Source organism: Tenrec ecaudatus, chromosome 8 (assembly GCF_050624435.1).
Source record: "Tenrec ecaudatus isolate mTenEca1 chromosome 8, mTenEca1.hap1, whole genome shotgun sequence".
Classification (NCBI taxonomy): domain Eukaryota; kingdom Metazoa; phylum Chordata; class Mammalia; order Afrosoricida; family Tenrecidae; genus Tenrec; species Tenrec ecaudatus.
The window spans coordinates 54,640,966-54,713,054 of NC_134537.1; the positions used below are offsets into that span (position 1 = coordinate 54,640,966).

Sequence of the window (72,089 nt, forward strand, 5' to 3'; positions counted from 1 at the left end):
CATGAGTCCACTCTGGTAGGAACAAGCAGCATAATTGGCCAAGCTCAAGCTCGCTGGGCATCCAGACTTTTGGTGGGGGATCAGACAGCCTGGTTAAGGGGCAGACCAGTGTCAATGTGCCACAACCATTTGCTCCAAATAAGTATAATACAGGTCACTTGGCTGGAGGGCCCCTCATTACAGGTGGGATCAAATGGATGGGAGAAAGGCTGGGGAATGCTGCCTACTGAGTGATAGCCCTATGGATCTGGGGCGAGGTCTCCTGAAGAGGAAGGAAGCCCTTTCAGAGGGATGAGGCTTATTGATGAGAGGGGCTTCACACAATCTTGTTCTTGAGATGTTCTCAAAGTAGAGATAGGATATGCACAAGGTTGTATTTTGGATTTCTTAGGCTTGTTTTAATTCTCTTTAACTTCAACCTTAATTCATATGAGAAATTGATGGTTTTTTCCACAGTTAGCCCCTGGCCTTTTATAAATTGTTGTTATTGAGTTTCTCCAAATGTAGTAAATTATTTTCATGCATTCCTTCCTTCTTATGAAATACACATGTACTGTCAGTGTTTTTGAAAAAGGTATGTAGTATGAAGAAGTTGTTGATCTTGAAAAATTCTATCATTCTATCCCCAGCTTTGTTTCTTTAATCAAGACCGTATTTCTTCCTTTTTCCCCCCAACTTTTGCATTCCACTCACTAATGGTCATCACTGCATCTTGTTTGCTTATTTGATCAACTTAAGACAAAATACTTATTAAATTATTTAATGTATGATCATGAGCTCTAAGGGTTAGTGCATGAATTTGAATAATAGTTATATTAATTGGATTGTCCTTAAAGAGAATAGATATAAGCCTATCACTGACAACATTGTGCTTTAAAATAGATTTTGACATGTCCTTTTTAAAGGTGAATACAATGTCATTCCTTTTGAATCAGTCCTTCTCACCATGGTAAACCACATGATTTTCTGATTCAAAATTACTATTATCAGTTCATTTCAGATCCCCAATACTTAGAAGATCTATCTTCATGCATTCTCATTCATTTTGATAACTTTAATTTTCCTAAACTTATACTTTGTACAGTCCAACTTCTATGTCATTATGGTCGACTCTACTTTGTCAAGGCAACTCTTCGTATTTTGAGTGCCTTCCAACCTGAATCTTCATCTTCTGGCACCATCTCTGACAATGTTCTGCTTCTACTCAAGGGGGTTTCAGTATCTAATAATGTTTTAATGTTATCTATAATGTTTGCAGTGACTAATTCCTCTGAATTTAACAGTCTTTTTTCTTGATAGTCTTTTCTGGAAGTTCCATTGAAACCTGATCACGACCCACAAAGCAAGTAAAGGTGGGTAATTTTGTTCAGGAGGTAGAATTTCAGAGTGAGATGCCTCAAGGCACTTAATTGAGGAAACTGATTTGCTGACCCATAGAAGTCGGACTGAGGGTCTTTGGGCGGAGGCATACAGGAGTATGGTTCTTATGAGCATTTAATTCTGGGAGCAGGGTTTGCTGACTCATTGAACTTGAGCTGAATGCCCTTGGGTTGAGGCTTACAGTGGAGTGGTATGCTCTTTGGGCATTTCTTTGCATACTTGACAGAACTATTGACATGCCCCCATAAACAATCAACACTAAGCATTTCTCACTGGCATTTCAGTTCGTTAACTTCCTTAATAAAACCTTTTAAACATGAATTTTATCTGTGAGTTATGTGTAGCCATTTCAATACATATTAGAAATTAGAGTAATAAAGTAGACCGTATTAATTAAGACAGTACCATATGTATAATTTTTTTTGCTTCTTTTCTTGTAAAGTTGAGATATGTCTGTGTTAGTCAGGGTAGACTAAAGAAACAAATCCATAGACATTCTCATATGTGTATAAGAAAGAGCTCCGTATACAAAACCAATTGAATATTGAGAAAACATCAAGTCAATAAGTCCGATATGAGCCCATACATCTAATACCTAACCTACAAAGTCCTCTTTAGACTCACGAAGCACATGCAATGACACCAAATTCAGGATGATCACAGGCCAGGGAGGAATTACAGGAATTCCCAGAATGCTCAGGAGAAAGCCATGCCCCCACAGAGGCGTTATTGTCTATATCCTGATTGACAGTCTCGACTCCACCCCTAAATTTTTAATCCTCAAATTGACACCAGATTATGTAACTACCACAATGTCTTTTTAAAATCATTTATATTCAGTTATCTTCATTCTTTAAAATCTTGTTCCTTTTTTCCTATACTTTATATGACTGAAATAAGGTCTTTCACCATTTCTGATTATATATCTGCATATATGTAGTATATGTAGCATATTCATACACCTACATATGCATTGGCAGTGAGTGTATTTTTTTAAGTATAGAAACCCAGTATTTTAGTTCCTAGGGCTCTATCTCCTAATGTGCAAATTGGGATGTTGAATGTCAAACTACTAACAATTTCTTTCAAAGAAGTTTAAAGATATTTCTTTAAAAGATACATTCCCAATCCTATTTATAGTTCAGAAGCTCTGAAGGTGTAGTCTAGAAATTTCCATCTTTATCAGATCTTATTTGTGTGTTTGAGGCACTGTACACACGGCAGAATGTCTGTGAGGTGGGTGGTGAGTGAATAGTTCTGCTTAGCAAAATAACCTCTTTATGTGATTTTGATAAACTGTCACCAATTTTTGCCATCAGGAATCAAGGAAAGAAGGGCCTTTACATGCTATATTGTTGTTAAGAGACATCAAGTTATATATTATTGCTTGAAGCACTGAGATAGCTAGTTATTGTGCCAATCTGGCTGAAATACACATGTGGGGTTAATTGAAGGGCAGAGTGATAAATGGTGGGCCTTAACTTTTGAGCTGGAGCACCTGTATGGAGAACCTTGCCAGTGCTGAGATGTTTACAGATTCACTGACTTGGCTTTCCTCCTGGAGTCGGCATCATTGCGCCTGTTTTGTGAGATGGAGGAGGACTTTGTGGATTGGTGTCTGGTATTTGTGTTAATATTAGATTTGTGGGCTTGGGTAGCACTGGGTTGGGATGTTTCTTGATGTGCACTTACCCCTTATATAAAACTCTCTCTTATACTTGAGTTTCTGTGGATTTGTTTCTCTAAAGTACTCAGACTAACACAAGCACTGATTATGATCTTCTTAAATTTGGGTTCAACATAATAGTCACGGTGCAGGTGAATCCAATGGCAGTCTTGGAAACCCTATTGGCCAGTTTGCTCTTCCCTAGCATGCTATGAGTTGGAGTTATCTTAATGATTATGGGTTTGGTTTGGGAGTAGATTACTACAGCAAGGCCTGAACTGACTTCCACCAATGCTTCCAGAGTTATGCATTCATATATTTATGTCACATTGTGTCTAAAGTACTTGTAGTCCACAGTGTTCAGATTTTCAGATTACAATCTCTTCATAATTAGATTTTTACCTCATTAAGTTTTATCTCCTGGCACTTCCTTCTATTTCCACATTCCATAGCAGTTTTACACCATTTTTTTCATATTCAGTGTTTTATAAATTCTATTCACATATCCTAAAATTCTCCACTCTCCCAAAGAGAGGACGGCCCTCAATGAGATGGATGACCACAGTAGCTGCATCAATAGGCCCAGGCAGAGAAGCCATTATTGAGTAGAGTGCAGCGTTTCCTGCTGTTGTGCACAGGGTTGCTATTGTTCAGAGCCATCTGGATGGCACTTAGCAACAACAACAACCAAACGTCTGTGTTCAAGGCCAGGCTACAAATGAATTTTAAAGATCCTTGTCAAGTATTACTTCTTCCAAGAATATGTCTTTATTCTCTCTCTCTCTCTCTCTCTCTCTCTCTCTCTCTCTCTCTCTCTCTCTCTCTCTCTCTCTCTCTCTCTCTCTCTCTTAGCTAACTATTTACAGCGTTGTGTTCTCTTCAGTAGATTTCAGGATCTTTAAAACTGCACTGAAATCATTGGTTGGCCCACACAATTTGCCAAATGGTAACTTAAACTTGGCAAATTTTCTCCAATCCTCAGTGTTGTTAAGAAAGAACAAGTGATACTCTCTGTAAAGATTACAACTGAGAAGAATTCTATAGATCTGCTAGTGATATTACTCAGTAACATATGGAATGGTACAGAATTAATTTGACAGTGGTTTGTTTGTGTGTTGTAAATGTTTGAGGTTGACTGGATTTCCAATTATCTTAGAATCATTGGAGAGAGAAGATTTCTGATGAATGCTATTTCTGAATGAATATTAATTCACATGTAAATAAAATATAAATAAGTAAATAAGTTCAATATTTATCAAAGGGAAATATCCTATGGGTTTCACAAACATACTGGTTTCCTTGAACATTAAGTTCTAATTTATACAGTGCTATTACATTTTTCATCCAATGTAACATCATATCATGGGAAAATTATTCTTCCACTTTGGGACATAAGAGAGTAGCCTCTATCTGACTTATCCTACCAAGGTAAAATAAAATAAAGTAAATGGTGTATTTGAACTTTCTAGAGTTATTGTCGATTTGTATCTTTCTATTTCTGCCATCAATTCTGTTTGCCCTTACAAATTTTGGAGCTCTGGCATTGAGAGTATAAATATTCATACTTGTTGTATCCTCTTGGTGTGTTGACATATACCTTCTTGGTTTATTGACTTTTTAATTATTATATATTTTTATATAAAGTTTCTTATATTGGACTTTACTTTAAAGTCTATTTGTCAGATATTAATATTTCCACTCCTGCTTTTTTATGGTTACTGTTTACTTGGTATATATTTTTCATACTTTTATTTTTTAATTATGTATATCTTGTGTGTAAGCAGAGTCACTTCTTAAAAGTGATAGATCTTGCATTTTCATTAATTTTTCCATTTGCAAAATTGCTTCTTTATTTTTCTTTACTTCTGTGCTCTTTGTTTTCTTCCTCTTTATGAATAGATTTACTATTTTACTTTGAGTTTTACCTTTAAAGCAGTCTGTTATGTCTTGAAGTCACTTTCATTTCTTCTTCATATACGTGTTCTATAAATACATATTACTCCTTTTGTTTTCATACATCTTTGGATCTCAAAATTCCTGAAATAATTTTTTACTTTGTAATATTCTTGCGATGTCTTGATCTGGGTTGATAATTAATGGTGTTACCATTACCATTTATCTTTACCTTTGGATTTTGTCTGGTGTTGGTTTTCTATCCAAAAGATTCCCTTCATAATTTTTTGTGACTGGTTTAGTGTTTAGAACTTTCCTTAGTTTCAGCTTATCTAAGAATGTCTTGATCTCACACTTTTTTAAATGACAATTTTGCTGGATATACAATTATTGGTTGACTATCGTTTTCTTTGTATATGTCATGATATTGCCTTTCTCATGGCATAGTTTCTCATCAAATGCCAGCATTTATTGCTACTGAGGCATATTTTAATGTTATATTTCACTTTCGTTTGCTGCTTTCAAAATTATTTCTTGATATTTGGATTTACAACATTTAATTATGATGGGTCTCAGTGGATTTCTCTTTTGGTCAGTGGGGGTGGGGTGGTCAATCCTATATGGTGTTTTTTGGTGGTTGTTTTTTTTAACTTTTTGGATTAAAATAGTTTTGTCCTTAATGATCTTTGGGGTTTACACTTGCCTTCATTATTTTCAGAATGTCATATATTTTTCTCCCTTCCTTTTTTGATTCTTTATATATGTATATTGCTCTTCTTGGCAGTGTAGCACATAACCTTCAGACATTCTTTTCTTTACTTCATTTTTTGTACATGTACACATAAGAATAATATCCTCACAGAGGGCTTTGTCCTATATTTCATTGATACTTTCTTCCCATGTTTTAATTCTACTATTAGAGTTGTTTAGTTCTGCTATTTTATTGCTGTTTCTGAATTTCTAGTTATTGTATAAGAATGTTCACTTCTTTTTGAGTGTACTATTTTCTTCTACTACTATTATTTACCTAAATTGACCCAGAATCTCCCCCCCTTTTTTTTTACTCTTGGCAGAGGTGTAATATGAGTATTTTTTTAAGTCTTAAGTACATAGTTCCATTATCCATTCTTCCGCAGACAGCTTTCATTCATTTATTCTCTGTCTGTGATTTATTTTGTTTTTGTATTATCGTCATTTTACCTTGCTTCTTCCCATGATTTTAGTTACTGTAACTTTGTCTTGTGGCATTTACGCTTTACTTATTTATATATTTTATTAGTTATATATTTGCTCCACGTTATCTTGGTATTTACTTTGATATATTCAGAATTTAGCTTCTTTTCCTTCACTTAAGATTGTTTACCTATTTATACTGTTTCAATTTTTAAAAAATATATTAGTCTGTGTATGATTCTGGTACTGCTAGTTAGATGAGTATAATTTTCTTTCTCATATGGTAATGGTGGGGTATACTCTTCTGGGAACTTCTCACATTTAACAGATGTGTCTTTCCTTATAGGATTTCCTTAAAGTATAATCAAGCCTTTCCCTTGATGGAGGGTGTCTGTCAGTTGTTTCATGATTAGGATACCTTGAGTGTCGTTGTTTGCTCAAATGGCTAGCTCACATTAGTATAAACTTGTAGTGTGTTCTCCTTGTCCCACAATAGTGGTGTACTTTTTTATCATATTAATCTAGCATCATGATCCTGTGATGATTCAATCTATTGCATATATCTCCAGTTCACTAGCTTCAAAATAATAGCAGTCTCACATCATCATCTTCTCAGGCTGATTCAGACTCGGCATACAACTTGTCCACCTGTGTTTTTTAAATACTATGTCAGCCTCTGGTTGTGCTAGGCTCCTCATTGGTGTATATTGTTTGCTTCAATGTCAACAGGGCCACTCTGTGCTGAGCCAGCAGACCAAGCATAAATGATTTGAAGAGCTTCTCATTACCATTTTTAAAAATCTTTCCAGTCATTGCTCACTTCAAGTATGTAGCCTTATGTTTGGTGTTCAGGTATCTGAGGCCATTGTCAGTATCTATTTCATCAATTTCTTCAGTTTGGGGTGTAGGGCCGCCCTAGTGGTGGAGTTGGTAATTAATTGGACTGTTCACCACAAGGTCTACAGTTTGGAACCACCAGGGACAAAAATAAGCTTTCTATGCCCATAACACTTTACAGTCTCTGATAACCCAAGGGAAGTTCTACTCGGTCTTACAGGGTACTGTGGTTTTTTTATATAATCATTTGTCAATTTGATGATTAAGCGTGAAGGGGTAGAGTCTAGCCTGTAAATAAAGATATAACCAATAAGGCCTCTGTGTAGACATGGCTTTCTCCTGAGAATTCTGGAAAATCTGGTTTTTCCTTCTCTCTCTTCCTCTCTCTCTCTCTGTGCTGACTCCCTGGGAGACATTGCAGTTGACAAGACACTTGGAACTATGCTAGTGTCTTGAGCTGGAGAAGCCATATGGACCTACCCTGATGCAACCAGACGTCTGAAGCCAGAGAGGCCACATAGACTCCTGCCAGTGTTAACATGCTTAAAACACCACTGGATTTAAAGACTTTCTGCCAACACTGACCTGTGAACATCCTGCATTGAACTGCACTGGGATGGGATGTTTCTTCAATATTCAACTGCTCTTGTATATAAATTCTTTTTATACACATAAGAGTTTCTATGGATTTGTTGCTCTAGTCTACCCAGACTAACACAGGTAGCTATGAGTCAGAAACTACTTAATGGCAGATAATTTGGTTTTGGTTTTGATGTGTGTGTTAGCCCGTGTTGACTAAAGAAACAAATCCAGAGACACTCATATGTGTGTAAGAGAGAATTTTATATCAAGAAGTAGTTATGCATCAGTAAAACATCCCAGCCAAGCCCAGATCAAATCCATAAGTTTAATATTAGCCGATATGTCTGATATTAGCACATGAATTCCTCTTCAGACACCCAGCACATACAATGAGGCCAAATACAGAAAAATCACAGGTCAGTGGGTGGAAAGTCCTGTGGGATGAATGACAGTGGATGCATTTCTAGGGCTCTGGCAGCCATCAGCTTGGCTCCATGTGGTTTCTCAACAGGAATGTGAAGCAGAGAGTGTGTCCTACCTCCATGCAGGAAGAGAGGAAGTCCCAATCTCAGAAGGCCATACCCACAAGAAGGGCTCACTAGGCTGTGACTTGATTGATAGGTTAGACTCTACCGCTTTATTCTGTAGGAGGACATTTTGATGCACCTTTCTAAGCTGCAATCTAACTGGAAGTTGATCTTGAAGCACTTGATATGCCAAGCTAGCCATGTGTGTTATGCCAGGTTGACTGGAGAAAAAAAAATCCAGAGATATATATGCATAAAAGAGAACTTTATATCAAGAAGAAATTAGGTACCAAAAACACATCCCAACCCAGTCCAACACAAGTCCTTAAGTTGATAATAGTCCATAAATCAAATACTAATCCATAAATCCCTCTTCAGGCTCACAATGCTGCCTTCAAAGATGCAGAATGCTGGAAGATCACAGGTCAGTACATGCTCAGTCAAGTAGGTCCTAGGCTGGTGGAAAATATGGCAAGGCTCTCACCACTCTCAGAGTGGCCAGAGAGAAAGAGAGTAGGGGGTTCCTTGGAACCTCCTTATGAGAAAGTCATACTCACCAGGAGGCACCATCAGGCTGTGACCTGACTGTCAGGTTAGTTACCACCCCTCAGTTTTATAAATCTTCAAGTTGACAAGAAATTATGTCAATACCACGCCATATAAACACAGACCTCTCTGTGATAATTAGAGGTTATGTCATCTAGACACTCCTGAGTAAGGGTAGGGACTACTCCCAATCTATCAATTGAGATGCAGCCTAATGACACCTCCTGGTGTCATATGTCTGTCAATATAAAAATGAGAGACACTAGGAACTCTTTCTAGCTTTACCTCTTTGCCTTCCTGCTTTCTGGGACTCTGCCTGACTTTACTGGTGGCCCCATGTGGGCCAACCAACCCTGAGAACTCAGATATGTTTCAAATGACATTGGATCCACATCCCTCTTTACCCACAAGCCTGTGATATCCTGCTTCTTGTTTCATCTTTCTGCATCATCACTCCGAAGCTCTGTGAGCCTGAAGAGGGCTCTGGCTTGCATCAGTGTGGTAGTCACCTAATCTGGTGTCAATTAAAGGATTAAGAAGGTAGGGGTGGAGTCTAGGCTGTCAATCTGGAGATAGCCAATGCGACTTCTGTGGGCAAGGCCTTCTCCTGAGAATTCTGGGAAATCTGGTACTTCCTCCTTGGAGGTGGAAGACATCTCTCTCTCTCTCTCTCTCTCTCTCTCTCTCTCTGATACTCCCTGGGAGACATTGCAGAAGACAAGCCACATGAACGCAACCAAACCTCGGAAGCTGGAGAAGCCACAGAGAGACCCCTGCCAGAACTGAGATGTTTCCAATGACACAGGATCCAAAGACTTTCTACCCACTGGCCTGTGATTTTCTACATTTGGCATCATTGCATGAGTTTCATGAGTCTGAAGAGGACTTTATAGATTGATATCAGAAATTCAGGCTAATATCAGACTTATGGACTTGATCTGGACTGAACGGGGATGTTTTCTCAATGTTCAATTGCTCTTGTATCTATATATCTTTCTTATACACATATGTGTTTCCATGGATTTGTTTCTGTAGTCTACCCAGACTAACACAATCAGACTGATGAACTTGAGTTGGACTGGGGTGGGATGCCTTCTTGATATAAAGTCCTTTCTTATATATAGATGAATGTTATTGGATTTGTTTCATTGTACAATTCATCCAAACCACTCTCTTAGTAGATACTACTAATAATGATTTGAATAACAATAACAATGATGATTTCAGTAGCATTTGAGTGCCTAAAGAGGTGAACAAGAATTTTTATAGTTCCTGAGAGCTGGGAGAAAATGTATAATTCAGAGAGTGACCAAATAGAATGTCTAAGGTACATATTTGATGCATTTAGTTAGATGCTGAAAGGTCTATATTCTAAAAGTGAGATTTGTAGTACAGAAACAATGACACAAAAAACCTCAACTTAAATAAAACTTAAATCTTTATCTTAAATAGTTATAGGGGATAGTGAGTCATGTCTGCTGAGGAGAGAAAGTTCTTTGTAGAAGAAATGATATCATTTATTGTCTCCATTGCATACTACATTATACATATATAATTAAACATAATATCATAAATTCAGGAAATTAACTAATATACAAAAAACAAAGTTATAGAATACAAAACAAAGAGATCAAAATTGACCAAAGAATATAATAAGAAAAGCAATATATCCAAGAGTAATTCAGTTAGAGATCAATTTAATTTTATTAAAATATTGTTAAAAGAAAAAAAATTAAATATAACTTATGAAATAGTGTCTATGAAAAGAGTCAAATGGACACTCTAAGGCTGAAACTTGCATGACTACAATATTGTATGAAGAAAAATTTAGATGTCAGGATAAAGGATTAGCGAACCTACTTTGACCGGATTGGAGCATAGAAAGAAGAATTTTAAAAGACGTGGAATAAAATTTCTAGTTTACAAGTATTAATGAAGATGTAGACTAACTGAACCATTTGCACACTTATGATGGTAGAATATATTTGTACAGTTATTTTGGAAACTTTTGTTAGTTTGCATAAACTGAACACATACTATGGTAATGACTTCTCTTGTAGGAATTAATACCAAACTAGTCCCAAGGAGTTGGAGATTGAGGAAGTCCAAAATATCTTTGGTCTAATATAATAGATTTTTTATGCATCCTTAAATTCCAGTAATAATTTCCACAGGTCCATGCCCCATACAGGTGTTCCTTTAGAAGTTTACTCTCCCATTTCCCATTGCCTGACTGACAGCAAGCTCACAAATTGAACCCGGATCAAGAGGGAACACAGAGCGATTGAGAAAGATAGAATAAAGATAAAAGACAAGAGACACATTTATGGCAGAGAGGACACAAGGAGGAATCTCCAAGGCCCAGATCTTTATTCAAAGCAGGCTTTTGTATGGTTATTTGTCATGTATCCTGCCTCCTGTGACAAGTTCTCACACAAAAGTTTTGTTAATAATTATCTGAAGGCAAACAAATAAGCAATACTAATAAATCCAGGAACAGGGAGTAACTGATATTTTATAGAATGCTATCTTTAAGCCCCCCCCCCCCACCCCAGGGAACAGGAGGTAAAATGTCCACTTTATTTAAGACAAAGGTCAGCATCTTCCCAACAGACCTTTGCCTAAACTGTGGCAGGTGATTATCCTGTCCTACTTGAAGAAGGAAATGAGCTTCAGACTGCCCCATAAACGCTCTCTGTTACTTGCAATCCCAGGAGAGCGTTCTGCTCCAGATTCTCTGTGTTCAGGGCATTTAGCAGCATTCAGAGTCTTTGGCACATATTCCTTTTTTAGAGTTCATCTTAAATCAATCTACTCTCACGCCTGACCATAACACCAGGATATTGACCACAGCCTATGAATCCGTACAAATTCAAACACATGCTCTCTAACCACTACCCAATTCTTCCATCACAGCTAGGAAAACAGCATGCAGTTAACTCCATTGAGTTGACCTGTTCTTGTGTTCTTAAATGAAAGTCTTTCCATCTGATCTTAATGCAGCAGCTTTCCACAGTAGATGCAGTCTGGTGCTGTAATCTGTAAGGCAAGCTACCCACCACTGCTCAGGAGAGAGTTGGTCAAAGGGCACTCTCTATGTGGCATTACGCTCTGGCATCTTCTAATCTGGCTCCAAGGAAGGCCCTATGGGGACAGATGCTACCTGGTGATGAATATGGTGGAAGGCACCCCGAGTTTCCCCTGTAGATTGTTCTCTATGGATCATTTCTATTTTATTATGGAAATACTTTGGTCAGAACCTTCATTAGTTGGATGTTTCTCCAACATCATCCAAGAAATTGTAGATAGCTCAGGCATTGTGATGATTTAATCGTTTTTAATCGAGACAGTCTCAATCAATTGCCAGTAGCAGGAAAGTAATTGGTTTCCAAATGGTGTGTGGCAAAAACCTGAGAATCTTTCACCGTCTGGAAACTTCCTAGTCCAAAATTCCAATGGTCACTATAGGGCAGTGTTCTCTGCTTTTTGCCATAAGCTTCAGTCTTCAAAACGTGTGGCTGACACTTTCAAAACAAGGTGTGAAGATGGGTCATAAGGGTTTAAAGCAAAGAGCGTCAGAGTGCTTTCTGTCACACACACATAGCCTGCTGATGCTCAGCCCTCCATTCCAATGTCATGTTCTCCTGTGTCGTTTAATAAGTGGGGGCTTGTAATATTCCTAGGTGTGAAAGATTAATCCTCAAAAATTCAAATACACCAATGAAATGCTGAACCTCATGCTTAGTCTTGCGAGTAGGTAGTGATAGTAATTTATTCTTGGTTGTCTGTGAACTGTCACAAGTGACTCCTTCCCATGTTATTCCCAAGAATAGAAGCATTTGGTCAGAACCCTAGGTTTTTGCTAGGTTTATTAATCAGCCTCTATTGGTCATGTGAGCTAACACTATTTTCAAATCTGCCCCGATAATCTGTTTGTTATTAACATATCATCAATGTAATGTATCATTGTACATGATATCTACACCAAATCTGTGTTAGGCCAGGTTTACTAGAGAAATAAATCCAGTTACACTCATATAAGTATAAGAAAGAGTTTCATATCAAGAAGTAATTACACGTCAATAAGTCATCCTAGCTCAGAACAACTCAAGTCCATATACCCAATACTAGTCCGCAAGTGCCTCTTCAGACTCAAACAGCCACATACAATTATGAAGAATACAGGGATATCCGAGACTGGTTGGTGCAAATATGGCAGGACTCCAGCAGCTTCAGGGTCGGTGACATAGTGGGAATCCAGGGTCCCTCTTATGACAAGGCCACCTCCACAGAGACAGCAGCATCAGGCTGTGACTGCTCGACAGGTTTGACCCCACCCCTAGCCAGGAGTGTCTAATTGACAACATTCTTTGACTACTACAAAGTATGACTTCTTTTCTAACCAAACTATGGCAGAACAGTGAGGAATTCAGGTAACTAATGTGAAGAAAGCTTGGAGGTGTACTAGTTAAGTATTGAGCTGGGGTCCTCTTGGTCAGCAGTTTGGATGCACTAGCAGCTCTGATGGGAAAAAAACAAACGGAATTCTATTCCCATAAGCACTTGAGGTCTCAGAAACCTACAGTCAGCATTGAGTCAATGACAGGGAGCGGCTGATGTGGTGAAAAGGATATTGTGATCCTTCCCATGTGAAAGCCACCAGGGGCTCACTCCTTTCTGAGAATAGGATGGAGAAAAGCATTTGCCGAATCAATTACCGAGCATCAGTCTCCTTGAGCCGGATTTTCTGAACTGTCGAGACCATACCAATGCCAGCCTGTACACCTTCAATTTTACAGACAGACATGTACACCTTCAATGTTACAACACCAGGTAGAGGGAGCGTTCCCCAATTAGACATAATATCCATGGTAATAATACATGGTAATTATTAGACATAGTATCCATGGCAAGGGAGAGACACAGCTACTTCATAGATCTGTTTAAATCTTCCAGCTCTCATCCACCTTTCTCTTCAGTACCTTCAATTGTTGCACTCCATATCCCCTGTGTTTAATTGTAGGCCCTTTTAATATTTTATTGGAAGGGTTGTGATTACAGTGTATTGAGCTCCGGTGTCTAGGAACTCCAAGATTGTCTCCTCACCACCCACAAGCCATTTTACCCATAAATCAGCATATGAGTTGGGTCATCCTGTTGAAGTCCTCAACCCCTCCCTCAATCATTATTTCATCAACTAGGTATGTCTGTGCTTCTTATGCTGCCAATGGGAATTCCCTTCACTAAGTACCTCCAGCTGGAGTCCATAGAAACAGTAGAAGCTTCCATTGGTCCACCCTACCTCCTCTAGTGTTGTATTATAATACTTGTGTTGACTCCATCAATATTAGGAGCTATATAAAAATTTCCTTTCTACTTGTATAAGTTCTTTGACAATTGCCCCTTCCCATTTCCCTATTAACTGCCCTTACATTTCTTGCATCTGCAAAACCCATCCAGGGAAATTATGCCAACATATATGATACTGCTGCTCAGATTGTTACTTTGTTTGCAGTAGGAAAATGATATGGTGCCCATGTAGAAGGGGCTCCCTTGATCACCTTATGTGTCATGAGCTGTGTAAGGAGTATGTTTATTGGATGAATATCCCAATCACCAAAAGCCATTCTAGCATTGCCTCCATAAGTACCACAGTCTCTTTTGCCTCTGGATGGTCGAGTGACTTTTTAAGGAGGGGGAGGAGCACAGTGGTTTTCCTTATCAGGGTAGAAAACTCTAAACACAATTCCTCCCACTCGCCCCCGAATACATCAGGTTGGCTGTGCCCTCTGACTTTACATGCCTAACAGTTGAATCTGGGAGCGCCATTTGTGAATGTTCTACAGGGAGCTGTGGATCTCGAATCAAACCAAACACATCTTTCCATGCAGTAGCTTTCAAAGCTGAAGCCACTGCCCCTAGACTAACCACTTTCACAATTATCGTCGCTCACGGCTCCTCTGGAAGCTGATGACACCAGTGTACACACTGAAGCAGCCCCTTGTCACTGCACCCTGGTCTCAGTCGTTTTTGGTGGTCTCTGTTCCTCACCCAGACTACCTTCTTGGTGAGCAGTGGACATATGGGTACTTCCTGTTGTTCTAGTTCCGTTTCTCCTAAGCTAGCCCCTGACCCTAACCTGGCCAAAGCTCTAACCAAACTGGGTCTGGATTCAATACAGTGTTACAGTTCACTCCTCATTTTTTTTCTCTGCTGTGACAGCTACTATCAATAACAGAAACCAAAAAATGTTACGCCTTTACTTTTCTATAGCACTCTGTATTTCCATAGGCATTCAAAGAGTTAACTCCTCAGGTGTTAGATCTCCAACCACCAAATCTGTATCTCACGAATAGCTTTTGCTTTAGGTAATAGATTGCAACATACAATCTACTTTAATCCATGGGTTTGCTTAATCCCACCTGGAAACCAAATGTGTCTCTTTTCCCCCTTTATTCCACTTTTCCCCAAACTGCATTTTCCAATGAATCAGGGAGGTCATAATGAGCCCTATCATTCTGACACCAATTCTGCTGTTTTAATTAATGTTCTTTATTTTACCTCTCAACGTCCTAATATTCATTGCAATTGCCACACAGGATTTTCAAACAATACTTGTGCTTCAAGTGTTTACTCAGGATGTTAAAAAGGTGCTCTGGTGGTGTAGTGGTTATGCATTAGGCCATGATTTTCAAGGTCAAAAATTCAAAACTACCAGTGGCTCCATGAGAGAAAGGTGAGGCTTTCTACTTCTGTCAAGAGTTATAGGCTCAAACTGACCAGGGCATTTCTACCCTGCCTTATAGGATCCCTATGAGTGTTAACTCAATGGTAATAAGTTTGAGTTTGAGTAAGGGTGTTAACAGGTTGTAATTCCAGGGAGAAATGCTCAAGTTTGACTTGTTTATGAGAGACACATCACAAAGTTGTTTCAGGTATGCTAATAAATGCCTAAGGAGAATACTTTAGGCATTTTAGCCTCAACCTGAAACCACTCAGCTTAAGCAGCGTGGGTCAACAAGCCTAGCTCCCTGAACTCAGTGCCCAGTGGCACGGCATTTCAGTGTCAGCCTAAGACACTCATCCCTACATCTGCGGGTCAGCACGCCCAGCTTCTCCTCTCAATGGTCAGGGGCCCAGCACTCACAATACCAGCTTCTTGCACAAAAGCACTCAACTCCCAAGCTCTCGGATGGGAAGTCCACCACTCTGTTCCATGCCCCGGCCCCTGGTTCTGCTTCCGCTCCTCTGATGTTTCACCTGTCTTCTGAGTGTAGAAGGTTTACTGCGTAGGACTTGCTCCATCCATTCTTGGCTGTTGCTTGTGCTGAGATGCCTTCTCCTGCTTCTCAGAGGGTGCATTGTGTATGCAGCAGGATGGCATTGCAAGGTTTCTTGGTCACAGCTACTCCCAGGTATCATAAAGGAGATGAATTGACACGGTGGCTTCGGCAATGGGTTCAAAGATAACAGCAATTGTGAGAATAATGAAAGAAGAAACAATGTTTCCTTCTGGTGTTCATAGGGTCTTGAAAACACCTAGCATCAATATTTAATTACAAAACTATAAGTTAATTACTTACTAGAAAATATTTAGTGTTTTCCAATTATACTGTATAATTAATATATTTCAGATATTGTATTAAGAGATGTTTATTATAAAATGTTTGGTGATTGTAGCTTTCACCCCAGAATTTTTTCTTTGCCTTTTCCTTGTTATCTAGTTTTTTTATTTTTGGTTATTATAGAGAATAAAGGATAGAGCAAACTGCTATGATCTTTCTATCCTTTTTGTAGGAGGAGAAAAATCAATTACCGTAAGTAACCTCAGATTGTGCCAGGGATGGTTCTTGACAATAGCTGGAAAAGTTTTTACAATAATTATGAAGAAGGTAGAGACTATTACTTTAGGGCTGAATAAAATAATTATAGGCAATAAATCCTTGAACCTTCGCAAGCTGTCCACAAGGTCATGGAAAATTGCCAAATTGTTTTGTTAGATCCAGATAATAATATCTGCAAAGTATATGTATGTTGTCGTTGTTAGGTGCCATCCAGGGGGTTGCAGCAAATGACCACCCTGTGGACAACAGAACAAAACACAGCCCAAGTACTCACTCCTCACCAATGTGGAGAGGTTGAAGCACACTGTTGCAGCCACTATGCCAGTTAATCTCATTCAGGATCTTCCTGTTGTTTCTTCTGACGCTCTACTTTAACAAAGATGCTGTCTTTTTTCAAATGCTGTTCTCTCCTGATAATACGTTCAAAGTACATGAGATCACCTCTTGTCATTACAGCTTTGAAGGAGCATTCTGGCTATACTTCTTCCGAGTCAGATTTATCTGTTCTTACAATATTCCTCATCAAAACTCTACTTACAATCATCAATTCTTCTATGGTTTTCCATATTCATTGTCCACTTGTCACATACAGTTGAGGCAATTAAAAATGCCCTGGCTGGGATGATGGCCATGAAGTAGAGCTAACTGCAATGGGAACTCTGCGGGTGGTTGATGGTTTGGGGGATTAAGAGGATGAATAGGGTGTCTCAGATGTGCAATGGAGCCTTCAGGCACCCCCAGGAATTTTCACCATCACATGTGCAGACATCCCCTATGACACTGACCAATCCTGGCCCTTCTGTGTGCTCAGCCAAGTAGCAGTAGTGTGTGGCTTGGTTCCCAGGCCACATGCACCTGCATCACCCTCCCAAACCCATGCATGGCCCATGGCCCTGACCCCTACTCTTATCACTGTTTCACAGCCCTGGATCTGCCCCAATCCCCTGCTTCTACTACACCCTCCTGCTCCCTGCCCACCACAGCTGCATCATAGCTCAAACCTGCCCTTGGCCACCACTTCACAGCCTGTGGCTCCACTCCAACCCCTGCAACAGCTTCATGTCCCCGCCTACTGCCTGCTGCAGCCACTTCAGGAACCATGTTCCCACCCTCCACATGTCACTGCCACTTTGCATTTCACGGTTCTGCCCCCTCCCCTGCCCTTGCTGTCAGTGATTGTCACCTCAAAGCCCCACTTGGGTTCCTCATGCTGGCTCCATGTGCCATGCACATTCTGTGGCACTTACCTCGTGCTTTCTGTGAAAAGAGCCAACCAAGGACCATCTCCGCTACTACCAAGCCCACACTGCCTGAAAGGGCCACCCAAACTGCCCACTGGAGACTCCACACTGGCCAGGGAGAGAGAATAAAACCAGCAAGATAAAGATATAGCATGACCCTGTAGTGCAATAGGCTCCAGGAAGGTCTTAGAATCATTCTTACTGAAGAGTCAATCCCAGTGAGATACAGCTGCAGCTCAAACCCTCAGAGAAGCTGGCTCCAGGTATTCCTTAGAATCATCCCTACTAGCCTGTGAGAAAGAATTTACAGGGCTCCTGGCTTTACAGGGAAATGGAGCCGAGTTCCACCAAAACACCACACAGACAAAAACCCACTGCAACAGTCACTACAAGCAAACAACAACAACAAAATGTAATGCCTGAGGAGGACCTGAACCTAGCAGTGTGCACAGAAGGGGCAGCCTTTGAACCACAACAGAAAGAAACTGATTATGCTACTTATAGTTATCCAGGATATGAGGGAATCAATACAGACAAAAGGATGAAAAAGTAGAGAAGACAGAGTCTACTTACCAAAGCGAAATACAAGAGTTAAGGGAAAACACAGCAGAAGCAGAATAAATGGTAAAAAGCCTTCCTGATAAACTGGAAGAGGTGGCGAATTGTATCAACAACCTCAAAGATAGCCAAGTAGAATTCAACAAACATGAAAGACAATTAAACAAGAGCCAGAGAGCATAATAAAAATATATGTGCCCCAAAAGAGATGTGCAAAATTTGTTGATAAAATCTCTGAAAAGATAAAAAATGAAATCACAAAATCAACAATCATAGTAGGAGACAATACACCACTCTATGAAAAGGATGGATGAGCAGTAAAGGAGCTTAATGAGGAAGCTACGGAACGAAACTCTATAATCAGTCAAGTCAACCTAACAGACATATTCAGAGCTCTCCAACCAACTGCAAAACAATCCAAATTCTCTTAAAGCTCACATGGCACATATTTGAAAATAGACCACATGCTGGCACACATGTCAAGTTTGAGCAAATTCAAACATATAGTGTTCACTCAGACTTCCTTCTCTGACCACTAAGTCATAAAGCAACAAAATAAATATTTTAAAAAGGGTTTGGGTAATAATTGGAGGATGAATAACTTACTTCTTCAAATGGAATGGGTATTGACCAAAATTAGAGATGAAATTAGGAAGTTTCTATAAACAGTAGTTCTCAACTTCTCTAATGCCGTGACCCTTTAATACAGTTCCTTATCTTGTAGTGAACACCAACCATAAAATTATTTTGTTGCTACTTCATAACTGTTATGAATAGGGCGACCCCGTGAAAGGGTCGTTAGACCACCAAAGAGGTTGCGACCCAGAGGTTGAGAACCGCTGCTATAAACCAATGACAATGAAAATACAACATACCAAAATCTATGGGATATAGCAAATGCAGTTATCAGAGAATGCTCAATACTGATAAATGTACATATGAGGCAGGAAGAGAGACTTATGGTAGATACCCTCTCACAAAAGCTTCAGTAGTTGGAACAGAGTCAAAAGAACAATCCTTTTAGTAGCAAAAGTAAATAAATTATACAAATTGAGGTAGAGATAAATGAGTGGTAAAACAAAAGAACGATGGAGAAAATTAACCTTTTCTTCAAAAATATTAACAGAATCAACAAACTGTTGGCAAATCTAACAAGATAGGAAGGAGCAGATGTCAATATGCAGGTTGAGGGATGAAATAGGGGAAAAACAAAATTAAAGGATTAATTACACAGAACTAGGAAGGTCTGTGCTCTAAGGAATACAGCTTAGAAGACATGGACAAATACCGGGAAAACTAAGCCCTACCCAGATTTTCTTATATAGATGTCAAGAACTCGAACAGTCCCATTTCTTCTTCTAAATAGATAAGGAATTGCCATCTAAAAAGGTGATGTAACAGGATAATTCTACCAAGCATTCAGGGAAGAGCTGACACCAATGCTACACAAGCTCTTCCAGACATTGAAAAGGGCAGTAAACCCCACACATATTATATGAAGATAGTATAACACTGATACCAAAACCAGGCAAGGATATGACAAGAAGAGAGAACTGTAGGCCGATATCTCTAATGAACAAAGATGCCCAAATCCTTAACAAAGTGAGATAAATAATAATCCATCATGATCATGTAGAATTCATATCAGGAATTCAGTGTTGGTTCAACATGTGAAAATCCATCATTATCACCCACCACATTGAGAAAGAAAAGGACAATAACTACATGATAATATCTACAGATGCAGAAAGAACATTCGGCAGCATTCAACAACCATTCTTAATTAAGACACTCAAGAAGATTAGACTGGAAGGAAATTACCTCAATATAATTAAAGTTATATATGAAAATCCAACAGCTAGTGTTACAATCAATGGAGAAAAGACCAAAACATTCCTATTGAAAAAGGGAACCAGACAAAGATGCCCTTTGTCCCCAATTTTATTCAAAATAGTCATGGAGGTCCTAGCTAATAATATAAGGCAAGTGGACAGATAGCAAAAGTATAAGTCTATGGAAAGAATAAGTGAAGTTATCATTATTTGCAAATGAAATATATATATTGAGAACCCCAAAGTCTCCACAATAGGATTGCCGGAAGTGATAGAGGATTATGGTTGAGTTGCAGGATACAAGATCAACAAGTAGAGGTCAATTGGATTGCTATAAACAACAAATGGGGTTATAGAAAAAGAGATCAAGAAGGTAGTAACCTTCATAATAGCCAAGCATAAGTTGAAATATCTAGGGATATACCTGACTAAACAAAAGAAAAAAAGACCTGTATGAAGAAAGCTAAAGCATATTATTACAAGAAACCAAAAGTGACCATCACAAATGGAAAAATAGCCCATGTTCATGGGTCAGTCGACTGAATTTTGTAAAGATGTCAATCCTATAAGGCACTATATAATTTCAATGCAATAGCAAAACAAATTCTAGCATCTTTTTTTAAAGAAATGGAAAAACTGATTAACAACTTCATATAGAAAGGGAAGAAACCCAGAATTGGCAAAGAATTTCTCAATAGGAAGAATAAAGTGGGTGGAATTTCATTACTTGACTTTAAAACTTATACAGCTACAGATGTCAAAACAACATGGCATTGATATAATGATAAATACTCAGACCAATAGATAAGAACAGAAAATCCAGAAATATAAGCATCAAAATACAAACAACTGGTTTTTGATAACTGCACCCCCTTCCCCCCAAAAAAAAATCAAAGTGGAAGTAGATGCCCTTTTAAACAAATGGTGCTGGAAAAACTGCGTGTCAACCTGCAGAAGAATGAACCAAGACATTTACCTCACCCAATACACAAGGAAAATTCAAAGTGGATCATGACCCTCAAGGTAAAACCCCAACCTATCGGGCTACTCATCAATGAAAAGAAGGTACAAAATTAAGAATGTTAATACAGGGAATACATGGGCTATTAGCAATAATGAAGGATGCTCACCCAGAGGAAGAGAGAGTAGACATTTGGGACATACTAAAGATGAGAAAAAAAAACTTGTGTGCATCGAAAGACTTCATCAAGAGAATATAAGAGAGCACACAGACTGAGAAAAGATATTTGGTGATGACATGTCAGTCAAAGGTCTTATTTCTAAAATCTGCATAACCATGCAAGTTTACATTAAGAAAAAAAATGAATAACCCACTAAGGAGGTTTACAAAAGACATGAACAGAAAATTCACAAAGGAGGAAACCTAAATGCCCATTAAACACATGAGAAAATGTTCCTGATCATTAGCGATCTAGAAAATGCAAATTAAAATTACCATGAGACACCGCCTAATACTCACAAGGGTAGTCCCAATTCAAGAAAACAGTAAATGTTGGAAGGGGTGTGATGAAATAGGAACTTTCACTGCTAGTGGTCTTATAGATATGTACAACCACTGTGCAAAGAGACCTGGCAATACATAAAACAGATGAAAATCAATTTAACTACGGCCCAGCAATAACACTCCTGGGCATCTATCCAGAAGAAATCAGAAACAGGCCATGACTAGACATTTGTGCTCCAATGTTCATCGCTGTGCAGTTAACAATCTCCTAGAATTAGAAACAGCCTAAATTTCCATCAATCGATGAACAAATTAAAAACTCTGGTATATATACACAATGGAGCACTATGCGTACCTAAAAAACAGTGAAGAAACAATGAGGCACCTCATCTCCTGGAAGGAGTTGGTGGATATTGTGCTAAGTGCAGTTCATCAAGCACAAAAGGACAAGTACAACATGAGTCCACTGAAGTAAGTTCAATCAATAGGTCAAAACGTACACATTGTGGTAATCCTGGGCAGAGGACCAAACATCCTGGCAAGAGCCAAACTAAGCACAAAGATGCATATGTCATCAAAAAATAAAATGAGGAAAAAAATGGAAAAGATGCAGAGGGCAACTGTGTAAAGACATCTTCCTCTCTCCCCTCCTACTCCTTTCAGGCCCACAGAAAGGCGGGGGAAGAAAAAAGATGGCAAGGGGGAACAGGCCACTAATCCACCCAAGGGGAGGGTATTTTTTATGTCTCCACAGGAAAGGGAGATTGAGAGTAGGCTTAATTCCGGGCTGACAAGCCTCTAGTCCAAGTTCCTGCTTGGAGCACATTTCCCATAGAGAGGACTGAAGGGCTGGCCCCAGTTCAAGACATTACATCCCCTCCCTAGGTGACAGTGCTACAGAGGACAGCACTAAATATACAGGTCTGGGAGTTCAGCTGTTCTCATTATCCCACATGGGGACAGACCAAGAGGGGAGTGCAACAGATCAGCAATGGGAACAAAAATACAAAGTCCCTAAGGAATCTCAATAGCAGACATTTGACTCAGGGGGCAACGCTTGCCACCTCATCTGAATGGTTGGAAAATAGCCATAATGGGGCCACATTGTAAGTTAAAGGTATTTAAGAATGGCTTGTTTGAATAATATGGCAATATATGACACTTACCTTCCCAACACGGAATGCTAAAGACAAAATGGGCGCATAAGTACATGTGGTGAAGAAAGCTGATGGTGTTTGGCTATTAAAATATATAGCACCTGGGGTCTTAAAGGATGGAAGTTAAACAAGCAGCCATCTAGCAGGGAAGCAACAAAATACATATGGAAGAAGCACACTAGCCTGTGTAATCATGAGGTGTCGATGGGAATAGGTAACAAAAGTTCAAACAGAAGCAACCAAATTGACATGAAGCAGCATAAGCAAAGTGGAAACCCCCAAAACCACCCACAAGACAATTGGACAGTCCCTCACAGAAGGGACTACCCAGGGTGTAGTATAGCATGGTTGAAACACACAACTATCTACTAGTTCTTTAATATTTCCTCCCCCTACTATTCTGGTCTTAGTTTAACCTCATTAATCCTGTTAGACCTGTGTATGTTCATTTTTATAATTAAGATTGTTCAATGCATGAAATCCAAGATAGATAAACCTGTCTTAACTAGTAATGGGAGTAATGATTCCCTGAGGGGCGGGGCGTAAAGGGAACTGATAGTAACAATGACTAGATGACTATATAGCCCCACTCAAGGGGATCAAATAACAGAATGGTAGGTGAATAGACACATTGGATAGTATAAGATTGGACCAAAAAAGCAATAGCAACAACAATAATAATATTTAATATAATAATAAGGGTTCCTGGAGGGCAGGGTGGGGTAGGGCAAAGATAAAGTGGAGCTGATATCAAAGAGTTCAAGAAGAAAGAAAATGTCTTGAAATTTACGGTGGCTGCAATTGTACAATCATGCTTGCACTAACTGGACCTTGGATTGTTGTATTTGTAAGAGTTTCCAATGAAATGGAAACAATCACAATACCATGGCTTGGTTGAGGAGTGTAATAAACACTAAGGTCTGTTGGAGTGGGGAATGAGGGATTTGTAGATGTAATTCTCCAGGTGGATTTAGGTGCTATACAGCTTATGTTTTCTACCAACTGTCTGTCACTGTGTCAGAGTCTGGTGGCTTGTGTGCTGCTGTTATTCTGGAAACATTGTCTCTGGTGGTTCAAATACCAGCAGGTCACTCATAATGAACAGATATAAAGGAAGCTTCCAGATTAAAAAACAGACTATGAAAAAGGAATCAGCTGCCCACTTCAGAAGAAGTTGCTGCTGAAAAACATATGCATAACCTGAAACATTGTCAGATCCTGAAGGCCTAGTATATGGAACCAGAATCTTGTAAGAAATGGTGTCAGAGGAAGGGCCCCTCAGGTAGGCAGACACTTGCCATGTGACTCCTGAGTCGCTCCTTTCTCAGAGTGCATCCAGCCATAGTGCGCTGAAAGGAACAACGTCCGGGGGAGCGAAGGCTTCTGGATCTTCATTTGCTGATTTGGCAAAACTCGAGGAGAGAAGAAATAACTGAAATGTTTATGGATTTAGGCAAATTGGACATCATCAAAAATTACATGGAACACATAAAGATTGATACCCTAGGCATTAGTGATCTGAAATGGACCCGAATTGGCCATTTTGAATCAGAAAATCCTAGGGTTTACTAGGCCAAGAGTGACACAATCAAGAGGTCAGGTGTTGCATTCATTGTCAAAAAGGACATTTCAAAATCTGCCTTGAAATACAATGCTGTTTCTGCTAGGATTATATTCACCCTCCTTGAAGTAAATCTAATCAGTACAAATATGATTTATATTTATATATGAGACACTCAAGCTAGTACTGAATGAATTGAAGAATCCGACCAATGTCTTCACTCTGCTATTCCTCACACATGCGATTAAGATGCATATTAATTGTTGGCAATTGAAACGCTGAACTGGAACAAAGTGAAATGAACAGCAGTTGGAATATATGATCTTGGTAATAGAACCAAAGCTGGGGATTGCTGGATGGAATTTTGCAAGACCAACAACTGCTTCATTGCATTTAGCTTTTTACAGCAACACAAACACAGCTCTACAGGTGGACTTATTTGGAGTATATAAACAGAAATCAAATTGATCATGCCTGTGGTAAGCCACCATAGAGTTGCTCTGTATCAGCAGATTAAACCAGACCAGGGACTGACTGCAGAACAGACCATTAATTGCTCATCCGTAAGTTCATACTGAAGCTGAAGAAAGTCCGCAAGAGTCAAAATGCAACTTTGAGTTTATGCCACCTAAATTTTGAGAACATTTTATGAGCTGGTTCGACACACTAAGCACTAATGACAGTAAATCTGATGAATTGTGGGAGGACATCAACACCATCATTCTGGAGGAAAGCAAAAGTCATTACAAAAAAATTAGAAAGGAAAGGTCAATGTGTATGTTAGAAGAGACTCTGAAATTTGATTTAATCATAGAGTAGCTAAAGGAAATGGAAGAAATTATGATGTCAAAAGGATGTATAGAAAATTTCAAAAGTCAGCTCAGGATACAAAGTAAAATTATATAAAGAAATATATAAAAGCTTAGAATTAAAAACCAAGGAAGAACATGTTCAGCATATCTCAAATGGAAAGAACTTACCCAAGAAAAATTTCCATTCTTGAGTTGTGATATTCTATGGGCAAAGTATTGAATGATGTAGGAAGTGTCAAAAGAACATGGAAAGAATACAGGGTCACTGTACCAAAAAGGAATTAGTTGCTTTTCAACCATTTCAGGAGGTAGCAAATGAGCAAGAACTAGTGATGGGGAAGGAAGACTTTCAAGCTGTACTGAAAGAATTAGACAAAAACAAAGCTTCAGGAATTGGAATATCAATTAAAAAGTTTCAACAAGCTGGTGAAGCACTGGAAACACTCATCTATGCCAGAAAATTTGGAAGCTTGCTACTTGACCAACTAACTGGAAGTGATCCATATTCATTGGCATCAAAAAGTAAAGTGATCCAACAGAATTTTCACATTATAGAGCAATATTACTGATATCACATGCAAGTAAAATATTGCTTAAGTTCATCCAACAATGGTTGCAGCAGTACATTGACAGGGAGCTGAAAAAAATTCAATTTAAATTCAGAAAAGAATGTGCTAAGACAATATAGATTTAGAAAAAAACACCAAAATTTGAAAATATGCTTACTCAGCAATGACTTTTCACATTTTAAAGAGTATTAAAACATTTGAGCAAAAAGGGACCGTAACATGTTAAACACATGATATGTAATCTTCACACTCTATCAGGTAGGCACCAGTTGAATTCTATGAATTCCTCATTTCTAAAAGTGAAACAGTAGTCAAATCTTGTCAATTTCCTGTGTTTGCAATTAAAAAACTTTTTTTTTAACTTCTGTTTTTATGAATGAATTTCTTTCTTCTTCTTTCATTTCTGTTTAAAGTAGTTTTCAGTAGCTGGAAAGCCTGGCCTCCCAAGACCAGAGTCAGTTGGGACTGGTTGTTAGAAAGGGATGCTTGGGGGCAGGGGTTGGGGTAGAGAGAGCCCTCTCTGCTTGTGGCCACAGGTGGAGAAGAACTGCACTTCACAGAGCTTGGAGTGTCCCAGGAAGGGGATTTGGGCAGGAGTAGCAAGCCTGGGGGGATGGAACCCACTGCAACTCCAGCTTCCAACTCTTCCAAGTTGCCCTCTGGTGGCATTGTCTCCCATCTTGGAGGCTTCCTGATCTTTCTCTCTTCCTTCCTTCCTTCCTTCCTTCCTTCCTTCCTTCCTTCCTTCCTTCCTTCCTTCCTTCCTTCCTTCCTTCCTTCCTTCCTTCCTTCCTTTCTGTTGTTGAGATTTTGGGCTTGCAGAACTCTGGAGGAGGGATTTCAGCTGTGCTTTCGCTACCTCCATCTCAGAACTCAGGCTCAGGAGGGATGACTTTTTATGCGAATGAGTCAATGGACTTGAGCAGACCTGTAAATTTAAATTGGTCAACGAATTTTCCATTCTTCTCATAGAGAATATTGAATGGTTGTAAGAGTTCATGTTTGGTGCACGCTAGCAGCGTTGGGCTGTGATTCCCATGGTTGACAGTTTGAAACTATCAGCAGCGTCGCTGGAGAAAGACGAAACTCTACTAAAGTCAGCAGTAACATCGCGAAAACCACAAGGGGTCGCTATGAGTCAGCATAGACTCTATGGCAGTGAGTACCACACCCATCCAGGTTGTCTTCTCATCTTCAAATCCTCTTATTGTGCTGCATCGCATCAGAACATCTTTCCAGCTCACTGTAGAAGGTACGTGGCGTCTTCATTTCCAGGTCATATTGCTTATAGGGGCCCCACCTATAAATGGTGTTTCTCTGCCCTGCATCTCTTGGCTTTACTCTTTCCTGAGCTCACAAGTGCACCAACTGCATATACTTCATGTACTTTGAACTCCTTTTTTTCATGGTCTTTCTTCTGCTGGTCTGTGGAATTCTAGATAATGGCTTCCTCTCCATCGACAACATGCTACTTCATTTGGCATGACCATACACCTTCCATTGGTGTGCCAGTCAATGAATGGGCAACTGTCCCAGGCTTCTGTTATTTGCGTGTTCTTATTTCCAAGTTTGACTAGGTGTCCTCACACAGAGGTGAGCTGCCTTAATAACATCTGCTTTCTGCCCTCTCCCGCAGCTCCCAGACCCTGCTACACCAACCAATGAGGTAAATTTTTTATCCCCACCTTTGGTGGCATGGTTTAGCTAATGGTTATGCTGCTTAACCAAATGTCAGTGTTCCAAACTCAGCAACTGCCCCCCAGAAGAAAGATGAGGCTGTCTGAGACATATGGCTTCAGATACCTTTCAATGGAATACCAGTAGGAAAAAATTAAAATCCCATTTTATATAATAATCACAAATAAATTAAAGCTATTCTAGATTCCATCTGTTTAGCGTTGAGGCCTAAACTTTTTTTGACTACTGTCTAGATTCTACACAGATTGTAGACATCAGGAAATGTGCCAAATGATGAATTGCAATGGGCAAGGCTATTGTTAAAAGTTTCAAGCATTTTTGAAAGCAAGGATGACACTTTGATGCCTAAAGTGTGTCTGATCCAGGCCATGAGCTTTTATATCATCTCTCAGGATCTTTTTAATCATGTTCTAGACTCTAGAAAATTTAATGAGAAAGGGGGTCTGACATTATTTACTAGAGTGCTTATTATATATCCCATAACTGCTTTTAACCCTATCAAAGTTTTACAAATGAGGAAACGTAGGTTTACAAAGTTTAAGGAAATCTCTTATATGATTAAAAGAGAAAATATTTGTTGTGGATATTTTTGCTGATATTATTGTGTTTATATTTCTGTGTTTGGATAAGTGAAGAAGATATTTTACTTCATATAATTCTATTCTTTTACTTCATAAACTTTTCAGTTTACATTTAAAAGTTAATTGAATTTGTGTTAAATCTACATAATATTACGTGTAAGGAATTGTAAATATTCCATCCTACTAGGATCAACACTCGCTTTTTAATCATCTCACATGCCTATAAAAGTTGAATAATGAAAAAGGAAAGAAAAAGAAAAATTACTGCATTTGAATTGGGGTATTGGTGAAAATATTGGCCAACATGCCTAACAACAAGACAAGAATATTGGATTTAGAAGAAATGTACCCGGAATGTTGCTTAAAAAGGAGGTTAGTGAAATTTTAATTCACTTACTTTGGAGATGTTATCATGAAGACTAGACAGTAGGGAAGAGCATCACATTTGGTAAAATAGAGGGCTAATGAAAACAAGGATAACCTCAATGTCATAGTTTGACAATTTACATGATTGCTACAAGGCAGACACACATATGAATATGACACAAGATAATAATGGCATGCTTTATTATATAAAGGGACATCAAAACATTCATGGAAAAATAGCATCTTTTAATTCAATTTGTCCTTCAGATTTTTTAAAGCCCCTCAAAAATAACATCACCACAAGTTGGAGCTGACTAACAAAAATCAGTTTAAAAAATAAACCTGCTTAAAATATATATTTTAGCAGGATATATATAGCAGGTTTTATATTTATAGCAGGATATATATATAAATATATATATATGGTTATATAGAGAGAGCAGGATATATATATATATATATATATATATATATATATATAGAGAGAGAGAGAGAGAGAGAGAGAGAGAGAGAGAGAGAGCAGGTTTCATATATATACTAAAGAACAAGGAGCTCTGGGACCACAGTGGTGACGCTCAGCTGCTGCTACAGAAAGAGATGACCGTGTTTCAAGCCAATCATCTGATCTTGGAAAAGAAGTTGTTCCAATCTACTTCCTTAAAGTTTACAGCCATTGAATCTTCATATGCTAATACCACTCTGATCTATGTAGCTGCTATCGAATCAAAATTGGCATATTATCAACAGGTTTGGGTTTTGATTTGGGTTAAAGAAAATGAAAAGGAACCAGGGACACAAAGAATCTTGATGGTGGTTGTATTATATAATTATCTATCTAGCTATCAATGTATCGCCTATTGATGTATCTAGATCTCTACATACCAACCCATCTATATCTTTATCTATATATTCATCCTTTCAGGTTGATAGAAAAATCAGTAGAGGAACTAAATCAGAGAACACGCACTTGGAGGATGATAGAGTAAAAGCACGTGAGATGCATAAGTAAAACTCAAATGCATTGTCATCACATGGATTCCAGCTCATCACAAGCCTATGGGACATGGTAGAACTGGATTTACCCTGTGAGTTCCTAAGACTGTAACTCTATCTAGTAGTAGAAAGGCCCATCATTCTCACATGGATTTTACGGTGGCTTTGAACTGCTGACCTCATGGTTAACAGTCAAACACATGACCCATTATGCCACTAGTTTCTTGTGAATAAGCAAGATCTTCAGATATCTGGGGGAAACCTGTATGTAGGGAACATCTTCCCATGTAGAAAGGCAGCAACTATAAAAGCCCTGATGAGAAAATGTTCCAGGAATGGTAGAGCAGGCGCAGTGGCAGAGTTGAGGGGCAGTTGTTACGTGCTATTGAGTCAGCTCTGATTCATAGCAACCCTATGTACAGTAGAACAAAACTATTTTCAATCCTGTGTCATACGCACAATTGTTATGTCTGAGCCCATTGTTAGAGCCATGGTGCCAATCCACCTCATCAGGAGTCTTCATCTTCTACAATGACCTTCTAGGACACCGTGCATGTTGTTCTTTTCCAGGGACTGGCCGATCTGATAACAACGCTATGGGGTGATGTCTCATCAGTATTCCCTCCAAGCATCCATGGTACTTCCCATATTCTTCACCTGTCATAATTCAAGGGCAGCAAGACAGGCAGCCCATAAAACTAATTTTATTTGTGAAACACGTGAATCAGAAATTATTACCACCTCTTCACTTTAAGTTCAAACAAAGCCATTGCTTCAGAGAAGATGAGTTAATTTTTTCCCTCGAATTTGATCACGTATTTTGTTTCAGCATATTCAGAAGATTTCACTCTTTCCCTGTTACACCTGGTGTTTAAATTCCCTGCCAAATGTCAGAGCAGCAGCAGTTCCCTACAATTCCTTTAATCAATAAATCTTCTCCTGAGATTCTTTCAAAATGGTAACATTTGCATTATTGATTTAAATTGAATGCATTTAAAAAGAAAGAAAAACATGAGGATGACTTCAGTGTGAGTCTAGCTGAAAAATACAAGAAGGCATCAATAAAAAAGGTCAGAGGTCACTATGTTTGCTTGAAAGACTGATGATGCAATAAGGCCACTGTGGCTGTATCCAGAGTGGAGAGTCCAATATTTATTAACAATGAAGTAAAGATGGAGCTGATTACTACTCAGACAATTGGCCTCTGGAACCTCATACCAATAAAATGCAATCAATGCCATCCATCAGTAAAGTTTTCTACTTATTACATTTTTCTCATGAGGTTGTTAATTTGTCTCACTCCTTTCTCCTAGCAATTGCCAAAACAGTGATTAGTAGCTGAAGTCTAACTATTGATATTGGTAAATAGAAGCTTTCTTTTTTCCTTTAAAAATAATCATAATAACATTTTAACATAAATATTCACCCTCTCTGCTAAAAACTAACAAAAGTTTAAAGTAATAAATCATGAAAACTCAAAAATAAAGTGTATTTTTAAATCACTCATGTCTCTACATAATAACCTCTATTATCAGTTTGATATTTAATTAACTTTTGTAGATTGCAAAAATACATAATTGAACTCATACTGCTTTTAACTTAACATTATAATATAAGCATTATCACTAGTACAAGCGCATATAACTATTTCTAAATGATTGTATCTGATTTCACTATGAGTGCTGTGATTTTAATCAGCCTTCTCTTAAAGGATGATTTTTTATTATTCCTTATTATTTCTCTTATAAATTTGCTATGTTTAAATGTTTTTCCTCCTTGGTATTTACATATGATCTCATAAAATTGTTTTCCAGTATATATATACTGAAAAATCCAAATTGAATAGTTTTAACCCAGGCCTTTTTCTTAAATTCCAAATCCTCATACAGCTTACTTACTATATTCACTTGGAATCTACTACTCTTAGGTACCATCCAGTCTGCTCTGACCCACGAGACTCTATGCACAACAGAAAGAAACACATAAATACTCTATGCACAACAGAAGGAAACACCTGGAAACAGCCCAAATTTCCATCAGCAGAAGACTATATAAAGACACTTTGGTACATCAATAAACCGTAGTACTATGCATCCATAAAAATAATAATGAAATCATAAATTCCCTTGTGACATAAATGAACCCAGAAGCCATATGGTAAGTATAGTTATTCAATTACAAAATACAAAAATATTGTATGAGTCCACTACTGTACAGATAAACACCAAGACGAAGGCGGACTTTCAGGTCATGTACTCTTTTAATCTGGTCTCCAAAGCAATGAGGTAGAGAAGCTGTGTCATGCCTATGAACCATATATCATCCTCTTTTTAGGTACACCTTACACACAACTTCCACAAAAGTAATTTTAGCTCAACTCAGCTGGGGTCGGGTTTTCGAGATGTGGGGAGAGGGAGAAAAAACATTGTTAGTGCATTACAACATTGTGTTAAGATGACCCCAAATTGGTCTTGGAGGCTCTAAGACAAACAAGTGGCCATCTAGTTCAGAAGCAACAAAACCCACATGGAAGAAACACATCAGCCTGTGTGACCACGAACTGTCCAAGGGACCAGGTATCAAGCATCAAGGAACAAAAAATCATATCATTGTAAATGTGTGAATGCAGAGTGGAGACTCAAAGCCCATTAGTAATGGGTGAATGCAGAGTGGAGACTCAAAGCCCATCGACAGCCAACCGGACACCCCTTACTGAAGGATTGTGGGGAGGAGATGAGCAAGTCAGGGTGAAGGGTAGCAATGAAGAAACATATAACTTTCTTCTAGTTCTTAAATACTCCCCCCCCCCACTATCATGATCCCAATTCTACCTTACAAATCTGGCTAGACCAGAGGATGTACCTTGGTACAGATAGGAACTGGAAACACAGCGAATCCAGGAGAGATGACTCCTCCAGGACCAGTGGTGAGAGTGACGATGCATGGAGGGTGGAGGGAACATGGGGTAGAAAAGGGGAACTGATTACAAGAATCTACATATAGCCTCCTCCCTGAGTGGTGGACAGCAGAGAAGAGGGCAAGGGGAGACATCAGACAGTGTAACATATGATAAAATTTATGAATTATGAATAATAATTTATGAATTATGAAGGGTTCATGAGGTATGGGGCAGTGGGGAGGGAGGGGGAAAATGAGCAAATACTATTAAGGGCTCAAGTGGATGGCAAATATTTTGAGGCTGATGATGGCAAAAATGTACATATGCGCTTGACACAATGGATGTATGTATGGGTAGTGATAAGAATTTTATGAGCCCCCAATAAAATGATTTTTTAAATGACCCCAAATTAACAGACACTCCTACGAAAGCAATAATAATCTTACTGGAAATTCCTGTCAATTTGAGGGAAGAGGGCAAATATATCTCAGAGAAGTTGATTACATTTCTTTTGGTTGGTAAAGCAGGTGAAGCAACTTCCCACTGGGAAAATATGCTTAACAATACTTACATAGAAACTGAAGGGGGAACACATCTGGGACTATATTCCTGACTGGACACTTGTACTCTAGTTTCTATACAACTTTTTATTATACAGGCCAGGTGTTATAGACTCCTGGGATTTTAGATCAGCCTTTAAATGTGCACAACATTCTTTAAAGCCCACACCAGAAGGATTTGATGTGGAAACCCCATTAAGGAAAATAAGCTTTACCTCAAACTCTCCATATTGGTCCATTTGTGAGGAATTTGGTCTTTACATTGAGTTCTAATCCTTAAATTTTCAATCTTTGATGTTCTGCAGCAAGTGCTTCAAGTTCTCCTCACTTTAAGCAAGCAAAGTTGAATCTTTGCACATCACAGGTTGTTAACAAGCCTTCCTTAAATCAGATGTCACATTCATCTTCATACAATCCAGCTTCTCTGATTATTTACTCAGCATAGAGATTAAATAATTATGATGATTATATTCAACCATGGCACATACATTTCTTGACTCATTCCTGACACTTTCCTGACTCCTTCCATATACAAGTTCCACATGAAGACCTTTAGGTGTTTGGGAATTTCCATTCTTCTCAAAGCTATCCATAGTTTGTTATGATCCATACAGCTGAATGCCTTGGCATAATCAATAAATGACAAATAAACATCTTTCTAGTATTCTCTGCTGTGCGCCACAATCCATCTGAAATAGGCAATGACATCCCTTGCTCCATGTCCTCTTCTAAAACCATCCTGAATCAATGTGCTGCAGCAAGTGTGTGTGGAGGAGCTTCAGTAGCATTTTAAATGCATTTGATATCAATGATGTTGTTTTGTAATTTGAGCTTCCTGTTGGGTCACTTTTCTTTGGAATGGGTTGAAATATGGATTTCTTTGAGTCAAGTAGCTCTCTTTCAAAAATTTTGGCATAGAGACGTAAGAGCTTCTAGTGCTTAACTAGCCTGTGGGAAAATTTCCATTGGTTTTCCATCAATTCCTAGGCTTGTCTTTTGCTAATGCTTTCAGTCTAGTTTGATCTTCTTCCTTCAGCACCATTGGCTATGACTCATATGCCCTCTTCTGAAATAACTGAAGATGGACCCGTTCCTTTGAGTGACTGTGCCTTCTTTGCATCTTCTCTTGACGAGTCCTGCATGCTTCAATGTTTTGTCCATAGAATCTTTACAGATTGCAACTTGAGGTGTGATTGCTTTTGTTAGTTCTTTCACTTTAAGATATGCTGAGCTCATTCTTTCGTTTTACTAACTCCAGATGTTTGCACATTTCATAATATTTTACTTTGCCTTCTTGGGAATTCCTTTGTCATTTTCTATTCAGCTCTGTTACTTGATTTCTGCCATTTGCTTTAGCTACTCTAAGATTAAGAGCAAACTTCAGAGTTTCTTTAGACATTCTTCCTGATCTTATTTTCTTTCCTGTCTTTCTAATGACCTTTCTCTTTCTTCAGAATGATGTTTTAATTGCCCACCCACCCCCATGCTCATTTGCTTTTTTGTCATTAGTGTTTAATGTTTTAAATTTGCTCATGAGATGTTCTTGAAATTCAGGTGGGATAGACTCAAGGTCATATTTACACTCTAAGGGATGTGTTTTAATTTTCTTCAGCATCAACCTGACATTATATATGAGCAATTAGTCTGTTCTAGAGTGAGCCCCTAGGCTGGTTTTAGCGGCCCATATTGAGGTTTTCCATCATGTCTTCCCGCAGATGCATTCAATTTGATTTCTGTGTATTCCAACTGGATAAGTCCACTTGTAGAACTGTTTATGTTGTTGCAAAAAGATTGTCACCATAAACAAGCCATTGATTTTGCAAAATTCTATCATGTGATCTCAAATGTCATTTCTATCACCACGTCCATATTTTCTCACTACTCTTCTCTCCTCCTTATTTCCAACTTTTGCATTCCAATCACAAATAGCTATTGATTTGTCTTGATTGGATGCTTGATCAATTTCCAACTGAAGACCTCTGTAGAATTCAATATTTTCATCACTAGCTTTCATATTTCGATCAGACATTTTAATAAAAATTGTTTTGAATAGATTTTCTTGGAGGCAGGCATATATAATTCTATCACACATATGTTAGACAGGTTTCTCTAGAGGAACAAAACCAGGATATATATATATATATATATACCTATCACAGTCCACCCATTGCCAACCTGACACCTCTACACAATTCTTTAACCATATAAAATTTCCAACATAAATGAAATCACACTTATACCCAACATCTTACATGAACAAAGGAAAGATATTCAATAAGCATATATACAGAAGATAAACTTACAATCCTAAAGCTCCCGCTTGCAACTGATCACATCGTCATAACTAATAGGTTGAACTACCTTCTTCTACTACCCATTCTGTATTACCTTTGACCTCAGCCAGCACTTTAGCTGGCTGTGGTTGTTTGTCTGGTGGCGTGACCCAGACCTTCATTCCTGAGGGGTCTGGGTCATTAGACATTCTGTCAGGACTGAGTTGTTGTACTTTACCATTACTTTAATCACAGGGCATGGTAGTACTGTTAAGAGAAAGACTGTGTGATGTCCTGGGTTCCAGAAATATTCCTCTTTACCTCCATTATGTAACACCAGTCCAATTTCTCCTTGATAATCAGGATCAATCACACCACTCAGTACAGTGACATCCTTCCTGACTTGTTTATCCAAATGCATGAGAAGTCCAAAGTAGCCAAGAGCCAGTCTCAGCTGCCAGTCCAGTGGAATCAGTGCTCTGTTTCTGGGTGGGAGAGTTCCTTTCTTCAGGACTATGATCTCCAGGCCTGAAGTGCATAGGATTGCTGGGACAGGAAGCAAAATTGCTGCAAGTGGATCACTAGGAGTAACACTGAGTGATGCCACTCCAGCTTCCACCTTGGTTCCTGGACCCATTAATCTTGGCTATTGGAGACATATATTGGCCATTTAGAGCATATACAACTCCATGGAGAATATTTCCCAAGTCCCACAAATTGTTGTCACCTAGCTGGCACTGTAATTATGTCTTTAGGAGGCCATTCCATCATGCTTTCAAGCCAGCTGCTTCAGGATGATAAGGAACATGGTATGACCAGGGGATTCCATGGGCATGGGCCCATTGCCACACTTCATTTGCTGTGAAATGAATTCCTTGAGCTGAAGGAGTGGATGAGGCATTCTGTAAGTCCACGAATGGTAGTTTTGGCAGAATTATTGTGTGCAGGGAGGTCAAATCCATATCCGGATTAGGTGTCTATCCAATAGGAACAAAATGCTACCCCCTCACATGATGGAAGTGGTCCTATGTAATCAACATGCTACCAGGTAGCCAGATGATCTCCCCAAGGAATGGCTCCATATCTTGGACTCAGTGTTAGCTTCTGCGGCCGACAGATGGGGCACTCAGCAGTGGCAGTGGCCAAGTCAGCCTTGGTGAATGGAATTCCATGTTGCTGCTCCCATGCACACCTTCCATCCCTACCACCACATCCACTTTGTTCATGTGCCCACTGGGCAATGACAGAAGTGGTGGAGGAAAGAGGTAACCCTTTGGTTCACATGAGACATGATTATCTTTACTTTCTTGGCCCATTGAGAGAGGTCTATTCATGTATCTCTTCCCCATACCTCCTTGTCACAATTTTCCAATCATGTTCCTTCCAATTCCATGACCATCCAGCCAAGCCATTAGCCGTAGCCCATGAATTAGCATAGCATCTACTCCTAGGCAAACTGAATGGCCAGGTGCACTGCTCGAAGTTCTGCTCATTGGGAGGATTTTCCTTCACCACTGTCCTTTAGGGATATCCTAGAAAGGGGCTGTAGTGCTGCTGCTGTCCACTTATGAGTGGCACCTGCATATTGTGCAGAGACATCAATCAGTAAACCAGGCATGACTTTATAAATTAAATTATAATAAGGAACTCCCCAGAAGCCCATAGGTACAGACTTGGAGAAGGAAGGTAGTGTGTGACAGGAGTGGAGACTATGGGCACTTGAGCCACTTGTTCATGGAGCTTACTTGTTCCTTCAGGTCCTGCTTAGGCCCGATCTCTTATACATCACTTCCATTTAGCAATGGAGTGTTGCTGTGCACGTCCAACTTTATGACTCTGTGGGTCAGACAATACCCAGTTCCTGATGAGCAGCTCAGGTCTCATGTGGACTTGGTAGCCCATGGTGAGGCGTTCAATCTCCACTAAGGCCCAGTATCAAGTCAAAAGTTGTTTTTCAAAAGGCAAACAGTTTTCTGCAGAGGATGAGAGGACATTACTCCCAAATCTCAACGGTCTGTGCTGTGATTCACCAATAGGGGCCTGCCAAAGACTCTGCACTGCATCTCTATCAATAACTAACACCTCTAGCACCATGGGATCAGCTGGATCACTTGGGACTGGTGGCAAAGCAGCATGCACGACAGCCTGAACCTGTTGCAGAGTCATTTCCTGCTCTGGGCCCCACTCCAAATTGGAGGTCTTCTGTGTCAGTTGATAAATAGGTCAAAGTAGAATACCCAAATGAGGGATGTGTTTCCTCCCAAATCTGAAGAGGCCCACTAGGCATTGTGCCTCCTGTTCAGTTTTTTTTTTTTTGGGCCGGGGTGGGGTGGGGCAGATGTAATAGCTTATTCTTCACTTTAGTAGGAATGTCTCATTATGCCCCACATCACTGGACTCCTAGAAATTTACCGAGGTGGAGGGTTCCTGAATCTTTGTTGGTTTGATTTCCCCACCTCTTGCATGCAGATGTTGTACCAAAGAATCTGGAGTCTTTGACACAGTGGGTTCAATCAGCATAATTTCATAAATATAATGGACCACTCTGATGTTTTGTGGAAGAGACAGGTGATCAAGGTCCCTTCACTAAATTATGGCACAGGGAGGAAGAGTTGGTGTACCACTAAGAGTTGTGAAAGTGTATTGTTGCCCCTGCCAGCTGAAGACAAGCTGCTTTGAGACTGGAATTGAGAAAAAGGCATTGGCCAGATCAATAGCGGGAATACCAAGTATCAGGAGAAGTATTAATTTGCTCAAGCAATGAAATCACATCTGGAACAGCAGCTGCAATTGGTGTCACAACCTAGTTAAGTTTGTGATAATTCACTGTCACTCCAGGATCCATATGTCTTCTTTACAGGCCAAATAGCTTAGTGAAATGGGGATGTGGTAGGAATCACCATCCCTACATCCTTCAAATCTTTGATGATGGCACTAATCTCTGCAATCCCTCCAGGAATGTGGTATTGCTTTTGGTTTACTATTTTCCTAGGCAATGGCAGTTCTAATGATGTCCACTTGGCCTTCCCTGCCATCATAGCCCTTATTCCACATTTCCGGATCCACTATGGGGGCTCTGCCAGTTACTAAGTATGTCTATTCCAATGATGTAGTCTGGAACTGGGGAAATAATGACCAGCTGAGTTCCAGGGTCCATTGGACCCATGATGAGGCACACCTGAACTTAATCTCCACTGATAACTTGACCTCCACATGACCCCACTCTGACTGGATGGGCGTTTGAAACACTTTGGGTCTCCTGAAGTTAGTGTAAATACAGTGCCAGTGGTCAGAAATCCCTGAAAATTGTGATTATTTTCTTTTCTTCAAGGAATAGTCACTTTTGTGAAAGGCCGCAGGTCCCTTTGGGGAAGGCTAGAAGAAAGACTAACAGTATAAACATTCGGTGATGTAGCAGGGTCCTCCTTCAAAGGGACCCGGCCTCCCCTCATTCAAGGGGTTGTGGGTCTGTAAATTGGCTCAGGTCTGGGAATTGATTGAATGGTTGTGACTTTTTATTCTGCTGTCCCCCTGTTCTAGCATTCGTCTGCCTGTATAGAGCACATAAATATTTAGTAGGTTTCCCATGTATTTCACTTCTAGGGACACCATGGCTAAGTAGCCAGTGCCAGAAGTCCACACAAGACAGGTTGCTTTGATTACTATAACAACCACATCACCCTGTCTGTATTGATTCCTGACACCTGCCCTCTACCACCATGGGGCCCAGTCAGCCCCACTGTAGGCAAATGTTGGAGTTAATTTAGGGCAGTTCCCACTGTTAATCTTGGTGTACATAAAATGGAAATCACAGTAGTCTTCAGAGATGCTGGGGCCCACTTCACAAACTTGTTCCTTATGGTTGTAGTGGCAGGTATGTCCTCAGGCACTCTCTTTTTGCGTCAATGGGATTATTCTGATAGATCCATTCCAACATACCAATTTCCCTAAAATTTTGGATGCCTTCCTCTACAGTGTACCAAAATAGATAAGGTACCCCAGGTACCTCTAGTTGGTCTAATCTAGGCCTCCTGGCAGCCCATGCTTCAGTGAACCAACCAAATAAGCAGCTAGATCCTCTCTTAACCTCTCTTGATGAGACATTGAAGGAATAATCTGTGCTTAAGGTCCCTATATTGCACCTGTATCCCTCACCATTAGTAACCATTCCCAGGAGTATTCTGCTTATACATATTAGAAAACTCGAGCAGATCTTTATGAGTATAGCACACTTTTTCCTGAGTCGTCATCTACCCGTCACCTTTAGGAACCTCCTGAGACTTAATTCTAATTACAGGTCTGGAGGAAATAATGGGTGGTGGGGGGTGTTTTCTGGAGGCTCTAAGCAGTAACTTGTAAGGCATTCCCCCCGGGAAATGCGACAGATGCAGCCTTGCTTGCATTTCAGCTTGAACACTTTGGTTATCTGCTCAGGAGTGAGTCGTTTTATTGATAGTGGATTAATCCCCTCAGCTGGGAGGGGTGGATCAATTAATTAACTGGGGTGGCTCAATTGACTCTAGGGGCTCAATATTCTCCTTTCTGGATCATCAGCCCATATGTTCCCATCCCATGTTTCAGACCAATTTTTTTGAGTAATGCCCCTACTTTAATATCAGACACTGTTCAGACCTTTAATTCAGCTGATGTTGAAATTCAGCTACTCGTATGATGAGACTCTGGATTTGTTTTGGGCAATGCCAGCTCTATTACTAGGGAAGAGAAGAGTCTCCTTTGTAGCATGTGTAGAAGCTTTTAGGTCTGTTATTCAGCGCTTGAGATGTGCTTCTGAAATTCTGAGATTATCCTTGATCACATTTTCAATTGTAAGAACCAGCCAACCAGCTTCCCTATATTTCTCATCCCGACAAAACTGTTGGAAAATATCAAACACACGATCACCCAGAGCCTCTCCTCTAGGCAGCACTTCATCTATTGGTTGTGCTACTGTGGATATTAGGTTTCCAACTTCACACCATGGATTAGCACCACCAACTCCAGTAAGAGTGGCAGACTGGCCCCATGTCTTTAGGGGGAGAGATGGCATTAGTGGTGCTATTAAGTGTAATCAGCCTGGAGAGCCAAATTGAGAAGTCCAAATTCATGATATTGTTTCTCTAGAACCACTCCGGTACCAATTGTGTAAGACTTCTCTAGAAAAACAAAACCAGGGCTCTTGTGATTAGATAGATAGATAGATAGATAGATAGATAGATAGATAGATAGATAGATAGATAGATGATAGATAGATATTATATATAGATATATATAGCACGAAGGAATATAACAGCTAATTAGTCCACACAGAAGTACAGAGGGCTCAGTTCAGCTCACTCCCTTGGGGAATCTCTACTGATAAGACTCACTCCCTGAGATATATTTCCGTTGACAAGACACATGGAGCCACGCTAGAGCTCTGGAGCCTGAAGAGCCATGTGGAGACCCCTGCCAGCACTGAGATGCCTCTACTGCCAGTGGATCCACAAGACTTTCCACCCACCGGCCTGTGTTCTTCCTGTATTCGGCATCGTTACATGTGTTTCGTGAGTCTGAAGAGGAATTTATAGATTGGTATCAGACATATGGGTCAATATTGTACTTAGGAACTTGAAGTGGACTGGGATGGGATGTTTTCTCAATATTCAATTTCTCTTGTAGAGATAGATTTTTCTTACACGCATATGAGTCTGTCTGGATTTGTTTCTGTCGTCTACCCATACTATCACAACAAGCTATATTGTACTTAACAGTAGATCTTGAAATATTCTTTCAGACAATGAATGCAATATGAGATAGTTAAGGTTTATTGTGCCAACCTGGCTGATAAACACATGTGGGATTAGCTGAAGGGCAGAGAGATAAATGGCTCAGTGAGCCTCGTCTTTCTACTTCTCTGGAGTCTTACTTTCTGATGGTCAGACCAGGGTGCAACTGCTTTAGCCAGTCCCCTGCTTCAGCTGGGAAGGCTCACTTCCTGTAAGACATCCCTAAGGAGAAGCCACATACACCTATCCTGATGCAGCCCTGGGTGCTGGAGTAAACGCGTGAAGACCCCTGCCAGCACTGTGATGCTTACACAGTCACTGATTCAGCTTTGCTCCTCCAGTCAGTATCATTGTGTGTGTTTTGTGAGATTGAGGAGAACTTTGTAGATCGGTGTCGGACATATGGGCTAATGTTGGACTTGTGGGTTTGGATAGCACTGGGTTGGGATACTTTCTTAATGTACACTTACCCTTTATATAAAGCTCTCTCTTATACATATGACTTTCTGTGGATTTGTTTCCCTAGTTTACTCAGATTAACAAAGAATGCCATTCTCCTATACTGTGTCATTCATGGAAGAGCAAAGCACATGATTTCCTATTAAAGGGCCATTGCTAGACCTTTGCAGCTCACTGATGCGTAGGGTATTGATCTTTCTGCATTTCATTGAACTTTTGATGACTTCCAGTTTCCTCGATTCATATTTCATACATTCCAAGTTCTGATCATTAGTTCATCGTTGCTGCTGTGTCATCTCACCTTGTTGTATACCCACCAGTAAATGACGGCCCTGAAGATTCAGCATGCACAAACTTTATTTCATTCAGTGCACCGTGGTTTTGTCTACTCAGAAAACAGCTCCTCAGCACTCGCATTTCCCATGCCGTCCAACCCAAGTGCCCCATTTTCTGGTACAATCACAATGTTCAGCTTCCATTCATTGGGCCTTCATTATCTGACAATTTTTCAAAGCTGTGAAAAGGTTTTCAGTGGCTATTTCCTTCAAATTGGGCTGTGGAGTACTTCTGGGTAGTTGGTTCTTGGTCTGGAAGCTTTGCTGAACCCTGTTCATTTTGGGTAACCCTGCTGGCAATTGAAATACCAGTGACATAGCTTATAAAATCACAGCAACACACAAGCCACCACAGTACCACAAACTGACAGACAAGTGGTGGCAGATGCAGTTATGTTAAAATGAAACGTCTTGTCATGTGATCTGCCTTTTGACCAATTTTTAAGTTGTTTCATATTTATTATTTTCTGCTTTCTTTTCAATTTAGTTTTTCTGTTTTGTCTAGCCATTGTTGTTAAGAATTTTTTCATTTGTTTACTCTCTGTTTGTGTTTTGAAAGATTTTCTGAAATCCAGGGCACTTGAATTTATAGAGACAGTAACTGGATTGATAATTGCCTGGGGCATGGCAGAAGAACATGAGGGGAATGGAGGGTTAATATCAAAGAGTACAAGGGGAAATTTTTCTAAATGTGTTTGTCTTTATGATTACACAGTCTTCTTAATATGATTGAATGATTAAATTGTATGATATGCTAAGTATGTGCCAAGTATAACTGTTTGTTAAAGGGGGCTAGTATGAGGTGGGAGTGTCAGTTCTAAATTGAGAGAGACTGAAGAGACATCACATTCAATTTTATAATATGACTGAGCTTGTTTTCAGAGAAAATGATAAACATTGTGAAAATGTTTGTGACATTATGATATCTCTGCCCCTCACCAAAAAAATCATTAATGAAGCCAAACTTTCATTCTAACTCTTTTGAACTTCCTCTAAAGCTTCTGAATTTAACTAGCTTTCCAACGGTAGCATCTGCAATCCACTCTTATTACAAAGCAGGGGATGCTGAGCTGGAAAAGGGCACGGGATGACACTTCTGCTTTAACTTTCAAGTGGCTTTCTACTGCACCGTAAATAAAATAAATTACAAAGTATCTCCTTGACTTATATTATTCTACATAATCTTAACTCTTTTTCTGCCATAATTTTTTTACCATATTTCCCTCAGTCAATATGCTGCATTTACTCTGACTTTCCAATGCTTCTGGAAAGAGATAGAGCTCTAAATTTTGGTATTATAATTCTTTCTGGTGGGTATGCTTTTCTCTGAGATTATTCATTTATTCATCATTGAAGACTGGACAAATTCCCCCCCTTCACTGAGAACTTCTTGCCTATTTGCTTTAAATTACTCCCTACTATATTTCATATCTGTTTTCTTCACAGAACTTTGAGCTGTGATTTAAAAATTTACATTTTAGATTTATTGATTGATCCTATTTCTCCTACTATGGGAATGTAAGTTTTATAAGAGCACAAGAGGACTCTGTTTTACTTGATCACCAGTGAATCCACATCGTGATGATATCTTGATGGCGTAGTGGGTTACTTGTTGGGCTATAACCACAAGGCCAGCTGTTTGAATCCACCAGCTGCTGCACTGGAAAAAGATAAGGTTTTCTACTTTCTGAAAGATTTAAAGTCTTGGAAATACACAAGGGCAGTTCTATTCTGTTTTGTAGGGTAACATGAGGCAGAATTGACTGTGTGACCTTAAGTTTGGTAATGTGTGCTCAGTCAATGAATATTGGTTGAAACATTAATGGAATGTGTTTATTTTAATTTTTTATTGTTTGAGATGAGCTTGTCACTAAAGAATCTAGGTCCTTTTCAGTTTCGCTTTTTTAATCCCTTTTTTTAATGATTGAAGTGTTATTGACACATCTCACACAGCCCTATGTATACTTTATTCTGTTGTTCAGTTCCCTTGATGCTCTCAGCTTCCCATCAACCCACTCCTCCCAACCCTCTCCTCGTGCACTCTCAGGGAACCTTTATTCTTGTTACTGTTTCTGAAGGGTTATCTATCTTCACTTTCATGTACAAAGCAATCTTACATATACAAATGAGCATGGGAAAATCTAACATGATTACCAAGGTAAAGCAAATAAAAACCTGAATAGTAAGGGGAGAAAATATTGAGAAGTTAGAGGATATAGGTGGTTCATCAGTGCCATACCTCACCCTGCAGTTATCATCCTTTCCATGTGGTCTTTCTGGGGGCCTGTTCAATCACTTTGTGGGTGAGGTCTGCAACCCTATTGCATCCATGCCCTTTCACATTGAGTTGTTTTTGAGTGTATGAGCCATCTTCCCATCAAAACCTCATGATCACACCGGCTGGTGTGCTTCTTCCTCATGGAATTTGTTGCTTCCCTCCTAGATGGCTGCTTACTTAATTACAAGCCTTGAAGACTCCCAGATTCTATATCCTTTGACACCAGGCACCATCAGCTTTCATCTCCACATTTGCTTATGCACCCATTGTGTCTAGAATGATTGTGACAGGAAGGTGATTATATAAAATACCACATTGTTAGAACAAGTCATTCTTGCACTGAGGCAAGATTTAGATAGAAGCCCAAAGTCCATCTGCTTTCTCATTACTTATGTATACACATAAACATATATATATATATATATATATTCCTCATATACAACAGTTATGTTTACCCATCATTCTCATTTCAATAATTCCTCTCAGATACAATTTAATTTTTCAAAGATATCAAGAGAAGCTACACACTTTTGGCCATCAAATTTAGACACTTATTATTCTCTTATAACCCTCATAGTTGGCTCCCCCTCCTCCTCCTCCTCTCCCATACCCTCCGGAAAACATTGGCCCAGTAACTTTCTCTGTAAGTTTGCCTATCCTGAATTTCATGTTCAGATAAACACCAATAAAAACCCCAAACATACAAATAATCTCAAGTCAAGTCTAACAAGAATAATGACATAGAACATATAAATACCTCCATGTTAAAGAAAGAAAAGGACACATTAGAACTCCTCAGCTCAGTCCCCATTTCTTTCAGTGTTTCCATATCCCGGGTCCTGCTTACCTCACAATGGAAAAATAAAATAAATTAATAGGATACACACACACATACTTTTTTTAAAAAAAGAAAATAAATGTTTCGAGCTGAGCAAGTTTCTCCTTGGTTCATCCGTACGATACTGCACACCATATTTGCCGTCACTTACAGATGATCCCTTTGAGAATAATGACCATCATCCAGCACATGGATGTCAAATCTGGAGCTGAGGCCACCCCTGCAGTCATCTCTGGGAATGAGCTGCTCCAAGCAAGAGCATTGCCCTTGTGGATTGGCATGCCACAGTGAGATTTACTCTTGCTGTCCCTTTCCTGTGCAAATATTAACAAGACCCTCCTCCCCCCATTGCCATTGCTACCTGTTCCCTCACACTCTGAGACTTAAAGTCATACGAGAGGGGGAAAGAGATGCCTTTCAGCACATGGGCTATATGAATCTGGTATTAATGATGTATGCTCCATTATCACTGGTATGACTCTTGTCAGAATATCTGGTCCTAAGCCCGGTGATTATATGTACATTTTCCCTTATGCCGTTCTGGTGTTTCAACTTATCACATTGGACTTGTGTCGTACTTGACCTTTTGTGCTTGTACAACTTCACTCAGCATAATATCTTCCAAATCTTTCCAGGAGATGAGGTGTTTCACAGTTTCAACACTGTTTTTGAGGGATGCACAGTATTCCATTGTGTGCATGTACCAGTTTTTTTATCCATTCATTTATTTATTGTAATTTAGGCTGGTTTCTATTTATTACAATTGTGAACTGAGCAGTGATGAACATTGGAGAACATTTGTTGGGTCATATGCTAGTTTGATTTCCATCTGTTTTAGGTATCACCAAATCATTTTCCACAATGGAAATATTCAATTTCAATTTTATTTTTAATAACAAATTTTCACCAGGGAGACTCATATTTGGAAGAGAAAACTGTATCAAAGAGTAATTTATATTAAGAAAACATTCCAGCCCAATCCAGATCAAGTCAATAAGTCCAATATTACCCCATATGTCTGATACCAATCAATAAAGTCCTTTTCAGACTCACAAAACACATACAATGGCGTCAAATGTAGGAGGATCACAGGCCTGTGGGTAGGGAGTCTTGTGGAGCCAGAGGCATTGTAAGCATCTCAGCGTTGGCAGGGGTCGCCACATGGCTCCTCTAGCTCCAGGACACTAGCATAGCTCCATCTGTCTTGTCAGCAGGAAAATCAAGCAGAGAGTCTCTATGTATCTGGCCTCCAGTGAGCTATTTATTTCTGTGGCACTTCCAAATGAGGTCATCAAGCTGTAACGCGATTGACAGGTTAAACGCCACCCCTCTGCAAGTTGACGCCAGACCATGTAACTTCTACAATCACCATAATGTTTCTCTTTCCCGATAACACTATCTCTCATAAAAGGAGTTAGGTCACTACATGTTTTATGGGAAAGGTGTGACAAGGTGAAGAGATGAACAATTGCCCTTTTCTGGCTTTCATATTTTGTTTACTAAATATGTTGTGAACTATTATTACTTTCCAATAGTATTATGAGAAATAATATTATTACTTCTAGTCTCTATCTATGTAAGAACTCCAGGGACCTATGATATTGATACTTTTCTTTGACATTCAAGACCAACGAGATGAATATGCTGCCCTGCCACTTGACCACCAAAGAAGCAGGAAGAAAGCAGCAAGACTCGTGATTTATTTTCGGAAACTCCGCCATCTGAAAACTGCATGAATCTGACCAAGTCATTTAACATTTCTGTGCTAAAAAGATCTCATTGGCAAAATGAGAAAACATTTGAAATTCATTACTCACTAGTACAGAGTGAGCTACAAATGAAAAACAAATATGAGTTATTATTGGTAGCTCTGGTGGTGTATTGACTTCAAAATGGTGTGCTAATCACAAGGTACGGAGTTCTAAGCCAATGTGCCCCACAGGCGAAAGATGACGTCTTCTACTCCCGTAAATAAGAGCAGTCTCAGAAGGCCACAGTTAAACCCTGTCCTATAAAATTGATGTATGTATATGTATGAACTGTGAAAAGAATTGTATCAGCCCCAATAAATTGTTAAAATAAAAAAAGAAAAAAAAGAAAAAAAGGAAAAAAATTGCTATGTCTTAGTATTGGCTTATTGGCAGTGAGGGGTTTTGGATTTGTATTATCTTTAAAATCATTGTCCTCTTTGTTATGAAGAAAGACCATAGAGGTAAGCCTGCCACCAACCACTGTCATCAACTCTTCCAACTCATAGCCACACTATATGGAGTTTCAGAAATTACAAATCTTTTATCAGAGCAGGCAGCCTCATCTTTCTCCTGTGAAACAACTGGTAACTTTGAATGTCTGACTTTGGTTCCTTCAAAATTATTCAAATTCGTTGGAAAGTTTCTCTTTTGTGAGTATGTGTGTGCTTGAACACGTGTGTAAACCTTGTTATAAGAACACAGCTGAAAATTTATTAAGATTCGTGTGCCATCAGTTCAATGTACTGATGACTTAAAGCAAAAGAGATGTTTTCAATATGGAATGCATGTAACCCAAAATTTAAAAAATAAATCTTGTTTTGGGTTTTGCATGTCTTATGAGATGTTATGGAACAATGGTTGTTCAACTGATCAGGCTATGAACTCCAGCTGGTGTCCCCTTTCTCCAAGCTAGGACGCTCACATACGATGTGGATATTCTTCATTGATAGAAGTATCTTAACCATATTCTTATATTTGTTAGGAATAAAATTCTTTAAAAATAGCTTACATCTCCAGTAATTTGGTTTGAAATAACAAATCCATTTCATTGTTATGGTCTAGTTCGTCGTGTACATAGTTAAGAGATTTTTATGTATTTTCTGTCTTCATATTGATTTCTTGATCACAGACAGTCAAACCCAAAGTCATTGATTTCTAGGCAATATGAACAGGAGTTATTTGTTGGAGGTCTACTAACAGTGGAGTTTCAGAAGCTAAGATTGTTTTAGAAGTTCAGTGTTTTGTAATCAGAAATCTTAGCAAATTAGTCTAGAGAAATACATGATAATCCTCAAGATAAATAAAATCTATGTGGAAATGAATGCTTGCATTAGTAGTCCACAAAATCAAATACACTGGTTCACAAGAGACCTTCAATGAACTTAACTGAACTTGAACTGAAACTGTTTTGTGACAGAAACAAACTGCCCATTTTAAAACCTAAGCTGATTGACCACAGCCTGGGAAAGCCAATTTAGATGTTACCAGGTAAAATCCTCTGATTGGCTCTTGCACAATTTGTAGTTTTGAAAACTCAGAGTCCTATGGCCAGGATGTCCACTGAGATGGTCTCCTAAGTTGTCTTTGCTATTTCTGCCTTTCCCATCACCTCACCTGCAATTCTGAATTGTTCACCCACACATTCTATAGAGCTGTCTTTTTAGTTGATTTATAGTTTAATTTGTGCAAAGAAAGATATAAATGCCTGCCTGTGGGTTTCTCACCAGAAAACTTCTATGCCATCCAATTAATTCTGACACTCAGTGACCCCATGTGGGATTTCCAAGGCTTTGTAAAACTTTCTGGAAAAATACAGACTTATCTTTCTCCGGCATAAAAAACTGTTAGATTTAAATCATCTGCCCTAAAGCTAATGGTCTAATGCTTACTAGGTAGCAGTGAGATTGCCTATGAAAGTACTATATGTTTGTCTGGTGCAGGCATATAGTAAATGCTTAATTAATGCTAATATTCATCCATAGGCATATTAAATAATGAATAATACATTCAGAGTATATAAAATAATACTTTTAATCTATTACCTTATAAATTTTAATTATAAATATTGTAAATATGCAGAATCACAGAATTATATAGTGGACATTAGGTTTAACACAAGTTGCTATATTGAATTCAGAACATTATTTACATGATTAAAATGCACTTCCATTTCATTTCCTGCTTTCATGAGGCAAAATCAGTAAATGGAAATATGATGCCGGCTTTTAACATATGGTTTCATTCAGTGGTGGGATTCAAATAATTTTACCATCAGTTTGCTGCCCTAATGACTGTTTTAAGTATTAAAAGTGATATAATGAAAGGTAGTTTATCATTTCCTGCAGTTAATACTTAAGTAAGAACAATAAAAGAGATAAACAAAGTTAGATTATAAGAAAGACTTTTAAAATATTAGTGAAAATATTAAGTAATACCTGACAAAAAACAGTAAAACTTTTATTTAAGAAATTTCCATATTGATTCTTGATTGCATGCTCCCTTTTACCTGAGCATCATCAGCTGGGTAATTTATCCCTCATCATATTTTCTCTGTAGAAGGAGGATCCCATTCTTTAGAGGTAGGCAAACTAGAAAAAAAGTCATTGTGTGTGATATATTAGAGACAGATAAGCAACTTCTCTTAATGTACTATATTTGTCTTTGAAAAATCTCTTTCCATTTCTGCTGAACTTACAGCAATTATTCTGACAATAATTTTTAACAATATTTTTAGCTTTAGACATTTTTAGAATGTTTTCCATGAGATATCAATAATCATTCATGTCAATTTAGTAATAAAATATGTCACTAAGTATGAGCAATTGTTATTCAGCTTCTTTCTAATGAACTAGTACTTCAGTATTCCAGAAATCTGGCTCCCAAAACCTGAGAAATTTTTAAGTTTCTGTTTTGAAATTGGCTACATCTTGCTTTCAAATGTTCACAATCCTTGGGACAATGTTTTCAAACTCATTATGATATTTTCTAAACGTGTTTCGTAAGGGAGTCTGACAAATGCATGATTTTCTGCAAATTTTATATTTTTGCTGTTTCTGAAGTAATTAATCCAACAACTTTTCCCCCTGTATAGACCCTTTTCCTTTCCAAGCATTTGAAGGGCTTCAGTAATTCTTAGCTCACGTTTCTCATCCTTTATTGTGCTTATATTTCTTTCCTGCAGTGCGTTTGAGAGAAGAGAAATTTCATTTAAAATGTCAAACATCAATGCCAAATCAGTTGTAAAATACATTTTTCAAGATGGCTATCCATAATTAAGCACATTTTTATTTGAATAGCAATATTGATGTAGCACTGATAAGTGTGCCTTACAGCCAGGGGACCTTAAACTACAGGCAGAAATCTTGGTCTGCAAACTCTACCAGTGTTTATAACTTCAATTTCAAGTTGCTCAGATATTTTGGAAAGTTAAATGTAGTACTTATTGTGTTGATAAAAGTAGTATATAACTTAACAATAAAAATTTTAAATTGATTTACTTGCTTAATTTCCTTTATGGAATTATCTAAAACAAGACAGAGGCAAGGATTTAAACGGTGCCATATTTTCATGTTTGGAAACTCTTTTGCTATCCTCGTGCTCACTCCTGATTTTCTCCCAGTCACTCACCTTAGAGAGAAACTTGTTTACAAGTGACCTTTTAACAAACAGTTCCCAAATTAAAAAATAATTCAGATATGTTCGACCAAATCAGTGCCAACTGTCTGAATTCCAGCACTGGTTTTATTCTTAAAGTTCACATATGTATATTTATAAATAAGATGTAATTTTCATCTGTTATGTGTGAATATAATTAGATTAATACTACTTATCTTGGTTCTTTCACCAAGCATCATATATTTAATTTAAATCATTTTATTGGGGGTATGTTACAACTCTTATCATAATCCATGTATACATCCATTGCGTCAAACACATATGTACATTTGTTACCTCCATCATTATCAAAACATTCGCTTTTCACTTGGCTCTTGGAATCGGCTCCTCATTTCCCCCCTCCGTCCCCGCTCTCTCATGTACCCTTGATCATTTATAAATTATCATTTTGTCATGTCTTGAACTGTCCGCCTTCTCCCTTCACCCACTTTTCTGTTGTCCATCCCCCAGGGAGGGGGTTATATGTAGATCCTTGTAATTAGTTCCCCTTCCTACCCTCCATTCCCTCCTCCCTCCCAGTATTGTCACGCTCACCACTGGTCCTGAGGGGTTCATCTGTCCTGAATTCCCTGTGTTTCCAGTTTATATCGGCACCACTGTACCTCCCTGGGCCAGTGCTCGTGAGGTTATCCCCGATTCCCTCCTGATGGTCCTGATGGTTTGGGGTTTGACTTCTAGGTCTGTGATCCACCTTGAGTTTATTCTTGTGCATAGGGTGAGGTAAATATCTGCAGATAAAATATATGTCAAAGCAGTATAAGATATGACAAAACAATAATAATTTATAAATTATCAAGGGTTCGTGAGGGAGGAGGGAGCAGGGGGAAGGAATGAGAAGGTGATATCAAGGATTCAAGTAGAAAGCAAATGTTTGAGAATGATGATGGCAACAAATGTACAAATGTGCTTGACACAATGGATGGATGGATGGATTGTGATAGGATTTGTTACGAGCCCCCAATAAAATGATTTAATAAAAACTATGTAAAAGATGATATACATTTTCAAATATATTAGATGTTGACAACTTTTTTCTCCAGTGTAATGATAGAAATCCATCTACCCATCTAGAACTTATGAATATATCTTCCTATTTTCTCAATTTTCCAATACATAATCTTCTAAAGTATACATTGTTTTCTAAATGAATGATTCTGAAATAGCATGTAACAACAGTTTTTGAAAATTTATTAAAATTTACCTATATACAGAAAACTGTCTTACATAGTATAATCACCAATACAAATGATGATTTGTTGTCAATGAAAAATAATTCTCAAGAAATGCAAAACTATCATTACTCTGAGTTTTCTCTTTTGTCTCTCTCCCATTTCTAAGATAAGCATTATTATGATTTTTATTATGACAGGTTAGTTTTGAATTTAAATAACTGTACACGAGTAGCATATGATCTTTTGTTTGACTTCTTTTGTTTTTCATTGATTTTCCATGTTCTATGTCACTTTGTATAATAGTGGTTCATTTTAAATATTGTAAAGTAGGTCATCATAATATAAGTAATTCACTGATTTTCCCCCAGAATTAGTTCAATTATATATAATATTTCTAAAATATTGTTTGACTGAAAATATATATGTATATATATGCCTTTCATCTATCTATCTAGGAGAGCCTATATATATGTGTGTATATATATATATATATATATGCATACATATGTTGTTTTACCTTGTTAGATGAATCTGTAAACTTATTTAATCTGTATGTTGATCCAGAGAAGCTGGATATTATGAAGAAGATAACCTTGTCTCTAAGGACCATTCTGATCATATATCTTCGAAGAGATTGTTTTTTTTTGTTATTTGAGCAGCCCAAGGTACTTAGAATGTTCTTCACCAGCACTACAATTCGAACATTGATCCTAGTTCAGTCTTTCGTTACTCAATGTCCAACTTTCACATGCATATGAGACAAGTGAAAGTACAGTGGTTTGGGTTAGGCTCAAATAGTTACTTTCATGTCTCTAAAATGGTCCTGTGCAGCAAATTTATCCAATGGAACATGTCGTTTGATTTCTTGACTGATGCTTCCATGAGCACTGATTGTGGATACAAGAAAGACAAAGTCCTTGACAACTTCAATCATTCCTCTACTTATTCTGATGTTACCTATTGCTTCAGTTGTGAGGGTTTTGGTCTTCTTCACATTGAATCCTAACCCATACTAAAGGCTACAATTCTTCATCTTCCTCAGCAAATATTTCAAGTCCTCCTCACTTTCAGTAAGCAAGGTTGCGTCATCACAGGTTGTCAATAAACTTTGGTGTAATCCTGATTCCCCCTTTTTCTTCATAATATCCAGCTTCTCTAATCATTTATTCAACACATATTTGTTATTGAATAAGTATGATGAGCAGATACACCTCGTCACACACCTTTCCTGATTTGTAACCAAGTCTTTGTTCTGTTCACACAAATTCCTCTTATTCCATATGAACATAATGAAGTATTCTGGAATTCCCACTCTTCCCAAGACTTGTCATGAGCTACAGAGTCAAGTGCCTTGGCAAAGTCAATAAAACAAAAGTAAATATTTTTCTTGTATTCTCTGCTTTTAGCTAAGATTCATCTGACATCAAGAATAATATTCCTTGTTCATGTCCTCTTCTGAATCTTAAACAACTCCCTATCAAAATTCTACTGCAAGCATTGTTGGATGATTTTAAGCAAAATTTTACTTGCATGTGATATCAAAGATATTGTTCTATAACTTGACAGTCTCTTGGGTCACCTTTGTTTGGAATGGGTACAAATAGGGATCTCTTCCAGTCAGTTTTCAAAGTAACTCTCTTCCATATTTCTTGGCATGTACAAGTAAGTGGTTCCCATGCTTCTTCAGCAGGTTGAACCATTTCAATTGGTAGTCCATCAAATTCCTCATCCTGTGCTTGGTTTATGTTTTCAGTGTAGCTCGAACTTCTTCCTGAAATTCTTCCTAAATATGCTAATTGCAAATATGCTACCACTTAAAATGGTAGGATTTTGACTAGTTCTTTTTAGTATAGTGACTACATGTATTATTTCCTCCTCCTCTTCCTTTAACTTCTTTTTACTTTAAAGAATGCTTTATTTACTGCATCCTAAGATTTTACTGAAATGGAGCAAGGGCTGTATTAATTTAAAAGTTTTTTCCCAGCAGGGAATCAAATAAGAGCGCATGGAAGAAGTGCACCAGCCTGTGTAATTATGAGATGTCGACGGGATCAGGTATCGGGTTCAAAATATCCAAAACAAACAACTATATTGATGTGAACGAGGGGGTTTGGAGTGCAGACTCAAAGCCCATCTTCAGACAACTGGATATCCCCTTACAGAAAGGTTATAAGGAAGGGAAGATTCAACCAAGATACAGTATAACACTGATGAAACACACATCATTTTTCTGGTTCCTGAATGCTTCCTCCTCCCACTACCATGACTCAGTTCTACCTTACAAATCTGACCAAAGCAGAGAACACACAATGGTCCAGTTAAGAACTCTGGGTTCATGGAATTCAGGACAGATAAACCCCTCAGGCACAGTAGTGGGATAGTTGGGAAGGGGGAAGAGGGAGAAAGGGGAAACCCATCAGAAGGTTGGATATGCCCTGACCCCAGTAGTGGACAAATAACAGAAATGTGGGTGAAGGGAGACAACAGCCTGTGTAAGATAATAAATAAAAATAATAATATATAATTGACCAATGATCACGAGGGTGGGAAGGGAGGGGAAGGAGGGGAAAAAGAGGAGTTTATACCAAAGGCTCAAGTAGGAAATGTTTTGGAAATGATGATGGCAACATATGTACAAATATGCTTGATACAATTGATGCTGTAAGATCCCCAAATAAAATGATTTAAGAGCTGTAAGATCCCCAAATAAAATGATTTTAAAAACTTTTCCAAAAAAAGCATCTAAAATATCTAAAGATTGTTCTTAAATATTAAAAAATGGTTCACGTTTCAAATTGGAAGTTCACTGACACGTAACAGGCTATGTCACCAACATTTGTCTTTAATGCCTTACTACTTATGCCCCACTCCCTCTATTTTTCCTTTTTGTTAGAGGGGATTACAAACAATTACAGGCACATGAAAAATACAGTAAGAAGAATGGGTCAGATTCTCATCTCTGCGGCAACCTGTCAGTGGGAAAGGATTTCTCTCACAGCCAGCGAATAATCAGCATCCAGGCATGCATTTTGTTGGGCAACTCATTCCAACTCACCTGGGTTTGAATGCAACTTCTAGGAACACTGCAGGATGATTTGTTTTTGCCATTTAAGGATGATGGGAAGGAATGTTAGGAATGTTTAAAGGCCTTACACAGTGCTCAATACATATTATAAGGTAGTTAAATAAATAATACATTATAAATATTATACTATATATAATTTCAACCCAAGATGGATATGAATGGTTGAGGGTGGCGAGACATTTGATAATTTCTTAATGTAAATTGTAAAACAAAACTAAAATATTGACTAAGGGCATGATCCTTTTAGTAATCCACAGACAAGAATTTCATCCATCAGCAAATTTCCATTTTTATGTGATGTTTCCTCCATCATTCAAATGCTTTCCCATAGAAACTTTCAATATTGAAATATGAGCCTTGAACTTTTTGACTTCTTTCATTTTAAGATATGCTTAGCTTGTGCTATTAAGTACAAGATCAGTAGTTCAAAACCATCTGATGATCCAAAGTGAAAAGGGAGGTTTTTTACTTCCATAAGAGTTATAGTCTTGGAAACCCAGAGGGACAGTCCCACAGGGTGGCTATGATTCAGCACCAACTTGATGGGAGTGAATTTTGGTTTAGTGTGGGTTTTTTTTAACTCTGCACATTTCATTACAATAGTTGCCTTTGTCTTCCTGAATTGTCCTTTGAGATTTTCTGTTCAGCTCATTCACTTCATCATTTCTTCCATTTGCTTTAGCTACTTTAAGATTAATAGCAAGTGTCAGAGGCTTTGCTAACATCCACTTAAATCTTTCTTCCCTGTCTTTTTAGTGATCTTCTGCCGTCTTCATGAATGATGCTTTGATGTCCTCCCATAGATAATCGGATCTTCTGCCATCAGTGTCCAACTCGGCAAATGTGTTCTTGAGATATTCTCAAAATACATGTGGAATATTCTCAAGGTCTTATTTTGGTTCCTGTGGACTTGTTTTAATTTTCTTTAGCTTTGACTCAAACTTACATATTAGCAATTGATGGTCTGTTTCACAGTCAGCCGTTGGCTTAATTTTAGCTGCTGATATTGACCTTCTCCAGCATGTTTTCCCATAGATGTGGTCAATTTATTTCTGTATATTCATCTGGAGAAGTCAATAACTCTGTTTGTGCTGTTTATTTATTTATTTGGCTGTAAGCAAGTCATTGGTCTCGCAAAAGTCTATCATATGATCTTGCTCTTCATATATATCATCAAACTGTTTGTTCTAATTACTGTTTCTTCTCAGTTTCCAACTTTTGCATCCCAGTCTCCAATTATTCCCAATACTTCTTGATTGCATGCTTGCTCAGCTTCTGACTACAGACATTGGTGGAATTCTTCAGTTTCCTCATTAGTAGTGGTAGTTGTTGGTGCACACATTTGAATAATAGCAGTATTGATTGAATTTCCTTGGAGGCAGGTGGATTTAATCTTATCACAGACAGCATTTCTCTCAAGCTAGGCCTTGTGACATCCTTTTTGATGGTGAACACAATGCTCTGCCCTTGATTGCTTCGCTTTCAGCATAAGAAATCATATGGTTTTCTTATGCAAAATAATTAATTCTGGTCCATTACTGCTCATTATAGATCTTTACATGTTCCATTTCATTTCTGATGACTTTCAGTTTTCTTAGATTCATATTTGGTACAAAGTGGTGATGATTCCTAAATGCTTACAGGTCTGTCTTCTCCCATTGAGTTGTGGCCTATCAGCAAATGAAGATCTCAAAGTCGCCACTCCTGCTGGTACTCCATTCACGTCACCTTGGTCAACATTGAGAAAATAGCTCCTTCTACTTCACATTTCCAGCGTTATCCCATCTGAAGGGACCATCCTTCAGCACTAAAGCCAAAAATGTTCTCCTTCCATTAATTAGGACTTGGCATATCTAACAATGTTTTAATGCTATGCACAAGGTTTACAGCTGCTCCTTCCTCCAGAGAGGTAGTCTGTTTTCATCTGAAAGCACTGCTGAAACCCATTCACTGTGAGTGACCTTGCTGGCATTTGCAATATCCGTGCCGCCCCCTTTACTATTCACAGATTGTGCTGGTGCGCTACATTTTTCACGAATGATGACTCGGTATCGATAAATAGCCTTATTAGTAACTAATGTCCATAGCTTGCGTCAATGTTCACTCTTGGTTGAGTAATCTTGTCTAGTCTAGCAAATGTACACAGTCATGTGTTTTCATGACAGTATCACATTGAGTAGTGCAAAGGCAATCAAACTAAACTCACAGCCATCACATCATTTCGGAATCTTAGTGACCCCATGAAGGATTTCTCAAATGGTAAATCTTTAGATGAGCTGGTGGGTTTGCAGCGCCTGTCCACATTACAGTTGAGTTAGCAGCTCACAATTCACCCATAGTGCTACTGGAGTTCCTTACGGAATAACTTTATTGCTCTAAAAATGCCCAATGCTCCACCTATCCATCTTTATTTTACTCCAGAGTTTGTAGAAATTACTGATCTTTTAAATATCTTGATAGTTTTACCTTTTCCAAGATGTTATAGAATTATGTCATACAGTATGAAGCTTTCACAGACTGGCTTCTTTCACTTAGCAATAGACACTTTAGTTTCTTACATATCTTTTCAAGGAGCCCTGTAGGCACCAGTGGGTAAGCTTTGGACTGATAACAGGCAGGTGGGCAGTTCAAACCCACTAATAACTCTTTGGGAGAAAGATAATGTAATATGTTACTGTAAAGATATTAAGCCATGTACTCTCTGAGTTGGAATCAATTGGATGAAGGTCAGTGAACAAATGCTTTTCTAACTTTGATGGTCTTTCATTTAGTTGCTGAATAATATTCAATTATATTGATATTTGTGGAGTTTATTTATCCATTCTTTACTATAAGATATATTAGTTACTTCTGAGTCTTTGAAATTATAAATAAAGTTGCCATATAAATTCCACACTGGTATTGTATGTATACAAGTTGTTGGCAGTATCAATACCCATTTCCACAGCAATGAATGAGAATTCCTGTTACTGCACATACCCAGCAGCATTTTATTTTTTCAATGTTTTGGACTTCAGCCACTTTAATAGGTGTGCAGTGATATGAAAGAATAATATGATACTGAACATATATTTTATATGCATGTTTGCCATCTGTAGATATTCTTTGGTATAATATTTATTCATATACTTTGCCCATTTTTAATTGGGTTGTTTATCTTCTTATTGAGTTTTAAGAATTCTTTGTACTTTTGAAAGTATATCCTTTATTAGATATATTATGTGTAAATATTTTATTCCTGGTTTTGGGTTATATTTTAGTGCTCTTAGAAACTTTTTTGTAGAGCAGAATTTTTAATTCGAATGAAATAAAATGGTTAATTTTTCTTTTATGAATTTTGATTATAGTATTATATGTAAAAAGTCATTGCTAAATCCAAGATCATTTAGGTTTCTTCAGTGTTTTGGACTTTAGCAATTTGAATTGGTGTGCAGTGATGTCACTTTTTAAAAACTATCTTTTTAAGTTTCATACTTGCGTCTATGATTCATTTTGAAATACTGTTTGCTAAAGATCCTCACTTTTGTTTATATTATTGCATGTATATTATTCCAGAACTATTTGTTGAAAATACTTTTTTCCATTAAATAAAATTTTCTTGTTCTCCTTTTTTTGTGAAATATAGGTAGCCACTAATAAGGTTTATCTAATCAAATACAGGATTTTTACTGGAAGATCATACATTTTATGTATACCCTGCTCCTTGGTGCACACTAAATTACTTTTGCCTTTCTTAAAATAAAACTGCCAAGTTCTGCTTTGTGTCTGCCTATTAGCTACCACTCACCTATGACCTGCTTTAGTTCTCAATGCTGTGAGCATAATTGAAACATCGTCAAATGTCTTGGTAAAAAAGACTTCTCATTCAATAACAGTCTGGGCTTCCTTTTTCTCTGAAATCTTTTCTCTATGTGCTATGCCTAAGCTCTGCTCTCCAGTTTCTTTCTCTCAAGCCCTATTAGTCTACATGGATCCCTGATCTTCACTTTACCTCAGCTTCTCAGTCTCATTTAATGTTCAAAATACCTTTAAAGTAAAATGACAGGATGTGCTAAGTTTATTAAGTTTGTGAATTTTTTTCTTTCTGTAAATGTCTTTGTCCTTAAATTTCATGTCTGTGTCATATAAAAATCATTTTGACATATTTAAAAATAAAAGCTAAAATTCTTTATTTTAAATGGAAAATGTAGTGTGATTTTATTTCTTATAACTACTGGTATATTGGATGATTTTATTATTTTAAACTTTTATGTTGGTATTTTATTCTATTTTTGCATTTCAATAGCATTTTTTGCTTTTATTATTCCATTTTAATTCTGAGAGTTTAACATTTGCATATAAGTTAGTTCCTTTAAGTAATATTCTTAAAAATTTGACACACATACTTAACACATACTTAAAAATATTTGAAATTTATCATTATTAATGCCTTAGGTTATTCACTAGCAATCAATACAAATATAATGCTTGATTCAAAAATATTCTTTTGACATTTGATCTAAAGTGTCTTTAAAAATTTTTATATCCTTTTATAACTCACACATTAAGCCTATTCTCTTTGAGATAGTTAAGGTTTATTGTGCCAACCTGGTTGATAAACACATGTGACATTAATGGAAGCGTGAAGAGATAAATGGCTCGATGAGCCTTGCCCTCCCGGTTCTCTGCTCTCTTGTTCTCTACTGGTCAGACCAATGTGCGACTGCCTTAGCTGGCAAGGCTCACTTCCTGCGAGACATCCGGCAGAGATTCCACATGACTTACCCTGATGCAACCCTGGGTGCTGGAGAAGCCGCATGGAGACCCCTGCCAGCGCTGAGATGCTTACACCGCCACTGGATTCAAAGATTTTCTACCCACTGGCCTGTGATCCTCCTGCACTCAGTGTCATTGCATGTGTTTTGTGAGTTTGAAGAGGACTTTGTAGATCGGAGTCAAACATATGGGCTAACTCGGACTTATGGGCTTGGACTGGATTGGGTTGGCATGCTTTCTAAATGTACACTAACCCTTTATATAAAACTCTCTTTTATACATATGAGTTTCTGTGGATTTGTTTCTCTAAAGTACCCAGATGAACATATTATGGTACGTTGGGAGTGAGGTACTGGAGAAACAAATCATAAGATGGAGAGTGGATATTTGTTTGACCTCTCCCTCATGGGAGTTTTTCTTCTTTGGATAGCCAGAAGTCAGATATGTCCATGCAATTTACTGGGTTGTTTTTTTAAAAGATCAGAGAAGTTAAAGATTTGACTATTATGTTTGGTTGTAGTCTTTGGTTATTCCTGTGTTAAATGGCAAAAATTAATGTTATTTATGCATATTTTTCACTCAGGATTAGAAACCACCATTTGAATTTTTCAGAAACCATGCTGCTTAAGGAAAATGGCTGACAGACCCCGGGATCTGGTTTAATGCTCTCAGAGACCTAATTCCATATTTTTGTATAAATAGAATAGTTTAGATTAGGATTTAGATAAACTAAATAAGGATTAAACTTGACTGTTTTAAGAACTGAGTTTAGTATCTGATTCTACTTTGTTTATACTGATTTATTCTGCTTATTATTGATATAATGATTTATAGAAATTATCTTGGGAACTAGAAAATAGAAAGCTTGTAAGCCCACTTGCTTTCAGCCATGAAAATTTGATCTTTATATGGGGTTAGGACAAACCTGAAAAGAAGTCTCAAAAGAGACTAGCCTCACTCAGTACTTTGGAGTACTCAGGATATTAGAAGGTGAAGAGACTTGCCTAGGGACTGTTGACAGACTGAAACAAAAAGTAACTCTTTGGATTTGAAGTTTGAACTGTAGTGGTCTTTGTCTGAAGCTGGAAAAAATCTGGAACCATGAAGAAAACTCCTCTCTAGGACTGAACGTTAACGGAAGCCTGTGAGCAGTATGAAATACTTGCTAGTTGACCACCTGGATCCACCTATTGAATGGAAGTGGCAGAACTACAGCAATAAAGAAATGGGTTGAGACTGGCCGCTGACACCTGTGGACTTGGTTTACAGGGAAAAGAGAAGAAGAGATGTTGCGTGGTTTAAAGCTGATGACCTAGCATGAGGGGGCTAGGCTTATTGAGTATTTATAATGAGCCCATGATATAAAGGTAAGGCGACCAATGGGCACCCTGGAGAGGCTAAGTGAGGCAGCCCACACTGAGTTGACCAGAACCCGGCCAGATGGAGAGAAGGTATTTGAACCTGTGAACTGGTACATACTGCTGCAGACTTTATGGATGGCCTGTCCTGATTTGACTTTGCTTATGGATGCAGACTTTACAAGTTTCCAACTGGAATGAAGATTCTTCAGGTCCAAAAAATATGATTGTTGCTCAAAGCGCTGTGTTGATGTAAGTGGGCGGTATAGAAATTGCATACCTAAAATTTGGGGATAAACTCATGAAGTGGTTGGCTTACAAACTTTTGTAGGTGGGGAACATATTCATAGGATTATAGGATTAAGGTATAGGTGTTAATTAACTGCAATTGTTAGGCTAAAGAATTGTGTACCAGTGCCAAGTTGGCAAGGAGGTTATTGTGCCAACCTGGCCGATAAACGAATGTGGGGTTAATTCAAGGGTGGAAGACAAATGGCTTGATGAGCCTCACCTTTCTAGTTCTCGGTCTCTTGTTTTCTGATGGTCTGACCAGGGTGCAATTGCCTTAGCCAATTCCCTGCTTCAGCTGGCAAGGCTCACTTCCTGTGAGACATCCCTGAGGAGAAGGCATATGGACTTACCCTGATGCAGCCCTAGGTGCTGGAGAAGGCACATTGAGAACCCTGCCAGCAATGAGATGTTTACATGGCCACGGGATTCGAAAGACTTTCTACCCACGAGCCTGTGATCCTCCTGCATTTGGCATCATTATGTCTGTTTTGTGAGTTTGAGGAGGACTTTGTAGATCTGTGTCAAATATATGGGCTAAGTTGGACTTATGGGCTTGGACCGCACTGGGTTGGGTGCTTTCTGAATGTACACTTACCCTATATATAAAACTCTCTTATGCATACTGTGCATGAGTTTCTGTGGATTTTTTCCTCTAATTTTCCCAGACTAATGCACTCTTATTCAAAATAAATTTCTTTATTCATTATTCTCTCTCATCTCAGATATGGGCTAGTTTAGTTTCCTGTATTTTTTCATCTCATTTATTTTCATCTAAAAATGGAAGGTGGTACTTCTGATTCATCTTCCTTCCTATTTGCAGTTCCTGAAGCCACATGAATCAGCAGAACACTCTAGCTTACATATGAACTACAGCCTTGAAATGGACTGGACTTCCTACTTTTATTACTGTGTAAATACTCTGTTGATATAAAACTCAGCCTATATTAATACATAAATAGGCATCACTGGTTTTGCTTTCTAGAATATCCAACCTAAAACAAGTAGAGAAAGCAAGTGGAAGAAATGATTAAATGAAAGAGCTGAACCAGAACATTACAAAGGGCACGTCGAGAGACAAAATAAGGTATTCTGATGAAATGTACAAATACTTAGGTTAGAAAACAAAATAAGTAAGAAGATATTTAGCACATATCAAGTTGGAAGAACTAGAGAAAAGTTCAGCTTTCAAGTTGCATTATTGAATGATTCTATGGGCAAAATATTGAATGATGTGGAAAGTATCAAATAAGGGGGAAGGGATCAGCAACATGATTATAAAAAAAAGAGCTAGTTGACATACAACCATTCCAAGAGACAGCATATGAACAAGAACCAATGATACTGAAGGAAAAAGTCCAAGCTTCCCTGAAAACATTAGCAAAATAATAAGTTTCCAGGAATGGATGGAATACAAATTGAAATATTTTTTTATTTCAAAACCAAAAGTTTAATATAAAAATGTATTACAATGCCAAGGGAAGGGGTTTTGTACAAAAGACATTTTCCATAAGCAAATAATTCATAGTGATTTGGGGGGCTCCTTTTTTCCTATGCACAAGACCAAAAAATAGGGAGGGGGGAGAAATGGCACTAATACCCTAAATCTTCATAGCCGTACCTTGAGTTACAGTACAAGATTCCTAAATGTCTAGGCATGTTTACCCCAGCTTGTATGACAAATTGAAATATTTTAACATGCTGAGGAAGCACTAGAATCATTCACTTGTTTTTGCCGAGAAATTTGGAAGACAGCTACTTGGCCAACTGACTGCAAGAGAGAAATGTTTGTATCTATTCTAAAAAATGTGACCCAACAGAATGCCAAAATTATTGAACAATATCCTTAATATCACCTGAAATTAAAATTTGATGAAGATCACTAGATAATAATTGCAATAGTACATTAACAGGGAGCTGCCAGGAAGTCAAAACTGAATCAGAAGAGGATATGAGACAGAGGATATCATTGCTAATGTCAGAAGGATTTTGGTTTAAAGCAGGAAATACCAGGAAAATGTTTGTATTTTATTTCTTATGTAACTGTATTAGACTGGGCTTATAACCAACTATGGATAATATTGAGAAGAATGCAATTGCAGTACTTAATTTTGCTCATGCGGAACCTATACATGGATCAAGTATCAGTTGTGAGAACAGACCTAGTGAATACTGACTCCATGCTTTAAAATTAGGAAAGGGTATGTAAGAGCGGTATCCTTTCACCATACTCATTCAATCTGTGTGTTAAGCAAATAATCGAGAGAAGACAGATAATATGAAGAGGAATTCAGTATCAGGATTGGAAAAAGTTTTATTAACAACTGTGATAAGCAGAAGATACAACCTTGTTTGTTGAAAATGAGGAGAACCTGACGCACTTGCCGATGAAGACTAGGATTGCAGCCTCCACTATGTTTTACAACTTAATGTCGGGAACAACTAAAGCCTCAAAATCGAATCAATTGGTACCACTACCATTGAAGTGCTCAAGGGTGTCATCTTCCTTGGATTCATAACAATGCTGATGGAAGCAACAGTCACAAAATAAATGGATACATCGCATCGGGTAACTCTTCTGCACAAAGACACTTTAAACTATTAAAAGCAAGGATGTCACTTTGAGAAATAAGGCTCGCCAGAGCATTTTCAGTCCCCTTATACAGGTGTGAAAATTGCACACTGTCTAATAAGACCACAAAGAATCAACACAGTTAAATTATGGTGCTGGAAAAGAATACTGAAACCATGGATTGCCAAAAGAACAAATCTATCTTGCAAGAACTGCATCCAGACTGCTCTTTAGCAATAAGGACAGCAAGACGATAACATAATGGACATCATGCTTGGCAACGTGGAGTGGCGGTGAGCAAGAAGCAGACCCTCAACAGGACAGAGTGACAAAGTGGCTGGAACTGTTGGCTAAAACATCACTGCACTTGTGAGGATGGCTCAGAATCAGGCGACAATCCATTCTGCTGCATATATGGTCACTATGAGTCGGAATTATGAATGCCTGTAACAATAAAGACAGGTGGTTCTCAAGGGAATTTAGAGTAATTGATCATTCTTCCTTAATAAGTCCATTCAGCATAATGCCATCACTGTAATGTATAATGTGAAGTCTTATGGCAGGGAAAGATTCTCGAGTTCTCTGTGGCCTAATTTAGGGCACAGAATTGGCATGCTTCTGAAGCAGGGAGGTGTAGAGATACTGGGATTTTCCATAAGCTGAAGGCAAACTGCTTATGATATGTCTTTGAAAATAGAATTGAGAAAATGGAATTGGCTAGATCAATAGATGCATACCAGTTATCAGTAGCAGCATTAGTTTGTCCGAGCAATGAAACTACACCTGGAAGAGCAGCTACAATTTGGAGTCATCACCTCATTACATTTATAATAATTCACTGACAGATTTCTCCCCCTTCCCTGCTTCCTTCCCACCACCAGGCACGTGCGTGCGCACGCGTACACACACCCACACACACAGATAAAATCGATGAATTAAATGGGGATGTGGTGGGAATTGCCACTCTGTACTCTGCATAATCTTCCACAAAGGGGCTCAGCCTTCCCTTCATTCAGTTTAATGTGTGTCTGTAATTGAGCTCCAGTCTGGGAAATGATTGAGGGGCCACGACTCTATTCTGACACTTCGAGTTACACTGCCATGCATCTGATTCAGATTTTTTTTTCTGCTTCTCTGGTGAGAAAGCACAATCCTGATAGAACTTTTCCTGATTTTAAACCATGCAGTGTTCCCTTGTTCTAGTCACACCACTTTCTCTTGATCCTTGCTCAGGTTGCATATGAGCTCAATGAAGTGTTCTGGAATTTTCCGTGTCCTCAAGGATAAACAGAGTTTGTTAGGATCCTCAGTTGAATGCCTTTTATCTCTGTTTTGAGCCAAGATCCATCTGACAGTTGACATCAATTGTTTCACATTCTCTTTGAATCTGTCTTCTAGCAGCTTCTTGTCAATCTATGACTGCAACTCTTTTTGGATGATCTTCAGTAAAATTTTACTTGCATGTGATGTTAATGATATTCTTTTTTAATTTAAGCATCTGTTGGGCCCTTTCTTTGGAATGGGTAAAAACATAGCACTCTGCCAGTCAGTTGACAAAGTAACTATCTTCCAAATTTCCTGGCCTAGAACAACGAGGGCTTTCAGTGCTTCAGCAGCTTGTTAAAACAGTTCAATTGGTATTATGTCAATTCCAGGAGACTTAATTTTCTCTAATGCCTTTTGAATAGTTCCTTCAGCATCATTGGTTCTTATTCACATGGAACCTCTTGAAATGGTTGAATGTTTACAAATTATTTGGGGCACAGTGACTGTGTATTTTTTCCATATTCTTTTGATGGGTCCTGAATTATTCAAATTTTTGTCCATAGAGTGTTTCAATATTTCAACTTGAGGCTTGATTTTTTTAGTTTGTTCAGTTTAAGATATTAATAGATATATTTGTAGCAAAATAAACACATGTAAACAAATATCTGGAACCATATATATTTGTGGGTAACCTTTTACTCTCCCTATCCCTATCCACACTTGTTCATCCTTGATGCCTGGCCATATGTCCACTATGACATGAGTGGGTGAGTGGGTGTAGGATAGTATTTGTTTCTGTTATTTCTAATTCTACCACCTCCCAATGTTTTGCCTGGCTCCATAGCTGTGTTTGCCACACCATTCCTGCTGCAGAAGGTTCTGTTTCACACAAGTTGACACCTTTATTTTCTGCAAGATTAGAAAAATATTCTTGTCAATATTCCTCTGTGGAAAGGATTTTTGTTTGTTTTAGAGAAAATGGTACACAATAGCAATTAACACATATGCTCCTGTAAAAGCCGAGTTTTAAAGTGCATTCTTAATGCAGTTTGGGTGGTAAAATTAGTGCTTTGGGTGATATTTGTGTCAGCTTATACTCGAGTATATATGGTAGTCACCAGGATATCATAAGCTTGCTTTCTAAAGAAGGCAGACTTTACTGCACCATAATGACTTAGCTCTGCAAAATGGGCTTGGCATGCAAATTGGGCATATCAGTGAGGGAAGAAAAATATTGCTGCAGAAAGCAAATGGCGAGATTTCTGAGGACGATTTGGAAGGAGGAGGATGGATGTTCATGAAAGGACAGAGTAAAATATATGTGGGTTGTTGTATAATTATGATATTGTATTTGAGAGAAAATAAGTTGTGGTGGAGATTTTTTTTGTTTTACTGTTCTGTTTCTTTTGCTCGTGGTTGGATATGAAATGTAAATAATCTCCCTCATTTCCCCAGTGAGTTCTGCAATAAAGTCTGTGTAGCTCACCATTTTTATTGTGGAGAGCTTATTTTGACAACAGAAAGTGAAAGTTCATGCTGAATTATTTACCCAGAACATAGAGACTGTTTAACTTTAGAGGGACAAATAAGCTAGAGGAAAAGGAGACAACTTATGTGCCTTGTAAAAAGAAAGACATAGAAAGTCTGTGATGAAATGCCAATGGTAGTCAGCTTTTCAAATTTTTTTCTCATTTTAATAATTATATATAATCTAATTTTAGAAAAAAACAGTTATTTAAAAAATAAAATGTATTGTTTCAATAAAACTATGTGTTAATTTATTTTCTTCTGATAACACCAACCAAGTAAGGCATTATGTGTAATGCTTCATGAAATTTGTTGAAGAATTAAAAATTCTATTATGTATTATTCCATTTATCAATATGTTTTCAAGTTCCCTTAGATATTTCTTAGCCTTTGAAAGTTCAGTTTTGTTGATTCAGAGACTCTCAATTAGTCTGGCGAAATGCAACTATAATACAATGGAGCACATATTACATAGAAGTACTAGACTGAATCAATTTTATTACATCTGAAAATAATCTAGAACTCAAAGTACATGCCCTTGCAGCTTTTGTTTTTGACTCTGATTTCCTTCTCTGATCCATATATGGCATGGAACTTTTAACTAGTAGTCTCACTGGCTCTCTCAGTGCTCAGAAACAGTTACACCTGGAAAAACTCTGCCTGTATCTTTGACTTGTGTTTAAGGATGTTTTGTTTATATTTTATATAAAGCATGAGATTGATATATACAAATTAAAATTTTCATATATACCTCTCTAAATGAATGAACACCCATGTAAAATGTGCATTTGATATAGAAGAAAAATCATTTATTTGTTTAGTTAGTTAGTTAATTATGTCTATCAAGTTAGACACAGACAAAAGCTAGTTACAAAAAATAAAGGGAGGAAATAGATAAAATATTAGAAAGAGTGATAAGAGATTTAAGAGCCCCCAAAATATTTTCAAATATTAGTAATAGCTGTCCTTAGTATAATTTTATCTATATCAATCTCTATATTTTAGTATGGCATAATTTTCTGGAAGTAAAATATGAAGTAGTCAGTGACTAATAAGTATACTGAAAACAAATCAGTTATTTAAACAGAAAAATGTCATATAAAAGTTGCTAGCCTGTTAAAACAGAATGTTATGGATTAAAGGATTGGAGATGCAAAGATCAGCTACTACTCCTAGCATTTGGATAGTAACAGAACAGAAATTGCATTTAGCAATATTTAGATGCCTGTAGGAGGGTTAACCCTTTAAGTAGGAAGAACTGCACACCTAGTGAAAGCATATCTTAAGGTTCCATGGAACTGTGATCTAGATTTCTGAGGATGGAGTGGAAGCCTGCTATTGTTGGCATATTGTCATGTGTAAATAAATAGGAATAAGAGAGTTCTTTATACCTCCCTACTTCTTGCAGTTTCCCGTAAGTGCTCCTAATTGATGAAGAGGGAACCAGCTGGCCCAGCATAAATGTGGTTTTCAGAGCTCAATTCCCAATATCATGAAGTAGAAAACAATGAGTCTGAAATTTGGAGCTAACATGGTACACTTGATATAGCAATCACCTCCGTTAGAAAACAAAACATGTTATAAATGCAATGGAACCTCCAATTCTTGGATGGCATCCTAATTAGTAACATTTTATTGGCTTACGTGCTAAGGCTCATTGACTATGAATGAGCTGAATGGAATAAAAATAATGTAAAGGAAAATTCTTCACATAATGGCTAGCACTTAAATAACTATGAGAAAAATTTTGGCTATTTGGCTCCCAAAGGTTAAGGGAAAAAACTTGGTAATGACTCTTTCTTATTTTCAGAACTTAAATATTTTCTATTAAGGGTAGTAGTTGTTTCATCTTTGTTTGGTATCATTTTACTTTTATTATATGTCATTATAGAATCTCCTTGTTAGAGTAAATGGATTCATGATTTAACTTATGTTTTCATGAGAAACCAAGGTTCAGGAACTGACAGAGTACTAATTGAGATGTTTCAGCAAATAAAAAGCAACTCTGGAAGTGCTCATTTGTCTATGCCAAGTGATTTGGGCTAGAAGAGACCTGTATTTGTGTCCATTCTAAAGAAAGGTGAATCAACAGCGTGCTGACACTACCAAACAGAATCATTACTATTATACACAAGTAAAATACAACTACCACATGTCCTCGTTGAAAACATGTTATGTCATTTCGGCTTCTGTTTCTTGTGCTAAGTTAATTTTCTACTGACGTTTGCCTGGATCTCTATGGAGAAAAGTACTACCCTTCAAACTGTGAGGCAATGACTCCATTAATAGATGGTCACAGGTTGGATCAACCAAGGATATGACTGGCAGAACATCGGAGAATTTGTTGTATTTAATTCCTGATATTTCTTCTTTTAGCTCTGCGTCCCTGGTGACCACAATAACAGCCAGTTGCATTGAGTCAAGGACAAATTAACTCATGGTGACAGCATACAGGGTAGAGCAGAACTGTGCTCCAATGGCGGGATTTTCTCAGTTGACCACCAGGCCTTTCTTCTGAGCTGTGTGTAGCTGGACTCCAAACTCTAGGCTTCATACAACAGCAAATGCTTCCAATCATCTGTCCTATCTAGAGACTCTGAGAATCATAAAACTCACCCCAATTCTGGAGACTTGTTTTTCACCATTCCCTCAGTGAAGCTTGGATTTTTTTTCCTTTCGATATCACACTAGCACCTGAAATATTTCAACAAATAATTCTTATTGTTATAGTGACTTAATATCCTTTCCATCCACTTTGGATGGTTGCTACATAGTTTAATATTTTGCCTGCACATATCTTCAATGTTGGTTTTCCCTTTAGTTTTTATAGCACATCTTGGTACATTTTTAAAAGATAATTTTCTCTGCCCTTTCAAGCCTCTTTTTGTAATATTTTGTTCAGATTTTTTACTTCATCATTTCTCCCACTCACATTGCCTAGACAAAACAAATTTTAAATTATCTTTTACTTTCTTCTCATATTATATCCCTATGTTCATTCCACAGTATTCCTGGTCTTCAGTCATTGACAGAAGTCATTGCATGATATTTTGACTCATTCTGTGTTGGATTAATCCAATCTACTTTTGAGATTGTCTAGAAAACAGGTCAGGGTTTGGTTCTCAGAGGCTTTGCTTCAGTTAATGAGTATATTTCTCCCTATAAATTTTAACTGATATACAGAATTAGAACTGGTTTGATTAACTATGAGTTTTAATGAACATAAAATGACTAGAATCTGCTGTGATCTACAGTCTAGTATATATTCTTTTCAAACTGAGGAATGTGAGGGTATTGTGAGAATAACAAAACAAAGCCCATTGCTATTGGATGAATTTTGAATACTGCCCATTTTCCCCAAAATAAGACAGCTTATATTAATTTTTGCTCCCAAAGATGCTCTAGGTCTTATTTTCAGGGGATGTCTTATTTTTTCATGAAGAAAAATATGGTACACATTCATTGTTGAACAACAAAAAAGGAAATGTATTACCTGTATACGGTACAGTAGTAGTTGTGGATCTTCTTAAAGACAGTTCACTTCACTGAAGGAATTTATCCAATAAGTAGGTCTTATTTTGGGGGATGTCTTACTTTCAGGGAACACGGTAGTAATACATAATAGGACAGAGTAGAGTGTCCCTCACAGGGATTTCTCAGTCTGTAAATCGACAAGGAAAAACAAAGTGTCACACCTTTCTTCTAGGAGGAGGCTGTAGGCTGATTCAACCTTGGACTTTGGGGTTATGAGCTAATCACTTAACCTCTGTGCCACCAGGGCTCCTCTGATGATATTATTTATAATCAAATAATTTTTGTGTTTATTGGATTGCAAAGTGACACATTTTACATATTTTTCTGTGAAAACAAACATCCACTTCCGTCAATGAGTTGCCCTAAAAAAATGGATCTTTCGTGAAGCTGCCAAATATATGTTGTTTAATTACCAGGCAACAAAAAGGACAAATGGCCAGCACAATCAAAATAAACAGAAATGGAAACAAAAGACTAGTAAAAATACTTTCACTTATCTTTCACTGATTTCAATAAAATCAAATCAGTTTTTGAGAGATACTTATTAAAGTTAAATTGGCTCAGCTTGAAAAGCTCCTTGAAAGAAAAATAGTATTATTTATAAGTTGCAATTGGGTTAGTCATTATTACCTTTTATCATTTGGCTTCAAATATGTTCCTTTGTCACAGTTTCGAATGGCAATTCAGTAACCTCTCTGAAGTTGGAAGAAGAGTTGTATGTGTTTTACTCTAACCCGTATAATGTGAGGAGTAGTAATGTGTGCATTTCTTAGGAAACCAAATGAATTCCTGCACCAGTGTCTGCTGCAGCTAGCGGTGAGGCTGCAAGCTGTGGGCAGTCTGTCGGCATAGGTCCCTGTTGATGAGACCACTGAAGAATATTGTTTCCAGGGAAGACAATTAGACCAATGTGAAAAGATCTTCTGTTAAGCCTGTCGACCACAGCGAGCAGTCAGAACCGAACAGCCAGCTCTGCATGACCGTGCTGCTGTCATGGTAGTGTTTTCATGCTGTGATACATTGTCTCCTCTTCTTATCCTGCCCTATACCACACTTTACAGAATAAAAAGTTGAGACACAAAAGAGTATGTGGTATCAAGTTACCTGTATTTGCGGTGCCATGTTGGTACCTAGAAATAGATGAGACTTTATGTTGGAATTATTATACAAGGTAGAATTTGAGTGGGCAAATAGGAAGAGTCAACTTTCTGCCTTAATTAAATGCTGGAATTGATACAAAATTAAGCATAACAATTAAGAAGAAAGTCTTTTTGCCTTGTCATGTAAAAAAATCTTTGAAACCTTTAGAGTTAGCTTAAGTGATACAAATTTTTCTATTCTTGCTATACAATCTGAAATAAATCATTCATGAGACAATGGAAGATACATATGTAATATGTAATTTATAATTCTGAATTGAGGCCGGCTGCAATCAGTGCTAATTATTTACCAATATCTATCTTCACAGTACGTATTTTAATAGAATCCCAAACTAGTACACCTTAAACATAGTTACCCAAGTAGATACTATATTTCCCAATTTATGGTTAGGTGTAAACATTTGATTATATATTGATTATTGGTAACAAATGAATGCAATATTTATAATACTTAATCTACATCCTTAGAGAGATAAATGTAGATTCCCACAGACTTTTCTATCATCCTCCTGGTTTGGAGGCAAAGGAAAACATTTATTAAGGAAAATTAACTGTAACAACAAATTGAGACCCAAAATGGAGCGCTTTAAATTTAGTTAAGATGAATTACCCTACCAGTCCTAGAATATTTACCTCTGCAGTGTTATTTGAGAGCAAAATAAAACTTCATGTTATTTGTTATATCATGATATTATCCTTTTATTTCAGCTTTATTAGATTAATTGCTATGAATGACATATTAAGCTTATATAATTACTACATAGACTACAAAGAAAGTTAATTGAAGCATAGTTTTTACTGTGACCTCCATTGATTTTTTAAAATTAAACTTTAAAGAGCAATGAACTAATCATTCTCCAAAGTCTTGGTCCTTTATTATCATTGGTGGTCATATTTTATTTACTACCTTTCTATCTGTATTAGTTGGAGCTATTTATTTTGTATTTATATGCTTCAGTTTTCTCATTGTAAATTGAAGATAATAATAGTTTCAAACTCAAGATTATTTTGAGAATGTCAAAAGTTAATTTGTATAAAAACTATAGTCAGCATATAGTAATTACTATCGTCATTTTATCTATTTATTTATTTATCTATCCATCTATTTATTTATTTATGTCTAGCCTCATTCCCCAGCCCCATTTTTTCTGCTCCATGGGCAATATTATTAATATATATTGCATATCCTTTTTGCTTACATCTATTCTTATAGTATCTGCATAATTGGTTCATAATATTATCTTTATGCTATGTCAGT

At 37.9% G+C, this 72,089-nt stretch overlaps 1 pseudogene; it reads right to left on the minus strand.

The window, feature by feature from the left end:
• Window positions 1–24,025: 24,025 nt before the first annotated feature.
• Window positions 24,026–35,222, minus strand: LOC142455401 (proliferation-associated protein 2G4-like; annotated as a pseudogene).
• Window positions 35,223–72,089: the final 36,867 nt, after the last annotated feature.